The sequence below is a fragment of the Paramormyrops kingsleyae genome, chromosome 5 (genome assembly GCF_048594095.1).
Source record: "Paramormyrops kingsleyae isolate MSU_618 chromosome 5, PKINGS_0.4, whole genome shotgun sequence".
NCBI classification, from domain to species: domain Eukaryota; kingdom Metazoa; phylum Chordata; class Actinopteri; order Osteoglossiformes; family Mormyridae; genus Paramormyrops; species Paramormyrops kingsleyae.
The window spans coordinates 26659528-26729868 of NC_132801.1; the positions used below are offsets into that span (position 1 = coordinate 26659528).

General features: G+C 42.9%; 6 protein-coding genes across 10 annotated transcripts in view; all 6 read left to right on the top strand.

Moving 5' to 3' along the window:
* The first annotated feature begins 6928 nt into the window (after positions 1-6928).
* Positions 6929-11900, top strand: coq7 (coenzyme Q7 homolog, ubiquinone (yeast)). Its single transcript, XM_023825172.2, has 6 exons — positions 6929-7123; positions 7471-7652; positions 10224-10338; positions 10483-10622; positions 11319-11387; positions 11619-11900. Exons 1-6 carry the CDS (start codon positions 7045-7047, stop codon positions 11694-11696), a joined length of 663 nt encoding a protein of 220 aa, XP_023680940.1. The 5' UTR covers positions 6929-7044; the 3' UTR covers positions 11697-11900.
* Positions 11901-22970: 11070 nt separating this feature from the next.
* Positions 22971-29629, top strand: notum2 (notum pectinacetylesterase 2). 2 transcript variants are annotated; one of them, XM_023825218.2, is made up of 13 exons: positions 22971-23254; positions 24398-24470; positions 24701-24981; positions 25185-25237; positions 25620-25715; positions 25863-25923; positions 26087-26163; positions 26239-26341; positions 26579-26767; positions 26955-27055; positions 27146-27293; positions 27677-27724; positions 28165-29629. In XM_023825218.2, exons 3-13 carry the CDS (start codon positions 24719-24721, stop codon positions 28469-28471), a joined length of 1446 nt encoding a protein of 481 aa, XP_023680986.1. In that variant the 5' UTR covers positions 22971-23254; positions 24398-24470; positions 24701-24718; the 3' UTR covers positions 28472-29629. The 2 variants fall into 2 exon arrangements, with proteins under 2 accessions (XP_023680986.1, XP_072568592.1); XM_072712491.1 differs by lacking the exons at positions 22971-23254; positions 24398-24470 and having other exon boundaries at positions 24474-24981.
* Positions 29630-30700: 1071 nt separating this feature from the next.
* On the top strand, positions 30701-35820 carry LOC111850856 (inositol 1,4,5-trisphosphate receptor-interacting protein-like 2). The gene has a single exon (XM_023825175.2). The coding sequence runs from the start codon at positions 32617-32619 to the stop codon at positions 34084-34086; it is 1470 nt and encodes a 489-aa protein (XP_023680943.2). The 5' UTR covers positions 30701-32616; the 3' UTR covers positions 34087-35820.
* A 3197-nt stretch (positions 35821-39017) lies between these two features.
* Positions 39018-54375, top strand: syt17 (synaptotagmin XVII). 3 transcript variants are annotated; one of them, XM_023825171.2, is made up of 8 exons: positions 39018-39204; positions 40458-40480; positions 42401-42549; positions 46491-46639; positions 47099-47724; positions 47969-48089; positions 48291-48446; positions 51442-54375. In XM_023825171.2, the coding sequence occupies exons 4-8, from the start codon at positions 46519-46521 to the stop codon at positions 51636-51638; spliced, it is 1221 nt and encodes a 406-aa protein (XP_023680939.1). In that variant the 5' UTR covers positions 39018-39204; positions 40458-40480; positions 42401-42549; positions 46491-46518; the 3' UTR covers positions 51639-54375. The 3 variants fall into 3 exon arrangements, with proteins under 3 accessions (XP_023680939.1, XP_023680937.1, XP_023680938.1); XM_023825169.2 differs by having other exon boundaries at positions 40463-40480; XM_023825170.2 differs by having other exon boundaries at positions 40463-40480; positions 47102-47724.
* A 4556-nt stretch (positions 54376-58931) lies between these two features.
* On the top strand, positions 58932-64072 carry LOC111850845 (ADP-ribosylation factor-like protein 6-interacting protein 1). Its single transcript, XM_023825151.2, has 6 exons — positions 58932-59088; positions 59874-60007; positions 60633-60752; positions 61690-61807; positions 62463-62547; positions 63086-64072. The coding sequence occupies exons 1-6, from the start codon at positions 59053-59055 to the stop codon at positions 63202-63204; spliced, it is 612 nt and encodes a 203-aa protein (XP_023680919.1). The 5' UTR covers positions 58932-59052; the 3' UTR covers positions 63205-64072.
* Positions 64073-66544: 2472 nt separating this feature from the next.
* The window catches only part of LOC111850844 (small ribosomal subunit protein uS8), a 5952-nt gene continuing 2155 nt past the window's right edge, over positions 66545-70341 (top strand). The window contains exons 1-4 of one of the 2 annotated variants that reach the window (XM_023825147.2): positions 66545-66646; positions 67558-67702; positions 68023-68102; positions 68184-68269. In XM_023825147.2, the coding sequence (XP_023680915.1) occupies positions 67570-67702; positions 68023-68102; positions 68184-68269 (299 nt within the window). In that variant the 5' untranslated portion in view covers positions 66545-66646; positions 67558-67569. The other variant, XM_023825148.1, reaches the window with a different exon arrangement.

The following is a 70341-nucleotide window of genomic DNA, read 5'->3' on the forward strand; positions in this document are numbered from 1 at the left end:
TTGTCCTGCACACACTCACACACACACACACACACACACACACACACACCACATATTTGTAATTATATCATTGTGGAGACTCTCCATTTGTTTCTATAAGGAAAAACATGCTAATTCCAACTATGACAACCTTAACCCCTACCCAGCCCTAACCTTAACCATAAGTAACCAAAGAAAATACAAGACTTCTGGCATTTATAGTTTTTTATTGCACTCACAGATTTTTATAAAATTGAGTTTCCCTTTGTGAGGATATAAAAAAATGGTCCCCACAACGTCAGAATAACAGGTCAAGATCACAGGACAATTTGGTCCCCACAATGTAGCATGCACAAACACACACACACACACACACACACACACACACAGTCAGATTGCTTTGCAGAGTCTGAACTTTGGTGACGTTGACTCCTGGCAATCATGCAGTCGACACTCCAGAATGTTTTGTCTTTGGTTTGTCTCCTCAGACTTCCCAGTGACAGTCGTTGTTGTAACAACTCGATTGGTTTTACTTACAATGCCTGGTTATCTGCATTTACTAATATGTGATTGTTGTTTTTTTCGCTACCAAGCCAACTCTGTTGTCCGTTTTGGACACAGATTCAGTCTCCACAGCATTTGTAGGGTCAATCTGCTCAAGCATTTACTGGAGGCTTCAACTCAACTGGGACAACTCAACTCAAACATCCATTCAGTTACTTTAACCCCCGTTAATAATAGGATGCTGTGGCTTCACACAAACAAGAAACAGTCCCCTTCCAAAATAGAAATCTGAAGAAACCCATGTAGCAGACTGTGCCCTTGAGTGCCCATTAATCCTGGAAACATCACTATAATGGAACCCGCAGGCTGCTTGATGTTGTTCCCTGGTGTACGGTGGCTTCATCATGAGACAGGAATTAGGGGGATCACATGCTTGTGGACAGACATTTTTATTGGAGGGTAAGGATCTAATGGACAGGGAGTACCAAAATGACCTCAAGGGGGCTTCCTGCATGAGTATGAGCCTTTCTTGCATATTTAGGGAATGCCCCCACCAACACTACAGCTCATTTTGAAATTAATATTTCCAGCCAAACCTTTACACTGACCCACAGGCTATTAATTAGCATATGACATCACAGAGGGGGTGTGTCTCCCTACATTCTTCATTACTGCTCCACAGTTGCAGTCTCTTCTGATTGGTCCCCAAGGGACGCAGCCTCCCCATCTCACACCACAGCTGTTTTCTATAAGGGATCAGAAATCAGTGGCAGCTACAGGCTCTGCGTAAACATGACAATTACGCTGGATTAAAGTGCCAAAACGCCGCCCAGCCATCCAGTGCCTTCACAAATATGTTTTCGTATAGAACTCCGAGTGGCATAGGCAGAGTTGCCCTTTTCCTAAATGGATGCATCCCCCCTCCCCAACCCCACACGCGAAATCAGGCTACTCCCTGCACACTATAAAACTCCTCTCGAAAACATCAATTATTTCACTCTGTCTTTTGCCTCCTTTTATTTGGGGTGTCATTGGGCTTATTGCTCATGCTGTATATTATTCAGCTCCCTATAATTTCATGATAATCAAGAATCAGCTCAAAGATTTAAAAACACCCCCCCCCCCCCACACACACACAAACACACGTGGTATTTATCCCCAGGACAAACGCTTTGGTAACCTTCACGTAAGGCAAACATCACACTTGGGGATTCTGGAAGTTTGAGGGTAATTTAATGGCATCAGACCCACATCCAGTCAGCCACAGGAAATAGCAGGTAAATGACAGACTTGGGAGGCTGGTTGTTTCCCGTCACACGTTTTAAATACAGCTCCATCCTGCGGCAGCTTCCCCTGTCTAGGGCTCCAATGAACTAATGAATCCCCAAGCTGTATACGCTTGTTTTTCAGTGAGAACACTCAAAATATATACCTACAACGCAATGGCAGCTCCCTGTGTGTGTTTCAGTATCAAATATCAAGATCTGAATGTTCCCTATTAAACAAACCCCTGCTGAATTCAGATTTAACTTCATATTCAGTGAGATTTAGAGAGTTTATGAATCAAAGTGAACATAGTGTCTCGTGGTATCTATAACATAGTTTAACACACAGAAGAAGGGATGTCACAATTAAAAACACTCTGGCGACAAACCAAGGTTTGGTTAAAAGCTTAGGTTTAAAGAACTATAAGCTGAAGCACAAATTTGGAATGCTACAGTAGATGTTCATTAAATGTGAATCTGCATAAAAAGGATGAAACAATGTTTGGATCAGAAAGTGGTAATAAATGTGGAATTAAATTTTGGACTCTCTGTCGATTTTTAATAGCTGTTTATCCATCTGGGATTCAGTAATCCGGAGTCCTTGTATGGATGGGGCATTCAGCAGTGTTCCCACAAAAGACAGTAAAAATTGCCCACACTCTCATACAAATACAAAGCACTCAGGCTTGCACTAAAAGCACAAACACACTGCCACTCAGTACCTTTGTTCACGCAAAGTCTCACATGCATGCATTCATGTTCAGGGGTCACTCATGCACACCAGTAACACTGAAGGTGAAAGATCAGTCAACGGTCAATTAACGCAATTAATCAAGTTTGAACTTCAGCACAGTACTTCAGCATTCAGCAATATCCATCTGATTTTTCAAGACTGTTTTGTGATTGTACAGTGGATAAATACAGCTGAATTTGAAAACTAAATGTAGATTTAATTAATAAATTGATTTTAAAATCACAATCTAAACATTGTTTATGCAAACTGTACATGTGTTTTTGAGTGATTATTACTTTTGATTACGTGATTTAATTTATTTATTTATTTTCTGTGTTTTTACATTAATCCGAAAAGTATTTTGGCAGCGGAGTACATGTGACTGAGACAGTGATGGAAAAATGTAAGCAGATCAAGATTGCTAATGAATGTTCATTTTTCATGCTAACTGGTTTAATTGCAAGATCCCTTTGTCTGGTTAAGTAGTTCAGTGCTTCTGAAGACGTACGTAAACCTGAAGATCACTGCATTCATCTGCCGACAGCCACAGCCTCACAAAGGTTTCTGGACAATAGTGATTAATTAATCACTGCAGTAACACATTTAGACAAACAGGCTGGGAGCACACATGGCCTCAGACACACTTTCAGTGAATCAGTAATTCTGTGGAAAATAGATTGTTTTGAGTGCTTTAACAAGGCCTGCGAATTCAGAGAGACATTTTTCTATTGTAAACACTTAAATGAAACGGTTCGGTAATGTTGCTTTTTGCTGGTCTTATATAGGCACCTATAAAAAGGGCTGGGTAGCTTTCGGGAGACTTTGCGCATTTACCAATTTAAAACTGAAGACGAATTGTCTTTTACTAGGCTGCTTGTATTTTCCGGAAGCATACCACTAAGCAATGAAAATGGATACGGTTTCAAAATAGGACCAATGTTGCATAACAGCACTGCCGTCAACCTAATTTCTAGGAGGTTCACACTGTGCGCTTGGAAGCCAGTCCTGATCGTGTCGAAGCGCCTTTGGTTTCACAGCAGGGAGTACTCTCTGCTGCCCCCGGCAGTGGTCCACATGAACTGCATCTCTGCCACAGAGGCGCTAACCACGTCTGCAGCGAGGAATTCGACAGCATTCTCAGCCCTTGATAGCTGCCACGAGCAGACCACAAGCTCAGGCGATACCCTTTATGAGCACAACCTAATCTTTCTCTGTGGTGACGATTTTGGGGTTTTACTCTGTTTCGAAAAAAAAAACGACAAACACAGTATGATATGAAGCTGAACAGATTGCGAGTCTCCATCGCTTAATGAACCCAGGGAACTATGTTATGCTGCAGATTCTGTAGGGAAATCCCAAAAGTCTTCCAGCCCCATTATACAGATCATTCATCCATCCATCCCTCTTCCAACTGCTAACAGAGTACAAGCCAGTGGGAGCAGACAGTATAGGGCAAAAAGCAGGGGTACACCCTGGACAGGATTACAGTCCATATATATATATATATATATATACTGTATATACTGTATATAGAGGCAACATGTACAGCATATACTTTGTACATAGAGGTAACATATATATTAAACAGATGGAATATAGATACCTGACAGTTCTAGACACGTGAAGAGATAAATGACATATGACAAAATATGATCTCATTTGCATCTGAACAAAGTTAATAAATTGTACCTCTGCCATATGATAACGTGCTACTGAAGAATGTGCCTAGAACAGATCACCACAGTTACTGTGCCAGTAAAACTGTATCTACTTGTACCACTGCCACCAGTAGTCCATGACTACATAATCAGTGTAACAGCTGATAACATAACGTTCTGTTGTGTACTGTTGTCTATCACTGTTGATGAAGTCTGTGACACAGCTATGTAGGTGGTGAGATATCAATTGAATTTTTAACATTAAAGTCCCTTATAGTATTGCCCCACAAGACAGATCTTGTCCTTAAGCTGCAGACACACTGACTCAGAGGCACTTGAAGGTTTTGCCTGAGTCGCACCACAAATATGCAGGAGCTGCCCATGGAGCGGGGGTGGGGGTAAACGCGTCATCGCACGCCGACAGCCAGCTGTCCTGAAATCAGGGGAAAAACATCACAAAAACAAAACTGAGCGGACATATATAGAATAACATAACTGTGGGGGGAGTGGAGAGACATTCAAGGGCAGAAAGTGGGTTTCAACACACAGCGGCGGCCATACAGAGACCTTCAACCTTCAAGCGGTCAGTCTTGCTAATCATGGCTTTTCCATCACAAATTAAAGACACATTTTGCAGATGGTATTGATTTTATAATTCTGTGGCAGATTTAAAGAGTTCATATCTGTAGTGAAAAAGCTACCAACCCATGTACCTCATGGCACAAACCGCAGTAGTGGGTCCTGGTTTAGCAGGACCTCCACACTTGACTTACCATGTCGATCTTGTATTTCTTACCCAACTATGTTGCCGTTTACCATTTTCCCAGTTTTCTTTTCCACTTGCTGCACCTGGGTCGCTCATCTGCTGTGTAGTTTTTATTTTTATATATTATTATTATTATTATCATCATTTTTTGCCTCCCGCCCCATGACCCTGACCAGGATAAATGTATTTATGGATTGATAGATGGATGGATGAATGGATGGATGGATATACTATTATCTTTGTGATCCGGGTTTCACACTTGCGGTCTGAAAAAGTGAGTTATGAACACATTGTTTAAACCACAGCTGGACTGAGATTACTGTCTTATGTTCACATTCCTTCACACTCCTCCATTGACATTTCAACACCAAAGCTGTAAGTCACTCGGTATGAAGGAGTCATAATAATGTAGGTAAGATTTACTCAGGTTATAAGAACTTATAACTTTGGCAACAACAGGTCTCGCTCTTTTTGCTTTTAAGTAGGTGCTTCAGAAGGAATTACCCAAGAATGGCATCCTGCTGTATCTCACTGGAGCCGGCAGGACATGAAGGGTCCGTTTGGGAAACTCTGTGCCCTCATTCCCAGAGTCTCCGCGCAGCCTTCTTTCACGAATAATGGAAAAAAGGAAGTGGACAAATGAAAAGCAAATTTTAACATGACAGGATACTGTAGGCAGATTGTTGTACGGAAACCACCCATAATAAATACTATTTATACCATCATAAAGGCTATTTATGGATCCAGCGGTGCAAGGAGCAGGAGCACACTACTGCCAGGCCGTGGAGAAATATGATATGCGACAGATGGTCCTTCGGCGTGTTTGCAGTGACGTGTGGTCACTGCCCACGGGGCCCTTTCTAAGTGCAGGGTGCAGGCAGCCGGCTTCCCATAATCATGTGGGATGCCTTTTCCGGCATTTTCAACCTGCCTCTCTTCATTCTGTCTCAGGAAAAAGATTTATTCAACATGTCGTGCTTCCAAAATAATGCTGGCCCAGTGCAGAACCGGCTCAATTACTTTTGAACAGCAAGATGAATGTTCATTTTCACCGACTCTCCTAGTGACAGAACCCGTTCATTTAATTGGAATGGCTTAAGAAATTAACTCAGCAGCGCTCCAGTGATGTGACATTCCTGTGTGACATGACATTATCAAGCATCACAACCATAAACATATAGAGAGATTACAATAAACAAATCACTACAGAACAACAAATGAGTTATGAGCAAAAAAAAGTGAATAAATATGCAGAGATAATGGTGCTGCTGGTGTGGCTACTACTAGTAGTACAAGAATGTGTGAAAAGAATGAAGAAAAGAATGAAGAAAAGAATGAAGAAAAGAATGAAGAAAAGAATGAAGAAAAGAATGGTCTATAAGGTAATCCATTCATCCATCAATCCATCCATCTATTGTCTCAGTGAAAGTCACAATTCAGTTTCATATGTAACGCTTACTCAATTTACACTAGAATTTCCAATTTGTGCAAGACTGCCATCTAGCTTGCAGTGTGCAGGGAATCTGGGTTGCCAGCTTTGGTCAGCTGGCTGGAGTGAGATTATACCTCTACCACTTCCCAATGCTAGAATCCTGTAAGACAGAAATGGCTACTGCCTGTATATAAAACCTCACCCCTTTGCCCAGACCTTCAACCTTAAGTTAATACAGCATTTTAATAATTGTCTTAATAGGTATGGCTGTTTGGATTTTTTAACATGGGAAACACTAATCAGTAATCTCAAATCCATATACTATGCACCATACCCAAAAGCATATTCTCTTTGTTCTACTCCTAAGAAGTGAAATTAAAACATCCATTCACATGAGGTGTATTTGCTTTTATTTATAATGCTCATCACATTTTTTCTTGGGTGTAATTATTATTTTAAGTTATATGATTTGCGCTTTTAAAGTAGTGTGATATAACAGCTTGTTCCGTCTGAGCACATTTCTTCTTGCCCCATTAAACAGCAGCGACACGCAGAAGCGCATTGACACTTGCCTGGAGGATCTGCCGCGCTACTTCCGGCACGAGAGCACACTCGTGAGCACGTCATCAGGAAGCGCCGGCCGTCAGGATGCGGCAGTAACATTGCAATGACATTTTGGTCTGAGTTTTATTTTTGATTTAGCGTAAATGGTTTCGGCGACCCAGAAGATGACACTTAATCTCTGGGCGCGGGTTTTCAATATCACCAGGGTACTGCATTACAGAGGTAAGCAGATGAATAAACCGCAGAAATGTGCTGTTTTTCGGACACCAACACTTGCACATGATAACTGTCTTTTAATAATTACAGAAAACGCGGCATTTTACTTACCGAGAGTCTCCGTAGTGGTTCAGTAATGTATCTAATATGTGCCCTCAGGCTATGTCTGCTATGTTTGTAGACACTCGTAATCGGTACGTAAATCAGATTAATTCTGTGTAAGACAAATCTTCAAATCTTGGGCATTTGGCTCAAATCGTCAGGTATCATTTGTTCAGTTATGTCACTGAATAGATGTGTGGCTGACTATCAGATAAAGTGTGTGTGTGTTGTTTTTTTTTTTTTGCACAAAGCATCAGTGATTCCCCTGAATTCCCGGGGTTACAGTGTGCTGCCACCCCCCCATGATGCTGAGGAGAAAGCGATCCTGGACAGAATGCTGAGGGTCGACCATGCTGGAGAGTTTGGGGCCAATCGCATATATGCTGGCCAGATGGCGGTTCTGGGGAGGACCCATTTAGGACCACTGATCCAGGTACTGAGAATGCACCAACCACAACATTTTCAGAGAGAGCGGAAAAGTCCAGGAAGAACAGCCAGGACGTCACTTTGAAATCAGTCTCTATGCTGTGTCTTGGCTCTGATGTGTATAACTGCTTTTATCCATTTTAACTGACAGCCAAAAGTTAGTAATTTGTATAAATTAGGGGTATCCTTATGTTTAAAAAATGTGTTGGCCTTTAAACTTCCAAAAGTACTGCTACACCACCAACACCTTTTTCCCTTCTTTATCCACAACATCTCCTCTTTTAAAAGATGATGTGACTGCAGAGCGGTCCATTTCTTCACTGCCACTTCAGTGTGTTTATCGCTTCCATGGTATACCAGAACAGTAGCATGTGGTGTGCTCCGCTAATCCAATGTAATAAACATAAGAATATGCTGTTGTGATGCTGTGACCCCAAACAAATCATAGAAAAAACAATGACAGTCAAAAATACATCAGGTGAATTATTCATGTAAAGAAATCATAATTCTGGAAGGATTTCATGAATCATGAATGGGGTGTACAGGTTAGCTCTTGTAAAAGGGTGACTATATCACGCAAAAAGCAACATCACACCATTTTTAGGCAAAGAATGTGAGTGGGTCTTAAAGCAGACTTTTTCACTCCCTTCACACACTTCAGACAGCTCAGAATTTCTAATTGTATCAGTAAATGTACAGCACGCAATGGTGCATCACTAAATTCGCTGCATCAGCCGATTTGTAACACCTTTGTAAGTGTCAGAAAGTAAGATACTGAAACCGAGAAGCAGCTCTGTCATGTTGTTTTAAAACATCTTTTTCATTGAAATATGCCTTTACATATACTACATGAAATGTACACTGGAGAACTTAAAATACATAAATAAAATAAAATAAGAGCAAATGAACATGGAAATTAGACATAACATCTGCTACGGGTTTTGCATATCAGAAATACTCATCGATGTTCATTTTAAAAAAACATGTAATACTTTCCGCCAGTAATTCCTGAGTAGGGTGGTCCTTAAAAATCAACTTCTGAAATTGCTTGTTCTCATCCCATAGTTTTGTTCTTTGACGTCAGAAAATGTTTTTAAGAATTTACTGGACAATTTTTTGAACAAATTTAGGGGTTGCTCAAACACCTTGAAAATTGAAGATTTTAAGTTAAAAGTGTGAATCTCGCCTGTGGCACATCACATTGGTATAACCTGCTTTGTGTAGCTATGCTCAAGCTTTTCTTTTACTTATTTTTTAATTTTGGAATAAACCGTTAAACATTCTTTGCAGTGTTTACAGTAGCCATATTGTTGCCTACATCATTATTGCATAATACTTTCTAATTTTCTAAAAACTGTTAGAGTGAAAACTAATTATCTGTAAGTAGGGGTGTAACGATATACTCAGCCCATGAGACGAGACACGATAATGGGTTCACGAGAATGAGACGATATTTTAACAATACTTTAAGGAAAACTTCAAAGAGGAAATATATTACTGGAAAGCAGCCTTTTATTTGATTAATTTGAAAGACAAAAAATGCCAAATAATGCAGATGTATGGTGAAATGTGTTAAATAATCACCATCGTCATATGCAGTAAAGAACAGCACAAATATCTAGCACCATAAAATATTTCACCACAAACTCAAACGACAGGCTTCTCTCCTATTTGACTTCTCAATTGAACATAAAATAGAATATAACAATATATAAACAATATAAATAACAAACATAAAACTTTTTTTGTCAATGACACAGCTGAACGGGCAGTTTCACTCATTCAGGAGTACAATGCCATACTGACAAAGAAAGAAACTGAAAAACAATGCCTGTTGCAGGCTTATGCACATGAATGGAAACCTTATGTACATTCAAACAACTTGTGAGTCGCACACTATGATGGTCACAGAATTTTTGTTACACCAATATCTGGACAAATTATTATGCCTGTTAACCTTGGTGATTATTGTGTATGTGTACATATTGCTATCATATCGATGTGATATCGTGCAGCCCTACTGTGGTCTATTTGAAAAAGTGCACATCGGAAACAATAAGCGGAATCACAATTTTAACTTTATAACAAGTATTCAGTTCTGAAATTGGAATTGATTTTCGATTCCCAACCTTAAATATAATACTGCTGATGCCTCAGCTGCCAACTATTAATTGTAAGATCATATTATTCCTGCTATCAACCGTGGGATGCATGCAGCAGTTACATCAAAATTTTCAATTGAAATGCCTCAATGACCATGCCAAAATACAACTCTTTATTTAGCAATTAAGTTACTTTCCAACGGCCAGGTCGTTAAGCAAAATGGTTGCTAAGTGAAAATCAAGGTATCCTAGGCGTAACCATGATTGTGTTCACGATTTTAACTGATTCCGTTGTTGTCAAGTGCACAAAATGTCGCAATAAATACACACATTGGTTGGAAAAATATTTTTTTTTACCACCATTGTATTTGTAAATGGTCACTAAATGAGGTAGTTTGTAAAAGAGAAGTGGTTGTAGCGTGTTTAGCGTGCGAGTAGATGTTCCTGTTCTCAGTGTTTTTCATCTGGGGCTGCAGCAAATGTGGGAGCAAGAGAAGACACATCTGCGTAAATTTGATGAGATCCTGGCGGAGTACCGAGTGCGGCCCACGGCGTTGCTTCCCCTCTGGAACGTCGCTGGGTTTCTACTTGGTGAGTGAGAGAGGAAACGGGCGGACAGCAGTCTGCATAAAGGAAAAGGGCAAAGCCATGGTTCCGGCGGGGACTGAAAGTCGCCGTAGGCTGCCAATGATATGCTTTGCAGATTGATCTCAGGTGTCCTCTGTTGCCCGACAGGGGCCTCTACAGCCTTGCTGGGGAAGGAGGGGGCAATGGCGTGCACTGTCGCCGTGGAGGAGAGCATCTCGGAGCACTACAACAGCCAGATCCGGGCCCTGATGGAGGCTGACCCTGAGAGATACAAAGACTTATTACAAGTAAGGGGGCAGAACGTCCTATATTTTTTTTATATGTCACCCCCACAATTCAGTACCTGCCAGTATTCTAATTAGGCTTGAGTAGTATAACAGTAGTTGCTGGTGTGTGTGTGTGTGTGTGTGTGTGTGTGTATATATATATATATATATATATATATACACACACACACAGACATCAAAGAATCAAAATCAAAAAACATCTCAGAATCAAATTCCTTGTATGTGTTCGCTCACATACTTGGCCAATAAACGCGATTCTGATTCTGATTCTGATCATGGTATTTTTATTGGGTGTCCCCCCTTCCCCTCCACCACCCCTCGACAGATTTTTTCTGGTGGCTCCTTTCCAAATTCTGGAGTAACATTGCTTTTGAAAATACCACGAAAATACCATATGCCTCAGTATAATGAAAAATGAGATCCCTCTCAGGCCTAGTATGTGATATCATTGTTATTGCAGGTTTGAAGTTTTGAAAAAGCAGCTACTGAATCATTGAAATACATGAGTACCCTGTAGATGGCAATGTAGGCCCATTAAAGGGAACTGTTCCTGTAATAGGCCCTGCAAATGTTATGAGATGGTATGTATTGAATTTGCTCTGTAATACATAACCTACTGTATGGACTTTAGGTCTTAGGTGGCTATAGATGTGTTATGCTGGAAAGCAGTTAACAGATTGTTTTATTGTTTTTCAGTTAATTAAAGAGTTCCGTGATGATGAGATTGAACATCATGACACAGGACTGGAACATGATGCCGAATCGGTAAGGGTGGGTCCCTGCTCTGTCATGTCTCAGTCTCTCTACCACTAACAGCTCTTCTACATTCTCTGTTGCATGTGTGTAGCTTTCGTCTTTAGATGTAGCTTTGCTTTGTGATGCTGTTTCCGCTTTAGCTAATCTTTCCTGTCAAGTTCCGGTCAGAAGCGAGCTGAAGCGCTTTCTGTGCTCTTGCGTGGTGCAGTGCTCTGATGGTAAAGGCTGTTTGTGTTCCAGGTCCCTGGATACTGGCTTTTGAAGAGCGCCATTCAACTTGGCTGCAAGGCTGCCATTTATGTCTCTGAGCGTATCTAGAGGCATCACCAAGACGTATTTCTTAAATTAAGAATAAATGGTTGTATTTATGTTGATATACACAGTCAGTTTATGTCTTACACTTGCCTTACATGCTGATTTAGTATTGAATTTATATAGGGGTCCTGTTCCTGGGCTCTGCAGTATATTCTGTTTGCTTTCATCTTTTTAAATGAAGTGAAACTCCATGTTTTAGAATCTGAAGTTTATGTTTGACGTTTTATTGCTCTTTTTAATCTTATAATTTGGTGATCAGTGGTCATTGACACACCACAGTGCACAACAACGAAATGTGTCCTCTGCATTTAACCCATATGTGACATAGCAGGGGGCAGCTGATTCAGCACCCGGGGAGCAGTGCCTGGGGGCGGTACCTTGCTCAGGGTACCTCAGTGGTGACTTGCTGGTCAGGGATTCGAACCAGCAATCTTTCAACTACAAGTATGCTTCCCTAACCATTAAGCCACCACTGCCCACAAACACTTGTTTGTTGTCTGTTTTAAATTCACTTGGCCTTTTTCAACTAGGAGTAATTTCACTGCAGTCACACTTTACATGACGTCTTCTGGTCTGGTTTTTGTATAGATGTAAAATTTTCATTTTGCAGGCAGTTCTCATACGTTTGATTGAACTTCACTGACCCCCAGGCGTAATTTTTTGTTGCCTAGCAGCATCACAAAAGTAAATAACTCCCAGTGCTGTATACCTTCCCAAGAATAAATAAATATCAAGATAGTGTATCGTACAGTGCACATGGACAGGTGAGGTATATACATGGAAGGAGTTTGGTAGACATGAGACAATAGAGTGGTAGCTAGAGAGGTAGCCTCCTAACTGAGCAGGATTAGGGACGTGGAGGGAAGAAGCACTCAGCATACCAACAGCAGGAGGAACCAAGGAGCACCTGAGGCATTAAGTCTTGCATCTTAGGGCTGCCGGGGCTCCTCAGCTGTGGCAGCTCTCTGGGGAAACGAGGGGCCTCATTATCCAAGATGATATTACCTGCGAGTGAACAGCAGAGGAGAGCGTGACACTGGATACGATGGACTAGTGTAGAACGTGAGTAGGAGCTTAGTGCACACATCCAGAAGCACGAGGCTAACGCGGGGTGCTCAGGACTGCACACGAGGTAATCCCTCTGATATGTCTGTGGCACTCCGTAGGACTTGAGTCCCTGTTCGCGGGCATTTTTTTCTGTTATTAGCAATTAGTCTGGGTGAAGTATTTGTGCATAATGCTCCTCCCTTCTTCAAACTCATTTGTTCTTGCCAGCATATCAGCACTCAATAACTGTCTAAGAACCGGTCCTGTTTCTCACTTACACCTAACACCAAAAAGTCCAGCCTCCAATATCCCCTAATCCTTTGCTCTTTAAGTTTTATGACTGGGGCCTTGTACCTCAGCCAGATATTTGGGGAGCCACCTTGGAAACAACATTGCTATGATTATTATTAAGTAATTGTCACAACTTAAGAGATTTCTGTGATTTTTTTTATAAATATACCTCCCACTTTTGCAGTCGGTGATAATGTATGTGAGAGACTGCATTATTTTCACACACACTTGGTAAAGCACTTAATTTTGACAGCTAAAAGTCTGCAAAACAGCGGCATGTTACTTTAGGTCTTAATGGTTTGTTTTTATTCATCAGGCTGAGCAGAAACAATGTGCTGGTAGCTCATCTGAAGTCTTTTTGCTTTACCTTCCTGCCATCGATCCATATATGTGTCTTTGTGCTCTGTGCTGTGCATTTCAAAGTGGGCTATGTCAGCTTTATGAGACTGCACGCTATCTCCACCCGTGTAAATCAGGACTCTGCGGGCTGTCATGTTCGCAGAACCATAAAGATGAGCACACAGCTGTTCTTTACATCAGGTCACCGCTGAGCAGGGTTACGCTGTGGGCAATCAGCCAAACAAAAGGCTTACCCTCGTTCTCTGCCTGTGCTGTCCTTAAAGGACGTTCTGTGCCGTGTGGGTGCTTGGACATTAGGACGATGCAGGGCACGCAACACAGGACAGCCTCTTATTTCAAACTTTATGTTCCCACATAGTGTTGGCCCCTTATAATCCTATAAAGACAGTGGCTCTTCTGTGACACTTTGTTTCTCTAATGATGAATCATCCCAAGTCCTCTGAGTTTATGCCCGTATAGAGAGAAAGGCTCGTGGCCATCTGCCCTTTCCCTCAGTCAATCAATCAATCAGTCTTTATTTCCATAGCACTGTTCTATCCACAGGGCCTACAACGTGCTTTGCATACGTTTTAAAAGAAGCAACCACAAAAAAATTATAAAAATTAAAATAAGCGCATAGTGCTGCACGATTCTGGAAAAAAAACGCGATCGCGATTCTTTTTTATGCTTAGAATTGAGATCGTGATTTTCTGTAACGATTTCACCCCCCCTCAAATTTATTGCACTCTTTAAACTGAAAAAGGAAACACAACAAAACATATGATTGATCCCAGACTGTCATACCAACTGCTGACAACAGAAAGGAACCGCTCAGTTGACCGTTCAGTTAGGGTAACCAAAACATCCATACCCAAAGTTACAGTACCAAAACTGCCAGTGGGGAACTTTTTTGGTACTTCGGTACCTGGTGTGGGACTTGAAACGCCTTAATTCTTTGTCGATCGGTTATACAAATAGCCTGCCTCTAAAATGCAATACAACCGCCGTCTTGAAAACACAGTAAACAACGATAAATGAGGTAAATAATAATAATTGTTAATAATGGTTGCGTGGACAACTGAAGTGACCCAAGCCTTAACTACGATCTGGTCCGAAAAACCAGAGATCAGGACAACAAAAATAAAGTATTTTACATAATATATTAGGACAGTACGGTATTGGAAAAATTCTATGTATTGTAATGTGATCTTGTTGTACTAAATATTGGGGTATTTATAAAACAAAAAGGAGTTCAACATAAATCTATCACGAACCAGTCAAAGGAGTGACTTAAACAGCAAAGAAAATGGTTGTCTCAGAGAATGCATGCAGCGCTGACGCAAAAGCAGCGGAGGTAAATTTTAAACATAACAAATACTTGATAATCTTGAAATGAAATAACAATTAAGATAACAAAACTTATTTTTTCCTATGACAAATTAAAAATGCTTTAACGAAATCTAAACTCCCTACGCTATAATGTCTGTACCGAAGCGAAGAAAAACCCTTATCTTAAAGTAGCTGACTGACAAAGTATGAACTGCATATGCACAACATGCGACGTTGGTATTAATATCGCACATCGTCCAACCCTATAATATACTACATCCATTTTTTTTAATTCAATACAAAAAACCCGCCTCACGTTGTGATGTCATTCACTGCCGGTGTACCGGTTTTTACGCCAGTGGAAGACAAACATCTTGGTGGCTTTGGGCGGGGATAATGTAAAGCGCTTTGAGACAATGTATTGTTGTGAAAATCCGCTATACAAAAAAACTTAATTGAAAGAACCATACTTTCGAAGCAAGATACCTGGTGCGCTGGGAAAGCACAGTTTAAAGAGAATGCAGAATTATGGAATGCTTGAGGGAAAGCAGGAGCGCTTGTTTTGAGCTGATATAATACAATGCAGAAGATCCGTTGTAATTTAGAAGCGAGATCGCATAGAGGTACAGTTGGAGATGCCGGTTTTTTTTTACGATAAATTGTGCAGCCCTATAAGTGCATACAATAAATTAATTAAATGAATGATTGCCATAGGTTACCATACGCCAGTGTGGGACACTAATCAGTGCATGCTCCTTACTTCTCTCTCTCTCTCTCTCTCTCTCTCTAAGATTAAGTAACTATAGACTATAGTGATGAAAAGCTGCCTCTTCCCTTCTCAGCGGGATTTTAGGAATGCCCAGTTAATTACTGTTGGATGATCTCAGTGATCTGCCTGGGATATACCTTACAATTGTGGCACTGAGGGAGGGTGGAGCAAGAAGGGATTTAAGAGTAGGTGAGGATGAAGTGAGGGGAGCATGGCCTGATGTGCTCTCACCTTACTTGCTTTGTGACTGCTGCCTTAAATAGCACCCTTACTGCCGGCCCCAAAAAGGACACAAACCCTGAAATGAATTAATGAGCAATGCTGACTTCCTGTTTTGTGTCCGATGACCTTTGGCTTGCAGTAGGTCTACCTATTCAGCTCACACCGAAGATGATGTATGTCCTCCCAATGCCTTTCCGTTCACAGCACATCGCAGAGGAACCACAGCCATGAAAGTTCCTTCAACTGAATCTCTTCCTTTTATGACTAGTTATGTTTTGCATATTTCAATAATTCATGACATCACTGGTCTAAGAAATAGTATTCACTGGAACTATTTACAGTCCTTTTCATGATCATAAATAAACATTGCTGCCCACCATCTATAAATATCATATTTTCCCACTTTAGCAACAGTCTGTAAATGAAACTCCATTCTGTTACCCATATAAAACGTGTACAGGCTAAGCCCACACAGCTGAACACAAAGGAGTACCTGGATTGGCATGCTTAAAAAATAACACATAATTTTTACATGGTGAAAAGTCTGTATACAAGGGGTAATAAACTATATGGCGAAATACACCAAATAGGTATGCATTTCCTTTAAAATTATGTTTAATGTATATTTTACGGCAGTAATTCATTGATGTGGTTTGAACAAACAGATTTATGACTGGCGGTAAACAGAAATGTATGATGCATTAAAAGTCTGGAGGCTAAATTTTGGCTAAAAGAAGTAGCTGGAGGTTATTCTTATGTAGGTTTAATAGTGCTGACAGCTTTACTAGAAGAAAGGGGTCTTTAAAAATGCACGTGCTGGCTCAGTGCTGGGCGACAAAATTATCATTAAATAAAAGATGAGTGATGACTCGATAGTGGCCAGGTGTTAATCACAGAGAACCATAAAATGAACGTCTAAATCAGCCAGCGTCCTGCAGATGAGAGAGATCAGCTGCAGTCTGTAAGCAAAGGAAGGGAGTGAAGATTATCATCTCACACTGATTTCGATAAACTCTCGCGCAGTGTTGTCAGGACACTCCACCCAGACTCGCTTCTCAAAGGAATCTTGATATACTGACTGTGAAATCAGCAACATGGATTTAAAAGGAGCCAAAAAAAATTGTAGCGCCCTCGCCCTGTGAATTATTGTGCCGGTAAATTCTGAAAGCATGAGCTGTATAAATTTATTATAACTCATAAAAGCTTTCGGATGCAGATCATATTCTTACTCGGTGACCGTGGCTGGATCCTCCAATCCTTGGGGACGGACACCTTTCCCAGCAGGGTACATGTGACACGTCTGTTTAGCAGACTCCTTTAACAATGGCCAAGGTCAAGGTCAAGGGTACGGTTTTAAAAGCAAACACGGTGAGGTCCTATATGATGACTCTAACGGCTCATGTCCCCTAGTCGTTAACACAATGCCACTCCAGTCCAGAATAAACACAAACAGACGGAGGACTGCCTGGTCAGTTCGGACTCGGCCACAAGCAGGAATGTTTTGGTTATACAGGTTTAGCCTGTATGGGGAACTGGGCCATAGCTAATATTATAGCTTAGAGCAGCGGTGGCCAATCTTATCCGCAAAGGGCCGGTGTGTGTGCAGGTTTTTGGGATAACCTCTAGGTCAGCTGTTCAAACCCAGGTGTGAGGACTCTTCAGCCAATCAGTCCTCTAATTAGTAATCTAATTAGGGAGTTGCAGCAAAAACCCGCACACACAGCGGCCCTTTGTGGATAAGATTGGCCACCCCTGGCTTAGAGCTACCTACACCTATGAGCTCTAGATATCAAGCTGCTTCTGGAACGAGGCCTTTTGTTGTCTGTATACACAGGAAGCCCACTGTAATGTTATAACAGGTCAGGAAGCTAAAAAGTCATCTAATGCATGTGTGCTGTGATCCAGCCCAACCTGCAAACGGTTTCATGCAGTCTGTCAGTTACTCCTATTGCTTGGTTAAAACATAAAAGAAACAGTATGTTAACCTTTAGCCAACAGCACTAATTCATTAAAGATGCTATTTATCTGTGTATCTACCATGCAGCCCTATTCCAGAATGAAATGATAAAAAGTGAGAACAGGCATAATACATTTGAAACAGTCATGTGTCTCTCAATCTGTAAGTGTGAGGTGTGTGTGAAGCGGGCGTTAATGCATTACCCCTGTGCGTGCAGTCACACCTGCAGGCTGTCATGTTCTCGTAAATTTCTGCTGCCTTAATTCAGGCCTGGAAGAGCAGAGGGCTTTCTGAGAAGCCTGAGGCCATCAGCTAAACTGAGGGGTCAGTGGTCTGCTTCATGAAGGCCCGGCCCCCCCTCCCCCCCTTTAAAAACCAGCTAATTAACAGGAAGGTCAAAATGCAGAGTGACAGTGGACTCGGCCTGCCTGCCGGCTCACATTTCCATCAACTGACATGGGCTTATGTCTGTTTATGGGTTTATTTCTGTGACGACCTCATTCCGGAGAGCTTTACCAGGTGCTCCTACTTTTTTCACATTTTCCCAGTTTATGATGAAGATTCGCGAAAATCCACAAAAAAAGCCCCAAAGCTGGAATATTTCAATTATGGCTTTTTATAGGGGTCCACTCAAGGGCTTACTTTTGGTTTGAACACTGGGGGGTTGTATTGGTCAGTTTTGATTATTGGGGGGTTATAACCCCCCCGCCCCCATAATTTACGGCCATGGTTCAGCTGTGCTAGATCCTACTGGAAATCTGTCTTGTTGTACTGCTGTTAATTTTGTTCATACATCACTGGAATCATTCACATTAAGACATTTTCTGCTCTATATCCACGTTCTCTCGGTCACGTGATGCAAGTTGCTGACATTACCTCATTATTCCTCATCGCTGATTTATTACTCTCTCATCATGCCAAGACTGCCCCCTACCCATTTTTTAAGATAACCAATCAAGGTGGGCTCCCTAAGCAGGTGAACGGTATTTTGATTTGATTTCCTTCCATTCACAAATCAGTTACAGGTCTAACTGTAGACCATGCCGCTTTATTGTGATGATACAATTACCATTCAACAGCAGTGGTAATGCATGTTGTCTCCCTTATACGGTACAGTATCTACCAAATTTGACATAAAATATAAATCAGCAATGGCTCCTGATGGGTGTTTAAGCTTTCTGTCATTTCTTGCTTTTACAATCTTCAGCAGTTATTGTCTGAGTTCCTGCAGAAGTAACTCTGTCTATCATTGCTGGGCATGTAAGCACTTCCTCAGATGTTCCTTGGTCCAGCTGAGGGACTGTAGCTTAGCTTGGATTCTGCTTATACTATAGGCCCATTCTCTGCACTTTTAGGGCCCATGGGGCAGCTTATGTGACTGACCTACTGTTGGGATGGGTGCAGCGTGACCCCCTCCCCTCCTTGGCCATATAAATCAACCAGCAGGGAGACAGAGGGGTGGTCTCTCCGGCATAATTTCGAGGCCACGTTGCTGCCCGACACTCTCCTGGGCCCCAATGTCTCTTCAAGGTTCAATATTTTACAGAGGCACTATGGGCCACTTGGTGCAGCGCTAGGGGAAGACCTGATCGAGTATGATATCATCCGCTAAACAAGCTCTTACAGTATCTGTCTGCATCACTGGAGGACATCTGCACTATGGTCACGTGCTGTTCTTAGTCTTCTGAGCTTTTTAACAGAGAGCCTTCTCTTCGTGCGTTGAGTTGTTTCCAAACGTGTCAGCTGTAGACTTGTCTTCTTCAAAAATCAATTGTTCACAAAAAATACTAGTAAAACTAATGGATTACTTAAAATATTGTGATAATAATGGCGATTATGTGAATAAATATCAGTTAATTGTAGTAATTCATAGGGATAACAGTTTTATGCATTTTTAAAAACATATTCAGAATATAGTCACATTCGCAAGGGTTAGTGAAGAAACATCCCTTTTTCATGTAAAGCACTTTGTGTTGCATTGTGTTTGAGGAAAAGTGTTGTATGAATAAAGTCTGATTGATTCGCAAATTCGCAAATATGTGGACCCACCCCCCCCCCCCCCCCCCCCACAAACGCAACCCAAAATGGCTCAGAAAAGTTTAAAAGTTAGTGTTGGAAATGCGATATTCCACAGTGACAAAGACAGCTAACAGACAGGTTACCGAGACAAAAATGTGTGGCATACCAAGAACATAATACCAAACATAACTTTTAATATTAAACATATGGTATGCACTTAAACTAACAAACCTTAAATAACAGTAACATTTATATATCATTTTATGTGATCTAAATCATTTTCAGTATTGTTTATATATTTTTGGCTTAAGCGTTGTCTGCAAGTTTCTGCGATATTTTGGCAAACTCCAAAAATATCCCCATTTAATTGTTCACAGCCAGCTCAGAAATAACAGAAACCGTGAACGTCAAATTCACTAATGTGGAAGGGCAACTCTACAGGAAAAAAGCATCTAAATATATTGCAGTCCCCAATTCTGCATTTAGTTGCATTCATGTTGTGCCTGCTACCTTTGTGTGATTGTGTTGATATTGTCTTTTCTTGTCTTTTTTTTCCCTTTTCCTTAGTTGTTTTTGACCTTGTTAAAATGCATGTGCAATTCCTTGGATTTGATCAATTCCTTGGTTAGCGGATGCTATAGCTCTTTGGAGATGTCTCACTATGCAAGTGAAGCCAGTGTTGCATGGGGAGCATATTTAACATCACAGCAAGTCTGGTTTTTGTTAATAAGTCAAACCCTGGACAGGCTCTGGGCTCCCCATCACCCTATACTGGATAAACAAATGCATGATGGATGATTGTGTGTCAAATACAGCTCAAAATAGACCATAGGTATTTATTCATAAGTACAGTATGTGTAATGGTCAAATAGTCCCGGGTCTTTCTTGCATCTCCTAGTTAGATTCCCATGGTCGGCATCGCTTGTGTGGTGGTCTGGGAGAGGGGGGGATGGAAGGGATGGGGACTATTCCAAACTATAGAGGCATGTCACTACAAAGACCCGTGGGGAACGCAGAGTCCTGTGGTCGCAGGTGCCCCAGTATTTTGCCCTCACGGCAATGCCTGCCGGCTTAAGTCATTCCGCTCTTTTTTGGGGACTGCTTACATCACTCTCGGGTCCATCTTACTGTGGCTGTCTGGCTAACTCATCACCCGAGGTGTTTACAGATGCCTTGGCTGGTGGCAGTGTTAGGATGGCTTCTGAAGGTTACTGCGGGCTACGCAGGCCCCTGAACACCTGACCTCTATCATATGCCCCCCTCCCCGGCAGCCCTCTTTAGAAGGGATCTTACACTTCTCATTAGCTTCAAAAAGCCATGCTGTCAGCCTGAGGTGAAATCCAGCACCCACCGGCTACTTGCCCCCACGTGTGTTGGGCCTCACTTTTTCTGTGAATGCGGCTGTGGTGTGTGCTCATAAATACGCTAGCCTTTATTAGCTACATGTCAGTCTGGTGGGCCCACCACTGACAAGCAGGATTTAAGTCTATATAGTGTGTGCGTGACTCTGTGTGTGTGTGTATATATATATATATATATATACACATACACACATACACAGTACTGAGCACAGCACTTGTTCTCCAAAAAGTTGCATGGCTAGATTTTCAGGTGCACCTCAGATATTTCACGTATTTCTTCAATTTCACCACCAGCTCACTGACTTACCATGAGATATTGATTAGCTGGACGAGGTGTGCTGTCGAAAAATACGTGGGTGTATTGAATGGTTATTGCATTGGGGTGATTTTAGGAGAAGTTTTGAAATGGCTAAGCCGGCATACCTAGACAGGCATAATAGCATAGTTTTACACCAACATGAAGATTAATTAAACAAAAAAACATTATTTTCTTTGGCTGCCTATGAGTTTTACACAATACATATACATAATGTATGTGTATATTTTTATATATATTGAAGAAACGCCTTCCCTGTTGTAGCTCTGAGTGTGCTTGGGCTTATTTCTGAGGTTGTACAGCATAGCGTCTATTTCAAAGTGTGCACCATAAGAACATGTATATGTGTGTACTATAAAGGACAATCACATGGTCAGTGTCCCCTACATCACACTTGCAGCACTATTCATTGCATGGTTTGCATCGGGACTGTCAGCTGAAGAATGCTCCTGCTTGCCCTTAGACCTTGCAGCAGCGATGACACGCATGCATGACAGACGATGTACTTGGGCCAATCAGGCCTGCCGAGTGGATCCATTTTAAACCTGGATTCCAACCAACGGAGGATAGCATGAAGTAGGGTCCCACTTCGCATGTTTGCCAATGCAATGTCCTGTCAGCGTTGTTCCGTCTGCTCTGTCCTTCACTTTACACTTCTTTGCCAACGGCCTGCCCATCGCTGGGGGGTATTAGAGAAAACTCTTTTGTAAACAAGTTCTCAGCTGTTTGTGCATAGATGAGGTCTCTCATGTGACACTTTTTCAAGGTTCCATCAGAACACGGACGAGCTCCCTGATGTGAGTAATGCCAAGGGAACCAGGACTATCAGTCTGCTTTCTTCATTGGTATACGTGAAAATATGGCTCGTCTACCCAGACTCCTGCAAAAAATATCATCTGTCGAAGCCAATATCAAAGCAGCAAAATTCCAACAATGGCATCTATGTGCTTTGCTCAAAACTTTCTGGCTAAAAAGGTGATAGATTTACAGCAATTGGTTCATTTTTCAGCTATTTCAAGTATCTGCTTAACAGATTGTTGAATAGATTTTATGATAAGACAGATGGTTCTTCTGCATGGTCAAGGAATGAAACGTTTTCAGCTCGGTAGATCAAATTCAGTATGTCATTGACTTTCTTTTGAAAGAAAAATAAATTGTACAACAAAAGATATTTTCACATATCTTAGTGTTTTGCTGGCATCACTTAAAAGGTGTCACAACAGCAAATAGGTCTTAACAAGCCAAAGATGTCGAACTAAACTTGAGCATGAAAAATGCAGCAAGTTGTTTGTGCTGATGGTAGATGAAAAACACGGCGAGTGTCTTGCCTGCTTTAAGCAACTGGCAGGATGATAATCTGACCTCTTGTTATTCTGTAAGTACTTCTTGAAAGCCAGTGGTTTGAACAGACCAAAGAACATACATATGTGAAACCAAGTGCCCTTTGTAAGTCACCATACAAAGTTTGTGTGAGTGATTTCACCATCAGATGGGAAGAAGAGCCATTGCATGATGATTAATTGAAAGTGACCATGAACTGGATAAACTGCGGCAGGTTGAATGGGGCAATTCTAAGCTGGAGTATGAACGTAATCCAGAGCTGAAGGTGCAGCCGCTGCAAGGGGAGCCTAGGCATGTGAGGGCACAGTCCCCTCTGCCGGGTGTGCGAGCCCCGTCTCTCTCCGAGGCTCGTTAATGGTTTGATTGACACGATGGGATGGTGTGCATTTCATTGATGAGCATTTCAGAGGCCAGGCTTGTGATCTCCTTTGCTGATCAACACGTCACCCTGTAGCTATCCTGGGGATACGTGAGATCAGTTTGAAATACCCTGCCTTTTCAGCCCCGGAGTCAAACTCCTGGCCCAGGGGCACTGACTCACACCTGACTCTGCTGAAGACGTGGCTGAAGGTAAACGACACAAAACGTTACTTGTTTATAGTCATCACTTTTTCAAGTTGCATTAGGAGGTTCTGTGGATAATAAACCACAGGCTGCATTCACTTTTTGACAAATTTTGCCCTAAGCGTGATGATGTCTGTTTGCCTAATTTTACATTATTTTAATCTCTGAGCTGGTGTGTTTTTTATTTGCAACAGAGCAGACTAATGCAGTTGTGCCTGTTTGTGACCTTGCTCATACTGAAATCACAATCTGCTTATTCTTTGGAAGATAACACCAGGCCTGCTTACATCCTAATATTATTTACCACTTCTTTTAAAATGAGAATATTATATTGAATATATTAATGAAGCGTGATAGGAGTTTTTAATATGAAACAAAAGATTGCAGTGAGAAAGGTGAAAAAGTGCTGCTGCACTTAGCAAACACCCTATTCTGAGGGTTTGTCTAAAGCTGGACCTGTGCCACTGTGAAAGACGCTGTTTGTTCTTCATCATAATATATTCTATTAGGCCATGAATTCCCGTTATTGACTCCTGTGCTAATCCTAGTGTCTCTCCATTATAATACATGTGCAAATCGCATTGCTTTGATCAATAATAAAAAAACAGGTTCATTTTTAGATAACATTTGAGGTGGATTGTTGCTTATGTGTTGGGTGCACGTGCTGAGTTGAGGAATGGGTTTCTAATGAATGGTACGAGAGTCTGCATGAAAGCAGCCCTGCCAGATCAGCCTGGATCTCTGTCAAGTGGCCCTCTTCATTCAGATGTGCTGACCTGCCTGATTTTCAGCATTGACCTTAAGATGTGTGACTGGAGGTAACAAACTGCCTGAAATTTGCATCACGTCAGACCAGACATTGAGCTGTTTGATTTAATCCTCAGCCTAATGGTGTGGGCTGGGTGCTTCTAGCCCAAGGTGGGTGGGGGCCTTTCAAATGCGTTCCGGAGAGCGTGTGTTATCTCTTCTCCTCGGCGTGTACCATCCAACCCTGTGCGTTGTCCGGCCAGATTTGGCGGCAGCTCAAAGAGAATGCTGGGAAATGTGATCCATATGGTGGCACTATAAAGCCCGACCCACATGTGAGGCTTGACCAGAAGCTACCGAGCCCACGCTCACCACCTTCCACTTGGTCTCCACTCTTCGCAGCTACAGCACCGCCTCGACTGACCTAGGGGTCCCCTGGCACGCCTGACGTTTTCCCCAAGTGGATACTGAAAAGGTATTTTGCTGTCAGGCGGGTGGTCATCACATGTCCAGCTCTCACTTTACGGGATCAATAATGCGTGATACTAACGACTAATCAGTTTAGAAAACACCCTACTGACTAAGTCAACAACTGTTGCATGCATAAGTGTAATAAGTGTGCCTTTTGTGAACATGCATGTTCTTTCTGTCAAGGGAAGCACTCTTATTAAAGTGTTTCCCTGGGTCTTTCTCTCTTCCTTGAAGAGCTCTGGGGGATTTGCTATGAAAGTGCTGTACCATGTGGCATTGCTGCTCCTGTTTGGGGGGCTGAACTGCCAAAGTAACCGCAATACCAAAGCTGGTAGCAAATCACCCAGGAAGACTGGGGGCCAGCAGGGGGGCGAGGCGGCCTCTGAGGATGAGGCCCACCCCGTGACAGCGGGCCCCGGAGGCCGAGGAGCCTCCGGCAATAAGGCCAGCGATGACATGAAATTGAACTTCCTCAAGAACACACAGGTCACCTGCAACGACGGGACGGCAGCTGGGTGAGATACCCCTCCACTTGCTGGAGGACTGTACAGTCCTCAAAAGCTAACCTTAAACCCAAATCCCATTTCAGTTATTTTACACGAAATTTATAAAATGTTCTGCTTTACTTGTAGTTTAATTGAAAGTACTAGTTCCAACATGGATTTATAGCATATTCCAGTGGTTTATATCGCAACATATCCCCGTTGGTGTTCTGTAGGTTTTACTTGAAGGAATTCAGAGGAAGCAAACGATGGCTCATATTTTTGGAAGGTTAGTATTGTTCATTTACTGCTTATTTGTTCAAAAGCACTATTGAAATATTTTAATTTGTATTTTAGTCCTATTGTTAACAGTTAGCCTTGTTCAGTGAAAATATGAATTTTCAAAAATTTATCCAAGTGTTATCCTAGTCCAGAAGTGAACTAGCCTTATTTAGTTACTTGATAATCAATCACAGTATCCCCTATGGTTACAGTTCAGTGTAGGCCCATCCTCTAAGCATGAGCAGTTCTAGGCAGGTGCAATCGCAGGTGCAATCGCAGGTGCAATCGCAGGTGCATTCCTTGGCCGGACCTGAGGGGGTTAGCTGGAGGGCTGAATGGGATCTCCTCTTTGCAGTCTGCTTAGGATAATATTAGCATCATATTTTTAGGTGGCTGGTGCTGCTACAACAAAGAGACCTGCGACTCCAGATACAAAAATTTCCCTCGGCTCATGAGCTCATCGGAGTGGCCCCAGACACGAAAAGGTTGGCTGATAGGCTCTCATACTGTTTTGGCCAGTGATACTTGTTTCTCAGTAGATGACTGTATCCTGTGTTGCAGTCAACCTTTCCCTGTCCTGATGATTATTTTGCTACATGTCTAAGTGGTGTTTTGCTTGAAACACTGTACAGGTACTGGAATCCTTTCAGCACAACCTGAAGAAAATCCTCACTGGTGGAATGCCAATATTGTGTAAGTTCGTGGAAAAAAAATTATTTGATCCAATACTCCAGATCAGGTTCAAGTTCATCATAAGATTCAAGTTCATGTGTCTGTGTCCTTCATTGAAAGACAGTGACTCATGCTGATCCCAAAATGCCTCATAATGTGTTCTGAGACAAGTTTATCATTCCAGATTTGTTCCATACTGCTCCAGCGATGTGTGGAGTGGAACTGCACCGCCCGCAAAAGCTCGACAGGGAAAAGATACGGGTATATGGCTGTCACCACAGACAAGTGTGTCATTTATGTAGAGATGTTGTGTTGTGACAGTCTTGTTTCTTACAGTTGAATATACCTTCATGGGCTCCCTTATTATCCGGGAGGTGATCAAAGATCTCACTCTCAAGGGCATCAAACAAGCAAAGGTCATCATGTTGGCTGGTACAAGGTAGGTCTCCTTGCCTGATTTATCTACATGCATATTGGCTTTTATGGAAATGTCATTGAAAATATGTAATCTAAAAATGATTTTAGTGGTTTATCGTTCAATGCCTGCAGGTTGACTGTTATCAAGCAGACAAATGTACTCTTGCAGGCAGACGAATGTATGAATCGAGTAGTTAAATGTACGAAGCAAGCAGACGAATGTACAAATTACAGAGGAGTGCCATCATTGTCATGACAGTGCGGGGGGTACAGGCGTGCTGCTGAACATCGAGAAGGTGTCTGCCCAGCTGGAGCAGCTGGGTGCAGAGGCACAGGTCCGCGGCCTGGTAGACTCTGGCTGGTTTTTGGAGAGTAAGCAGCAGAAGGCGCCTGAGTGTCCCGACAGTGTGTCCTGCACACCAGCAGATGCCATCAAGAAAGGCCTCCGGTAAGAAGATGTCAAGTGAGGACGAGCTCTCACTTCACAGGTCTGTTTGGTCTGTTTGTTTATGTTCGAAGGTAAAAAAAACAAAACTCAAATCACTCCCCAATGTTTTTCATATGTTCCCATGAATTATGACGGGGAAAGGAATGGGTTCTTTCCATGTTATGGGAATGTTTTACTGCACCTGCAGACTGTGGAACGGGATTATCCCAGAGAAGTGCCGCCAGCAGTATCGGAAAGGAGAGGAATGGCACTGCTTCTTTGGCCCCAAGCTCTACTCTTCCCTGTCCTGTATGTATAACTCGCCATTTACAGCACCTTTTCCTGCATGGCTGCTTAGAGCACTATTGGGTAAAGACACCCTCTTACACTTTTTCTCAGCCCCTCTATTTGTGGTGCAATGGTTATTTGATGAAGAGCAGCTGCGGCTGGAGAACATCTACCTGGGTGGGCAGTCCTTGTCAGAGCAGCAGTGGACCTACATGCAGAACCTGGGAAAGGAGCTCAAAAACTCATTCAAGGATGTTTCGTGAGTGTGATGCTCTTCACTTTTGCAAAAAACCATCTGCTTGTGTTAACGCCCTTATAAATCAAAACATAACTAAGATCTCAATGTTTTCCAATAAAAAAAAATGTTTAAGAACTTGGATTTTGCATGTTCTCTCCATGTCATACAAGTTCCCACCTGAAGTTTGACAAAATTTTATCTCGAAAGTGCCCATAATTTGTGTCAGGGCATGTGTGTGTTTAAAAATGGGCTGCCATTGTCCAGGGTGTACCCCCCCCCCCCCCCCCCACACACACTCTGACCAAGATAAATGGTTGGAGAATGGATTTATGGATGTATAGTGTGACTGACCATGGTGGCTGGGTAATTAGGGTCCCTGCTCATTGTGTGATGTACATCTCTAGGGCGGTGTTTGCTCCCTCCTGCCTGGCCCACACGTTGATCACTAAAAGGTAAGGACATCTGAAACGGCCTGAGGACTGCACTAACATATGCTGCTCCATCTCTGCAGGATGAACTCATGCTCCTGTTTATGGAGGCTCATTCATCACCCCACATTCTATCTGTCATTGGGTGCCATGTCACACTTTCACTCTCCCCATTTGGGACCAAGCCTGACTCCCTCCTGCCTAGAGGGGTGGGGGGTAGGGCTGGCATGGGGGCCAGAGTCGAGGACTGGGGGGTATATGGTTAAGTGAGGTCAAAGGTGATGTGGTGTAGAGCTTGCTGTGAGGTCAGGAAAAGTTTAAGGTAGGCAGTTTTGTCATGCAGTGCAGAAGTGTGAGGTTGCATGCAGGGCTGATTCACAAGTGGACTTTGTGAGAATAAAAACAAATTGCAGTGAAGTCTGAACAGTGGTGCTGACTTACTGTCCTCTGCTGTCTCTACACAGTAACTGGATGGATTTTCAAGTTAAAGGGACCTCACTTACACGAGCTCTGCAGTGCTGGGATAAGAGTCTGCAGGAGTCCAACCGTAACAGCAAGACCACCATCAAGGGCTGCCCCTTTAACCTGATCGACAGTTGCCAGTGGCCGCAGTGCAATCCCACATGCCCTGCCCTAGTGGACCAGGCCACCAATCAGGAGCTCACCCTGCTCCAGGTGTTGGCCTCCATGGGTCTGGACCTGCAGAAGTTGGGCCTAAACCTGAAGCAGGAGGGTAGCCACCTGACCGGCATGGTCAGTAATGGAGGCTAGGGGGTGCATTAGCTCCATGGCATTGTGAAGGAATGAGTAGTGATGTAAACATGATGCGGAGATCTCAGTCTGGTACTCAGTTGTGCCACCAAGCATTCCATTGCTCCACTGAAAACTGGTGTTCGGACCCGTGGGAATTCCTCTGGGATCCTGGGCTCAGTTTTCCCGGGCTTTCCATCTGCTTAAAGGGCTAGCTGTCTCTCTCTGACACCTGCGTGCCTGTAATTAGTTCTCAGACATTCAGATAGATTTGCTCCTTTATGTTGCACAGTATTCGGTTTGGAGAGATGGCTCAGTAATTTCAGCTTTTAGGGTTTTCCAGTGAAACCTTTCAGTTTTCATAAGTTGCCATGGGTCACTTTTAGGAGGTTGCCAGATCAAGTTTGGAGCCGTAATGATGAGGCACATGTGGCTAGCCTAGTTCTAGGATGAAAGCTGGCAAAGTTACCTGATACCTGGCTGGCTGAAGCTCACACAGCAGTCAGCTGCACTGCTGTAAATGAATCTGCAGCCTTTTGACAACCCTAAATTGACACTGTCACCTGCCATTATTTGTTAGTAATAGTAATAGTGATACTTTATGCATCACTGTGGGTAAATTAGGTAGTTTTTGCATGTTCCACCTTGCTCTCCATGAAAGACACAGACAAATAAACCCTATAATGTGGCAAATTCATGCAAACATACACACATACAAACACACACACACAACGTGGCTTCAAATGGTTCAGCTGTTATTGCTATGTGTAGTCATAATAGGGGCTACAAAATCAGATTAATAATGTTATTGAGTTAATTTGATTTTATTTCCCAGATGGAGAAATTACAGTATAGGTTATATTATAGTGTTAATATTTAGAGTATCTGCAAAGGGTCATGGTGATAATCATGGGTATTTTATTTTTTAAAATGCTTAAAATATTTTAAAGTGTGCACAGTACCAGTTTCTTTCTTTGTGTTGCTGTTTTAGCAGTCAATTTTTCAGCTCTGAATGTAACACATTTCTGAATTTGTTTTAAAACAAAATAGTACTCATTAACAATATGACAAATGAGTCAAGGACACATCCGTTTTTTTTATTTGATGTGAAATTATCAACTTTATCTAAATCATCTAAAATTCTTAGTGCCATTTTATATAACCTATATATCTGTTATAAAGGTCAAGTATTTATTGTTATTCAGTAACTTGATTTGCTGCTTTTAGCATAAATGTTGTTTATTGTATTATTAAATATTATTGGATATATTAAGTACAAATACAAAGTAAAAAGTAAACTCCACAATGCCATCATGTGTATTTAATTTCGCAAGCATTTTCCTATTAAATGGAACCTCCTTGGAATTTCTGTTTTCACTAGAGGGCGCACTTTGATAGGTTTTGGCTTAGATTGTGTTTGTCGCTTGGTGTAGAGAAAAGTCCATTAAAGACTATTTTTGTGAAACCAAAATAACCAGCAGTAATTACATCCATCCAGGTCAGGGCTGCAGGGACCAGTAGTAGTTGTGTCCAGCATTATATTAAATGAACGTGACTACAGATATTTATAGAATGTTTTAGGTGTCATTTAGAGACCTTTTGGAGCTGAAGGTCACAGGTAATGTGAACACTAGCCCAAATAAAAGTCAGTCTGTAACACTAGGTAGGACAGATGCATTACTTACTAGTGTTACAAAACATTTCGCATCCCCAAAAACAGCATGGGAACCTCGGATACTGTATTATCAATTAAGCTTTCAGTCGTTCTCAATAATAATTAAACACATCCATCCATTAATTACCAGTGACTTTTCTAGTTTCTGAAAATGGCAAAATACTAAATCAGACCAAAGATTCCTATTGGTAGCAAACTGTTAAAGACCCCATCAATGTCCAAAAACGTAAGAAGGGCGAAGGAGCCAGGGAGAACTGGGGACATGCACTTTCCAATATTTAATTTGGCTTCACTCGCGTGTGTAGCAGTAAGTCAACTTTCTTTTTTCACTTAGTAACAACATGTTAAAACACGACAAACCCAGTGCGTTTTACGCTATAAGACATAATGCAGTGCCGACATATGTACTTGCTAGCTAGCTATTTTGCTCTCACCCACGGCTACTGAAGACGTGATCCAAGGCAGCGTCACGTTAACGGACTACAACTTTTCTCACCTGTCCTAAATAAAGCTGAAAGTTCTGTGCATTTATCTGCATCCTCCTCCAGCGCATTTTCTTCGGTTTATCCCTGCTTTCTCAGCATCACCTTTTTCCATTCCTTCCAGTTTGCCGTCCATTGCAAAATGCCGTTTGTAAGGATATGCAGATCGATACTGAAATATCGTTTCTTTCGATTAGAATTGTTTCACTTTAAAATTCGGTTCTAACTTAAAAGTGTCCATTTTATCTAGTAGTTCAAATGTCTATATTATTATAGGGAGCACGACTTAAACTTCTGGGAGGAAGAGAAAGGAGGATACCCGGGAACCCCCGCCTGTCATTCGCCTGCGGCATCTGTGTATGTTAACTAGTTATCAGTTTATCACATTCAAAGTAGAGTCCACTCTTCCACAAAGCGGCACAGCCCCCACGCAATCTGGGGAAAACGCATAAATTTTCTGGTCTTGGCGAGCGAAGCTGGCGCCCAGCGGGTTTGGGGGAGGGGGGAGTTCACCGCGAGATATTGCGCGAGAGGCTGCCGGTAACGCGCGTGGCGTCCTCCAGACCTGCATAATGCACAGATTATTGAGTTACTATACTCCCCCAAAAATCGCATTTAATTTCTTATGCAGAAGGGTCGACTGTATTTATTTATACTAATTATGTATATAGGATAATATTAGTTTATCCACTGAATTTTCTTATATAGGCCTACATGTTGTCGCTGTCGGGCGGAATATCCAACCATATTGATTATAATGAACACAGACTGAACTTTTTTGCGAAGGCCTTTAAAATGTGTCTGTTTTTTATTATATATTTTGTATTTTTTGCAGACAAAGTTTGGTGGCATGATAATACAGGCCAACCCACAACTACCAGTTACTTACTTTAAAATTATATTAATTATTTTGACATGTTGAATTCCTGCCATTTTAGGTCTATTTAATCTTATACATGCCATATACAGCACAGTATACACATTTTTAAGAGTTAAACTTAATTGAAATAATACCACAGTAGTATTGTACCTAAACCACCCACTTTCTAAGTTGTCATTATCTAACTGACGGACAAGCTGCGATTCAACAGCCATGAATGACGGATATTCAAGCATGTCGACTGATATTGAATTCACATGAGGTGAATAAGAGGTAAATGAGATAAAATAAACAGATTTCTATTCACAGCCACCCACTGTTTCCTATATTGCCTGAATATTATGTCCTAAATTAAGGATTAATTCTTTTATGCTATTTGGTTTTAATAGACGTGCTTCATTCATTTTGCTGCAATGAATCAGTAAGAGAGCATAAGCTTGAGAGTTCTTTTCTTCCTTTATTATTTAAATAAAAGTCTTTAAGTGTTTAACTCGCACCCAAAGATCCAGATGAATTCATTTGAGTGCGCTTGCTGTCCTGTAGCTGGACCAGTAAAAACAGCCTGGCTTATTGCAGGCACTTCATGGAGGTTACAGGTCAATTCACAGATCATTGCTTCCTACATACAGGCTTTAATGTTATAGAATGTGAAATCTAGATAATCGGAATCTATTTTAATCTCTTTAAAGGCTTTGTTTTAAAATTTGACTGAATTTTTTTTTTTTGCATGAGCAACATAAATTAATTCCTGTGCAAAACTTTTTGAAAACTTAACCATCTTTTTTTTTCTCATGAGAATTATTTCTTTACCTATGTCATCTTTCTTGTTCTTTAAAGCAATTTGTCTAATCCTGTCTCTTTAAGAGGAGTGAGGGGCGGGAACTCTGTGCCTTGGCTGTAGGTTCAGCACCCGACTCTCCAGCTGAGATTTTTCTGTTATGAGTTTGGTATTTCCTCTGGGTACGCGGACAGAAGGCCCACATCGGGTCCTCTCTGCTGTGAGAAGAGGGCCGTTTTAAATTCTGGATGTTCTGGATGTTGTGAAAGAGGATCGTGGGCCCAGGCAGAGTGAGTCTCCAGTGCGACATCATGGGTTAGTGCACACTCGTGCGCCGTTCCGGCAGCCAGCATGACTGTATACACACTGAATCTCAGGGTCTTCTGGCCCCTGGTTACCTTCCTCCTCACTGGCCTTCTGTTGCTGCTACACAGATCTCTACACAGGGGCCCAGACTCTTCCCCCGCAGACTGCCCCGACAAAGCCTTAGGGCCTCTCTTACTCGCCTTATTTGCGCTGGGTTTCATTCTCCGCTACTTCTTCAAATATTGCTTTTCTCGACGAAGGAGGAACAAGCGGGTCTTCCGGGAGCTTCCCGAGGTGACTTGTCGAGTGGCCCCCTGCAGGAAGGAGCAGCTGGAGAGTTACTATGAGCGGCACGTGCGCTTGTCCCCGCACGTCCTCGGACACGGCAAGGCGCATGTGGCCAAGCTGGTCAGCGAGCTGGTGAGGGCTGGTCGTACTGAGAAGCCTCCCGAAGCATCCTTTGCCTTCAGGGGAGACTTTGTGCAGATCGGCAGCTGTTATGAGGAACACAAGGTGAGCCGTCCGGACTGCTTTGACATCCTGGTCCCTCTGCACCTACCTCGTGGCCTGAAGGTGGCGCTGGTGACCCTTTCGTGTAGAGAGGGTGGGATGCTGCCTCTCTGTAGTCTGGAGACTCCCCGAGCTTCTGCCTGGTTGCGTGAACACAGGGCCTTCGCTGGGAGCTTCCTGAGATTGAGTGGGACAGGCGGAGCATACAGGCTATCCCCAGGTGCTGTCCTCCACTGGTTCTACCTGGCAATTCAGCGCTGCCTTGCCGCTGCGCGCCAGCCTTTCGAGTGGCACTGTTCCCTGGGCCTGTCGCTGTGTAACTCCCGTGTCATGCTACGCCTCACACCACTCTCTGACTACGTGTGCTGCCACATCTGCATGGGTGTGCGCCTCATCCCCGCGGTGCCGCTGGCAGACGGCTCCTACCTGGTCGGCTCTGTGTGCGGCCCCCAGCAGGGGGAGCTCTGGACTCCATACTTTCCCCGTCAGGAGCAGAGGCTGCTGGGCTGGCTGAGGAGCCGGCTTCCAGCCAGATCCTGCCACCTGAAGTGTCTGCAGATGATAAAGGCTCTGAGGGACCTTGGAGGGCAGGCTCTGGACAGCCATGGTGGGGGAGAGTGGAGGGAGGTCCTGTCGTCATACGCGCTCAAGACGGCATGGCTGCGCCTTTTGCTCACAGTGCCCCCGGAGGCGTGGAGGGACCACTGCTTTCTGGACAGACTTGAGGACCTTCTGCAGAACCTGAAGGAGAGCCTACGTCAGCGGGAACTGAGACACATGTTCCTTGGGGGCGACACAGAGCTGCTGCCCAGCTTCCTCACCTTACCTAAGATGTTCAGGGACTCTGCTCCGTCCAACCTCTTAGTGGGCTTCCACCCCACGTCCCTCGACTCGGTTTGTGCCCACCTTTCCTATTTCTGGGCACACCTGCCTTGGTTTATTCATCTAGGCCAGTGCCCACCAACTGCTGGACTCCGGTCCGCATCAAGGCCAAAATACAGTTGAATCCCAATAGAGAACTGCTCAGTGACAACGCCCTTACTAAAATATGGCTTAGGGCTTGTTTCTTTACAGGGATCAAGGTCAGTGCTGGCACTTTTACAGCAGAACTCATTCGCTACAGCAAGGTTGCTGCTTGAGCAGCTGTCACTGGATGCTGGTAGCACTGCAGGGACATCGTGTCCGGAAGCCCTTGTGGTTGTTCTCAGGAACCGCGGGAGCAGCCTTCTGTGTTTCCGTCAGGAGACCCGGTGCTGAAGGGGAGTGGGAAAAACCTCCTTAGAGCTATCAAATGAAATCCTGGGCTGTCATGTGCTGTTAAACTGGAATTAAATTGTGACAGTGTTAAAAGTTGGAAGTCACAAATTCACATTATATCTATTATTTGCAAAGCAAAATTATTTGCTGCTCCTCTTAAGTAATAATAAAAATATAGCATCGTTCAAAGTGTCAGACCTTTTCATTATCACAGCCTTGAAGGGCCACAGGTGCCATTTCGTACCCTGAATGGGTGACATTTAACACCTTTAGTTCGGGAGAAGCCTTGTTGTTTTTGTGACAATGAAGCGGCTTATGCTGCACGATTGGGGCTAGCAGGAGGCAGGCTTGTGAGAAAGCCGCATTTCCTGTCTGGAGGCCGTGAGAATGTGCAAATATTCAGCAGAGACCAGCCACGACTGGAACAGGGCAGGGATATTTCCATCTCAAGGACAGGGCATTTTTCATGAACTGCGAGTGCCACTAGATATTTGTGCAAGTTTCATGTGACACGATATGGTCTCATGTGGTCCTTGTCTTTGCTGGTAGTGGTACACATGGGACCTGGCTTACATCAACAAATAGTTTGCAGCTGTGATGTGTACTGTGATGTGTACTGACTGAACTGTCATAGACTAGCGTCCCCTTTGGGTGCTCACTGTATTATTCCAAAGATTGGCTCCAGGTCCCCGTAACTCTAATGGGACAACAAGATGCTGAATATAGGGAGATAAAACGTTTCCTTCTCTATTTCAAACATAAAAAACAGTGTGGAACACTGTAGTTAGAACAGCATTCGATAAATTTTTGGCTACCAAACAGATCCTTAAAAATAATTGTTCCTGTTTCTAAAGTAGAAACATGCAATCTTTTTTGGAAATAATGAGAAAATTAAATGTTCTATTTTGCATATTATGGTCAAGGAGAGATTATCTGTGTGCAGGGGGGTACAAACCACTACAGGCTGGACAGAGGAAAGGGAGATGTAGGGAAGAGATGTGTCATCGGAGTAAGAATATGTTAGAGGCGAACAGGAACATGACAGTAGGAACAAGACTATTTTAGTGGAATGAAGAGGAATGTCACTATTAATAAGAAGAAATTATTCCGAGGAAGATCAATAGGATGATCTTACTGATGTTAATGTTGCATTTTCCATACTAAGATTCACACATTAAAGTCCTTTAAACCCACTTAACATGAATAAACTGAATTTAATTGTTATACAACTATTGTGGTATTTATTATGGAACAGTGGTAACAGTTCATGCAGTGCAGTGCAATAATTTATTTATATAGTTTTATTAGTGCATTATATATGTAAAATATTCATTCTTCATGCTAATTGACTCATGAGATGAGTTACTTTGTTTGTAGATTCAGAGGTTCCTGCCTTAGCCAGGTGTTTTTAAGAGAGACCATGGCAAATTTCAAGGAGAAACTGTTCTTTGTCCTTTTGAATGTTCTTCCACCATGGTACATATTTGTTTACTGCCTCTGCAATAAAGCTTTATATTCATTTACGTCAGTTATTATTTAAGATGTATCATTAATTAATTTAATTAAACACACTATTGTTATCTATTGCTTTTAATCTTCTTGTTCAGCCAAATTTTTGGTGTGTTTCTCCACTCATACTTTTCGAGATATCGGCCACAAACAACAGTAGAAAAGTAAGTTGTGAGACTCCCTATGAACCTTAGTTACCACCTATTTCACATGGCAACACCCTGCAAGACCTGCCTGCTGCTGTGTAGCAATCACACACTCATTTTCTTCAGGAAATGCACTTTTTTAACTAAATTCACTGGTTTAGGAGCAGCCCTCTCTGAATCCAGCTACTAACAGAATAGCATGGGTAGCAGCAACCACGGATACAGTTAAAAACCCGCACCAAAAGGTGTACGAGAAACAGCCTGGCAGTGCAGAGAAAAGATGGAAGAGAACTGGATGACCAGATAAGAGCATGTGTTTGTGAGGACACCGTGGGGGGACTGTGAGCCACAGTACGGTGATCCCCGTCTGTGAAGGGCAATGATAGGGAAGAGAGGTTTAAAACTGGGAGAAGAGAAAAAGAAATAAGGCACTCACCTGGTGGGGACGTGGGAGGTGCTGGAGGCACTCACCTAGTGTGAGGTGGGAGGTGCTGGAGGCACTCACCTGGGGGAAGGTGGGAGGTGCTGGAGGCACTCACCTGGGGGGGACATGGGAGGTGCTGCCGGCACTAACCAGGGGGAAGGTGGGAGGTGCTGGAGGCACTCACCTGGGGGGGATGTGGGAGGTGCTGCAGGCACTCACCTGGGGGAAGGTGGGAGGTGCTGGAGGCACTCACCTGGGGGGGACGTGGGAGGTGCTGCAGGCACTCACCTAGTGTGAGGTGGGAGGTGCTGCCTGCACTCACCTGGGGGAAGGTGGGAGGTGCTGCAGGCACTCACCTGGGGGGGACATGGGAGGTGCTGGAGGCACTCACCTAGTGTGAGGTGGGAGGTGCTGCCTGCACTCACCTGGGAGTATGTGGGAGGTGCTGCAGGCACTAACCAGGGGGAAGGTGGGAGGTGCTGGAGGCACTCACCTGGGGGAAGGTGGGAGGTGCTGCCGGCACTCACCTGGGGGGGACATGGGAGGTGCTGGAGGCACTCACCTAGTGTGAGGTGGGAGGTGCTGCCTGCACTCACCTGGGAGCATGTGGGAGGTGCTGCAGGCACTAACCAGGGGGAAGTTGGGAGGTGCTGGAGGCACTCACCTGGGGGAAGGTGGGAGGTGCTGCCGGCACTCACCTGGGAGGGACGTGGGAGGTGCTGGAGGCACTCACCTAGTGTGAGGTGGGAGGTGCTGCCTGCACTCACCTGGGAGCATGTGGGAGGTGCTGCAGGCACTAACCAGGGGGAAGTTGGGAGGTGCTGCAGGCACTCACCTGGGGGAAGGTGGGAGCTGCTGGAGGCACTAACCAGGGGGAAGGTGGGAGGTGCTGGAGGCACTCACCTGGGGTGAGATTTAAATAAAATTAGAATGATCAACTTACGGGTTAACTAGTTACACATTTTTGCTTTGTTATCTCTCCCTCTCTTTTGCTGCAGTGTTGCCTTTTTCTTCAAAATATGACTGCCATATGCAGTCATTAATATTTCCGTCCCCAACACTGTAAACCATGCAGCTCCACACTGTTTGCCGCCTGTTTCCATGGTGAATCCTTTTTCAGTGATCTGCTGATAATGACCTTTTGTCGTTCCGCAAGACTGCACTTTAGTTAGAATTTACAAAGTCAGGCTTGATTGAACTCAATCCCTAAGCTGTAATCAGTGTTTCTGGAACCATCATTTATGTTTACGTCATTTCAGGCTCATTCAAGACAGAGTTAAGGTTTAACCCATAACACGCTTTCTGCAATACTCCCCTGGAAATGCACTTTTCTAGGTAGATTTTCTAATTGCTTACTTAACTCATTATATAATAATATTACTTATTATATTATTTATTGCATTATTGTATTATATTAAACAACAAACAGGAGGTCAGTGCCAATGGCCAAGCTGGCCTTGGGTGACAAATGGGTCTCGACGAGCAGTAATGATTCTTTCCCACAAGAAGGCCAGGTTATGCCTATTTAATTGCTTTTGCTTTAAAAAAGGAGTGGTACTCCTGGAATATTTTTATCAAATTTAATTAAAGTGGATGATTATATCAACAGTGCATTTCGCGAGCATGCAACACTAGGTGGCGCTGTGAGACCACTTGCCACTCTTGATTTTCCTTTTACTAAACAAGAAAGAAATTTATAATGAATTAAAAAGGAATATGGTGAGATGTATAAAATAATTTTGGTGAAATTAAAAAAGAAAGACAACGCATTCATTAATGCCATTCATGACGGGTAAAGTTTATCATATACCAGCTTCATAAAAGAGTATTAGTTAAGTCATCATATGAAGTCATGGTATAAAGAAATAGGATTGGGTACTGAACATTCTGGGGCTGAATCTTACTCTAGCTAATAGATAAATGTAAACAGGCATTTCCCTGGATAAAAATGCTAGTTAAGTCTAATATGCTGAATGCAAAAACACGCATTGATAAAAGTACCTTATCTTTTATGCATTGAAAAATCTTTGAAAGTGAAGCTGTTTTAAATATGATGGGATAAACATTAGAGACATACTCTGGGTAAACTGTAGCTTGGCTCTTTGAAAACTAAAGGCTGGTATGTGCTCAGGCAGGCGGCAAAGCAACAGGTGATGAATGCTGTCATCTCCATGGAAAGGCACTCACCTCGGCCGTACGTCTGCCTGCCGGGTTACTGATCTTGCTCAGCCTCTAATGGGCTCTAAGGCGCCCCCCAGTGGACAGAACCGCCTGTCCGGCCATCAGCCGTGAGCGCTCTGGTAGGGCCACTGATTCAAGGGTGGCAATTTAAGGGTGCTGAAGAACTTCAAACTGCAGACTGAAATGTAGTCTTATAAAGCAGCACCTGGATTTCGGGGAACCGGGGGAGAGGGGAGGAGTTTGTCTGAGAGTTTAGTTCTGAAGGATGGACAAGATTGAGGAGGAAGTAAAACAGGAGGAGAGAGAGAGCGAGAGAGAGAGATGGGAAGGGAAGGAGGATGTGCAGAAGGGTAGAGGGGGAGGGGGGAGTTAGGGAGGGAGGGAGAGAGAGCAGGAGGGAGGGGAGGGCACACGGGTGGCCGCACTGTGCTGCAGGAGGTGTGCAGCACTCCTGAGCCAGGGGAGGATTCATGCCTCCGTTTGATGTGATTTCTGGTGGATTCATCCTTTTTGACTGAGGACAGAATGGGCTGTATAGTGTCATGTCACACTAGGAGGGCTCTGAGGTAATGGGGAGTGACTGAGGGCAAGATGGCTTACATACAGGTAAGTCTGTGCTGGCGTCTCACGACATCACGTCTCAGGGGAATCCTGCGCTTTCTCTACATTCTCTGCGTTTTTTCTCAGAACTTGAGAGTCGATTTTATGTAAAAATTCACAGACGGCTTTATTGCGTTTAAAGGTGATGGTGAGACTGATGGTCACTTTCGTAAAAGTTTGTGCTATTCCTCCGTTTGTTAACAGCATCCAACAGGTTGCAGGACCTGACTAATTTCTGCGCCTGCTGGATATTGAAGACTGTCACAAGGCTTTCAACTGTGTTTATAATGCCCCTGTGTGTGTGTGTGTGTGTGTATGTGTGTCAGATGAGTTACTCCGCGACCCCTTGCGTGTACCTGTGTGGCGTGACGGCCCAGCCCGTGTTCGTGTGCACCCTCCGTCTGCTGTTTTGCACACCGTGTCTGTGGCTCCGACGGGGGTCAGGGGAGCCAGATGGGATCTGTAACAGGCTCCCCCCTCCCACTTCTGGCCCCGGCTCCAGCAGCCCATCGCGGTCGGCGGGGGGACAGCAGCAGAGAGGCAGCGCTCAGGCCGCAGTCGCCATGGTTACAGCTATAGCTAATTGCAAGGACTGGGAGGAGCCAGTCTGGGTGGAGGAGACGTATTAGCCGCGGGTAAACAACAGGGATGCAATCAGCTCTGCCTGCGATGCTCAAGGCTGCCCGGTCACCAGGTTAACATGGCTTGCAGGTTTTCATTAGTGCCCTTTGTTTTCCGTGTGGTGCTTTGCCTCATCTTACACTAAACAGGCATATGAAATGCGTATATGTGTCACCGTGCAAGATATCCGAACAGGATCATCTCAGGTAGATGGCAGGGCTGGATTGGGATTTAACATCGGCCCGGAGTTTGTGATTCCCCGTGATAAATTTTACTGGCCCCCAAACCCATCAGCCCTGGTAGATAAAATGAGTTTGCCAGATGCCAGATGGCCAGTCCAGCCCTGGTAGATGGGTAAGGCACCATGGTTGACCCCATGCCATAGGCGCCTTCCTGAGACCCCAAGCTGCCTGCTGCCTTGGTGCTGAAGAGCCCCCTCAGATTGCTTTGGATCATACTTTGTCTCTGATGCGCGTTACTGCGCCACTCAGAGTTTCCTGTGAACAGGTGAGGAGCGGGAAGATAGCAAAATCACGTCGACTACATCCTGCGATTCTAAACTGTTTTCCTTTCTCTCTCCCTCTCTGTCCTTCTCCCGCTTCCCCTCCGGTATCTTCCCATCTGTGGCTACGAAAAAGGACAGCTGGAACCTGTCAATGAGGTAAAAAGGCCACACATCTGAATCTGCCAGCCTTGTCCAGAAGGACTCTAATGTTCAGTTTGGCAAATATAGGAATACAATTCATAATATTCGTAACAGACCTCTCCTTATATCTCACTGAAATCCTTTACTAGCGGGGTGACTAAATAAAAGACAGTGAGTAGGTTCTGGTAGTCAGGCCCATCACACATAACTGGTTGAATAAAGACATTTGAACAGAAGTTCTATGAATTTTTTTGGATTCCTGTTGTTGCCCAGTCTCACCCAGTGTTAAATCTCAAGGACTGTTATTTTTATTACTTAGAGGTTGAGGTATTCATTGTTTTTAGGTTCCGGGGCGATGCCATCTTGAAGAAATATCACTGTATATGTCAGGTTGTATATTTGTATGTAACATCATCAGCAGGCACCAGCTTAGACAAGACACAACTCACCCATTCTAAGCATTAAATCTCTGGTTTGTTTTTTTCATGCTTGTACACCAGGCAAAATCTTTTTGCACACATTGAGATTTTCTATATTTGCATTTTACTCACTTAACATTTATTTAAAAATAAATATTTTTTGCTAACAAATAATTTTACAGTATGTTGTACCATTTGAGTACTTTATTAGCAAGAAAATATCATATCTTTGATTCATTAAAGTAACCTCCTCAAGCAGTTATAACAACAGAGAAAATCCGAGGCATTCTTTCTACAAGGGACATTAAATACTGCTCTGTTTCGTGGGAGGAAATAGTTAACTAGTGCTTTTAAAGTTAAAAGAAAGAATTTGCCATCACCATACAACCAGTTAATACGATGTCAGACATGCTCTGTTATGTACTCTTTCATTATTATTAAGAAAACTTGTTTTGAGTATATTTTCATTTATAGTTGTTCACTCAGCTTTCCAATACTAAATAACAAGAAAAAATCTGCAGCTTATGAAATAAATGGAAAGTAGTAAAAAAAATGTGGTGTGAAAAAATGTTTGACTGGTATGTATGTGAAATGTAATGATTTATCAGTTTGATCATAGGGAAGGCATTGATTGTAGATTTAAAGGTGCGTAATATAAGTGAATGTTTGAGCTGAGAGACCTGACTGAGCTCGCAGTGTCGGATTGTGTGTGTTCAGAGCATGTTGTCATCAGGAAGTAGGTGATTTGCTCTACTGTCTGCCTGTTACCAGTGATGCCTGTCATCTATGTTCGAGGAAATTAAAAATCATTTCAACTAGAAAGTCCTCTTCAGAAATCCTTTACAAAAAGCTGCATGTTGCCTGAAGAACCTTTAGCACCATCAGAATACTGCTCGATAGGATTTCAATAAGAGCAGAGTCATGTTCTCTAAAAATCTTTCAACCTGTCATCCGAAAGTGACATTTGAATAGCAAAGCTTCATCTTAATATTTAATGAAAATGGAACCAAACTGGGCTTTTTAATGACTGAACCAAAATGAGCAGCTTGACTGTTCAAAGGACGGAACCTGACTTGTCTAAGTAGCTTGACACCGGGACCGAGAAGCTGCTGTATCGAAGAAGATGCGATTCTTCACCTTTGACGTGAGCTCTGACCAAGGGCATAACTTTGGGTTGAGCATCGGGAGGCTTGAGGCCTCCATCCATTTAAGGGGGTCCAGGGGGGTGCATTAGCTGGTTTTGATTATTTGATAATTAATGCCCATGGCTCTGACAGTCATGTAGACTTCTGGGCCCTCTTGTTTCCCGATGCCTCAATAGCTGCAAATCCATTCAAGACTGACATCTTAGTGCCCTTGATTATTAGGTGAGGACTGAGTAGACTGAGTGGGCCCTGCATGCATGTTGCTTTTTTTGTTATTTCATTATCACATCAGTGGGGATGTGTACAGTGAGCGTGTGAGATCAGTGTAGTAGCCCCTCCTCTAACACACCCTGTCGCTCTCCCTCACTCAGGGTCTCCTGTCCAAATTGTCCAACTTCCTGTTGTGCCGCTGGACATACCAGTCCTGTTGGCAGTCTTGCTGGGAATGCAGCTGCTGCCCAGTAGGCGATGATGAAGTGGAGATCTTGGGACCTTTTCCTGCCCAAACCCCATCTTGGCTGTGAGTGACCCCTCCCCCACCCCAGGACCTTCACACACCTTTTTCCCTCATAGTGCCTGTGACCGAGGCTTTCTCAAGTCAGGGCATTAGCCAATTAGCCAGTGCTAACATTGCTATTGATGCCAAATCTCAGGCAGAGGTACCCCCTAGATGGAATTCCAGACCATCATTGGGCACACATATGCATACAGTCCCTCGCTGTGTGTCTTTGGACAGCTGGAGGGAAGCAGAGCATCCTAAATGTAGCCCCTAATACAGGGTGTCCTGTGGCTTGATGCTGACACATCAGCTGTTATTGATGTGAGCCATTTGCGTCGAGGCCCCTGCTCATTTGTAGATGCCACCCACCTGCAAATCCAGCTGTGCTGGTGCTTTGTGGAGAGGTGTGGAAAACATCTGGGCTGATGCCCGGCCACTGGTCTGCACAGGGGAGCAGGGGGCTCGGAGGTGGGGGCCGATGAGTCATGCAGCCTGTGGTGGAAAGGTATTAGGCAGCAAAATGAGTCACTTTGTATGTGTTGGAGTCAGTCTTATGTACAGATGAGTGGAACGCAGTAACATTCCAAGTGGTCTCCTTCCCTGTCACAAACATTTAGGAAATGAGCGTGTAGCCATCAATACAACATGATGGGACCTTTCTTAAAGCTATTTTCATACTATGGTCAAAAGGGTAGCATTGGTATGAAATTGTGTGATATTTTAGGCTGTCTTTGTGTAGGAGACACACTTTATAAGTAAAATTTTGCAAAAAAGTAACACTTTACATGATGCATGTGAACCCAGCACTGACAAGGGCTGTCAGGCAATTAATGTTTTTAATCGCAATTAATCACATAAACAGAGCGATTAATCACACATTCAACCATGTTAAAATTTGTTGAAAATTAGCGGCAAAGTTGTGCTAGACTCACAGTCTCTCACAGAAACAAACTCAGAACAGGCTTAAGTACCAAAAGAATAACAGTATGGAACAAATTAACTCAATGAGGCAATAAACTAAATTAACAAATAACACGTAGAACAATCAACCAATAATGCAATGAGCGATAAACTAAACAACCTAGCTGACCACAAAGATCCCAAAAAGTAAACACTGAAGGATAAACAAGATTATTGACCGCTGGCCACTGCTGAATCCCTAGCATTAACTTTGTGGTGTACAGATTATTCATTTCCAAAAAAATATTACTCAAAGCTAGTACAAGTTGAGTTTCAAGGCTTTCAAAAAGGCTTGATGAACAGATGGCAATAAGAAAAGAAAAGGTATTGTATATAAGCAGGGATTTATTTCTTTTATCACACACAAATATACAATATTTAATCCGTGCTTTACTGTGTTAACTCGATTAAAGAAATGGTTTTAAATTTAAAGCTAAGTGATAACAAGTTAACTACATGTGTAAGTTTTCTATGTAGTTTTTTTTCTTTTTTATTCAATATAAATCTTAGAGTCCCTGAATGCTCCATAATTCACTTCCTCCATGCTAGGACTCTCTAGCATCTTGTGACCGCTGTAACTGAGAGCACTGTGTCACGTTGAGGGGGCGGCGGTCTGCTTAACACCAAGGAGTACCAAATGTTCTCCTGCCTTTGAAGAGCATGGCGATTCAAACTGCCATGTTCTTAGACAGCATCAGTGCCTTCCCTTTTCCTCTCTCATTGAGCTCCAGCCAGGTTCAGTACTGTTCCTAGTACATCCTCGTCCTTCCTGTAGGGGGATATCGACGGCAGGCCGCAGGCCTGGAGATTTAGTAGTCCTGTTACTGAGTTTTCTCCAGTGTGTGGATCCTGTCGCCTTCCTGAGAGGATCCCACTCTTGTCTGGGAGACACCAGACGTGTTTTCATGTATTAGCATGCCAGATGTTTTCTCCGAGCAAGACCCTGGCACTGAATCCTGTTTGTCATCCATGACTGACTAATGCATCAGCCCCAGCATCTTACAACCTGTGCAGCAGAAGCTCATCTGCAAAGCCGTATGTTATGGTTTCTCTACTGTAAACACAGACAACAATGATGTTTCTGGCTGGTACCAGAAAGTATGGCTACTTCTATATTAATGGTGATACTTCATTAGGCCTTTGTAGAAGCAGGAGAACAGGTAAATGGGAATTATTTGTTTTTCACGTATCCCATTAATCTGTCTTATGAGGCACACCCACATATTATTGCTGTCAGATGAAAAACACGTATGTCCACTTATTGATGAGTGTGACTTTTTACTGTAGATGGAATACGCCCATTCTCCTCTGTCTACTGATAGCATTTGCCGTCTAATTGACCAATGAAAAGATGTTTTATGAAATCTATTTATTTAACTGATATTTATGTTTGTACTAGTTAACATATTCAGGATGGCTATTTGTATGGATTACTATATATCTAATTTTAACAACTCAACATTAATAGCTAGATAGCTAGTTAACTAACATCATTGCTATAGTAAGATTAGTTTGCATCTTGTTGACATTGACATGTTTTCCTTGCTGACAAAATCCTCGTAAGTCCATTTAAAATATTACACCATTCATTAAGTAAATGAATGTGTGTAAAATAGGTTTCAGTTGGTGGTGATAAAGTGTCTCATTACGTTGTCCTAGATTTATTTTGTAAAGTAGTTTCTGAAAAAATGTGTTTTTTCACACTCGTGAAATAATGGATTTTTGGAGATAATGTTGACAGCGACAATATAGAGTAGAAAGTGAAGCTTGGGCTGAGAGAACAGGACCAGTCAGTTTCTTTGGTGCTCCAGAGTAGGTTTAGGGTTAAGGGTCGTGCTTCAAAGTCGAACAATGATATAATTACTCTGCTGGAGACATTCCAGAAACAGGTCCAAAGTAGTGGTGTAACAGACCATAGTGGATCTATGATCCATATGGATTCCTGTCCTATGGTTTGGCATGCGTGTGAACCCCGGATTGGCTTTGTTGACATCACAAGAAAAATAAGATGTAATCCTGACATAACAAGACATAAAAAGATCATGATAGATGTCCTCTGTGGACTTCCGTATGATGCAGAGATGCAGTGAAAAGATACAGACAAGGCAGTTGTGTGTTCAGGTGAACGGGGCATGTTAAAAGTTCCTTGCTTTAAGTGTTCTTGAAGTTCTTTAAGTAATAAATGGAAGGCAAAACTGTATTTGTTAAACAGAGGAGGTAGGATTTCAACACACAACGGAAGAGTTAACGGCCGCATTCTCTACTCACTGAGCCATGCAGTAGTTAGGTAAGCAGGAGCAACACACTAAGCACTTTGACAACAGGGAGGACAGGATGGCCAGCGACACCTACTGGCCAAACGGGGAGAAGACACGAAAGACTCGGACAGACAGGTGCTGACTCTGACACCATTATGATCTGACATAATTTGTTTATTGTGGAATGAAGAGACACTACTAAACCTTACAAAGACCATACAGTTGGACCTTGAAGATCAATAGCTGTGCACAAGTAACTAAGAAGGCTTCCTTTTAAAATATAAAATTTATCTAAGCTCTGAAATTGAAGATGAAATTTTTGAATTGCCGATATAACCTTGGAAAAAGGAAAAACATTACATTCTCTGATATTACAGTTTTGAAGGTTTTACAGCTTGAGTAGATCAAAATATTTTATTCACTTAGGTCAGTTAGGTGTGTTTAATGTTGGGGTGTCCATATTTTCTTACAACAGAATCAGCTGTTTTCTTCCTGCAAGACTTCAAAAACACTATGAAAATGTCAATTGAATTCATTCATTAAAACCCCACATGCCAACTTAAGGAGATTAGATCCATCCCTCCATTCATTTTCTGAAACCGTTTGTCCTATTCAGCGTCGCGGGGGGTCCGAAGCCTACAGTATCTCGGAGGCTATGGGCGCAAGACAAGGAACAACCCAAGATGGGGCGCCAACCCATCACAGTGAGATTAGATCAACAATGCTAATTCTTTTCCCCCTCAGAGTCAACGAGTACAACACTGAGAAAGAGATGAGCCAGGGTGCCCCGGGCTTTGACCACCCTGCCACCCCCCCGGACAGCTCTCAGAACAGGCATTCCTCCAGCTCGGACACCTCCCACTCCAGCTACAGCTTGGCACACCGGCTATCCAGTGAGTCTCCTTTCTGCTGTGGCATTAAAGAAATCAACGTGCTGTTGGCTGCAGTCCCAGGAGGCATCTGCTGTTGTACCTTTGAAGTGGGAGTTAAATATTTCCAGGAGAATATATATCAAAGAAAATCATAACTCTGCATCCTATACACACCATGTTGTATTAAAAATGCTGAAAAAATGTGTGGGTTGCACTTACATCATATGCTTCAGGCTGAAGTCTTCTGCTGTAAATGCTGTACCCTTAAAAAAATATATCATCCAGACAAGGTCATATGAATTGTCCTTTTATCATTGTAATTGTCCAATCATCCATCTATCCATTCATTTATATATCCATCTTCTGACCATTTATCCTGCTCAGCATCAGGGAGCCAATCACTAGGCACAGGGCAATAGGCTCTAGCAGTAGCGTTAGTAGTATGTAAGTATTAGTATTTTTATAATGATATATTTTAAGCAGGTCTGGAGACTCGGAGACCCAGTTCCTCACTTGTTGATATCAAGCCTATTGAATTCTGGGCAATGGGTCCCAGGAAGGAGCCGGTGCAGCCGACAGTCCTACGCAAGCCCTACGAAAGGTCGGAGGACTACTTTCACAAGCTGGAGCCCCGGCTGTACTCGGCAGACTCTAGCGGCGACGACGTCGACTCCCTGACAGATGAGGAGGTGGCCTCGCGTTTCCAGTTGGGCATGCTGCACTTCAGCGTGCAGTTCGACCTGGTGCGCGGCCACCTGAGCGTGCGCGTCATCGAGGCACGTGACCTGCCCCTGCCCGTCTCCTGCGATGCCTCCCGCCAGGACATGGCCCACTCCAACCCCTACGTCAAAGTCAGCCTGCTGCCCGACAACAAAAACTCCCGCCAGACCGGCGTCAAGCGGAAGACCCAGAATCCCGTGTTCGAGGAGCGCTTCACATTCAACCTGCCCTTTCTGGAGGCCCAGCGTCGCACGCTGCTGCTCTCCATCATCGACTTTGACAAGTTCTCCCGCCACTGTGTCATCGGTAAGGTGACGCTGCCTCTGGGAGACGTGGACCTGGTCAAAGGTGGCCACTGGTGGAGGGCTCTGGTGCCCAGCTCGCAGGTATGCTTCATCTGATCTCCTGTATCCTAAGTATGGCAGCATTCACACATAATTAACTAGCAGGATATTAGACCAACTTGCATGATGCTTAGGAGAATGAGCCAGTTTATATTGCTGGAAACATCACGCTCCCAGGCAGAATTCCAGGTCAATGTTGATCCCAGGGAACCAAAAGCAAGGTCCTCCATAAGCCGTGACCACCACTGCAGCTGCTGTTTGTAACATTCCTCTAACATCATCTCAGCATGAGGTGGAGCTGGGAGAGCTGCTGCTATCGCTCAACTATCTGCCCAGCGCTGGGAGGCTGAATGTCGATGTCATCCGTGCCAAACAGCTGCTGCAGACGGACATGTGCCAAGGCTCAGGTACTCTGACACAGAAAAGCACCCTGTTCCTGTCAGCCACATATTCCCATACTCCTGAAGTAATTATTATTATAATAGTAATAGTAGTAATAATACAATAGCAGATCTTTGATGCTTTATTTTAGGTGTCCTACAGGATACTGCAGCATGAGTAATGTGCTGCTACCCAACATGAAATATGGTGTCCCTGGCATTCTCCAGATCCTTTCGTCAAGGTTCAGCTAGTGACAGGGTTGAAACTGGTGAAGACCAAGAAGACGTCCTGCATGAAGGGCACCATCGACCCTTTCTACAATGAATCTTTCAGCTTCCGAGTGCCGCAAGAGGAGCTGAGTGAAGTTAGCCTGGTGTTTTCAGGTACTGTACACTGCTGTACCTGTTCTTTGTGCTCTTCCTATAGATGCCCTGTTCTTTGGACGAAGCTTAACATGCATTGGGACGGTAGTAGGGTAAGCAGATAATCCATGTCAGGGAGGACAGTTTGAGCTAGGACTGGGTTTGTAAGCTTCTATTGCAATTAAAAGGATCTGGATTTCACTTAAGCACTGAGATCATGCTGTGTGTTAAGTAGTCAGTCTCCTATAATCATGCATGTGTCAATAATGTTAATATGAAATGCCTGGATGAGTCTTTCAATCAAGGAAACAAACCAGTTAAAGTACAAGAAGAACTGAACTATTTAGTTTGTAAAACCTGAAGTAGCTCAAAGTGTCCTTCCTGACATGGATTATCTGTTCACCCTAGACAGTAGGTTATCTTCTGTCTGCTTTTCCTATTGAGGGCTCTGGTAGGAACCTGCCTAGTGGGTCAAACTAGACCTTTTTCCTATGGGACGGTGGGTCATCTTCCAGGTATGTCTTTCATGATCAACGTCTTTGATCATTTGTTGACTTAATGGATGCTTGGGGAAGACAGTGATGAGTTGGACAGGTCTCATAATAAGTGTAGTTTTACCAGTGTGAGCTTTTAAGAATGGGATGAAAAATAAGTGAAGAAATGCTTACATTCACTCTGTTGAATCTTCACCAGCTCCTACAGATGGTTCTAATTTCTAAAATCTGAGGACCTGTAGAAATCAGCCCAGCACATAATACAAAACTACTTACTGTTTTTTTTCCATCTTTTTTCCTCATCAGTGTAGGATATTAAATTTAAAAAAGAGCACAAATTGCCATAGATATAGATATCAAATGTCTTTCAAAAGCTTAATCGCGTTGATTGATAATGATCTTTTTTTAATCAAATATTGCATGTAGCTCACCATGTGTAATGGCAAGTCAGCTGTATTATGACCGAGCTGAAATCATTTTACGTACATCAAATATGACATCACAATAGTTCCATTTCTGGTCACCTCGATTCCTGCAGGGTCTTGCCCATCTAATATCTGTGGAGGTGACCATGTAATCCTGACTCTTTTCCCTGTAATCACTGCCCTCCTCAGCGTCGCATTCTACTCAGTACAGATCACTGACTTCACATGCCTGTTTGTAGCCAAGTATTTGTCTTTCCTTGATGCTGTGGATTGTTAGGTTGTCTTTCCATGTAGGCACTGGTTCTTTGGAGGTATCTGGAAATTAACAGGGATATGTGAAGGTTTACTTTAAGAAGATGGCAAGGCAGTGGCTAGGAAACCCCACAGAAGTTAGGACAGCGTGCCCCTCTGCCCAGCTACAGTATATGAAAAATCAGCATGATTATGAGCTATGCTGAGCTTGGAGGCTAACCAATAGTGATGACTAAATGAAGCTTCACGAACCATGTGCTGAATTTTTTGACTGCACAAGATGGTGCTCTTGGCGTGCTTTGGGGCAACACCAAAGAGCACCATCTAGTGAGGTCAGAAAATACAGCAAGTAGCTCATGAAGCTACCTTTGGCCATCACTACTAATCAATACACTTTAGATTTTTTATTTTTTTTTATGACTGCATAATTGCGCAATGTTTCGGCCTGGCCGGAGGTGTTGTGACACCCACAGTACAGGCTGGATGCCTCTGAGTGCCATTCCACAGCCCAGCTTTAGGTTATTGCGTCTGTGGGTGACTCGCACTGTATTAAAAATGCACTGGTGTGGCTTCGCATGGTGACCCATAGAGTGCGGCGGAAGGCAGTCGCTCCCAGCGGTAAAATGATTAGGGAAGAGGTTAGCATCACCAAAATGAGAGAGGCTGTTCTCTGAAGGATGCTGTACTTCACCTTTGCAGGACTGAATAATTCACTACTAATTCACAAGTGTGTTTCATAAACTTTTTGTAGGCAGCACCCCAGGAATAAGTCACTGCTCCTCATTTTTCTATAATTGATGGTCTGTTTGACATGTATTTATTATAGCAGATGAGAGGCAAGAAAAAGAGAAACCAGACAGCAGCCAGAAAGTGAGAATTGTCTGGGAAAGAGAATTATTTCAATTTACATGCTGAGTTGCTTTACACCATTGATGCGAATGACTATCTCATGTAAATGGTGCTTTTCAGCATCTGGGATATATTACACAGTAAGCTAATATTCAGAACTTGTAGTCGACATGTTGAATGCAGAAGAAACGGACAGGGGTGAAGATCTGAGTGACTTTGACAAGAGCTAATTCATTATCATAAGATGACTGGGTCAGTGCATCTCCAAAAAGGCAAGCCTTGTGGGGATCTCATGGCCAGCTGTGGTGAGTACCTACTGAGACTGGTGCAAGGAGGAAAAACCCATGGACCGCTGACTGGGTGTTGGGGACCAAGATTTCATGTGAGTTGAGAATGAAGGCTATCCTGTCTGGTACAAACCAACAGAAGGGCTGATATGGAATAAATACCAGATCATTTTAATGACGATTACGGGAGTACTGTGTCACGACACAGTGCATCGAGCCTAAACATGCTCAACATGTACTCAACCATCCACATAGTGCAACAGAAATGGGATTCATAGTCCAGGTAACCTTCTTCTATTGCTCCTAGGTCCAGTTCCTATGCTCATGTGCCCATTGCAGGCACGTTTGACGGTAGGAAGGGTAAGGAAGGGCACTCTTACTGGCTTTTGGCTACGCAGTCCAATACGCAACAGCGCTCAATGCCTGTGTATCAGGACACAGTACTCCCATGACCATCATCAAAAATTATCTGCCATTACTATATATATAGAGAGAAACTCATGATAGAAACTAGAATCTCATCTTTAAAGACATACATGCTATCAAGGAGTTGACAAGGCATAAGTACAGCTAGGCTGAGATTCCAATGAATGGCCAGGGACAACAGTAAACAGCGTTGGATCAAAAGCTACACAGCATCTTCCAACTTAGCAGGAACCCAATAAGACTATTCAATGACCACCTGGGTGTCCTTTTTCCTCTTTTGCAGTCTATGGCCACAACATGAAGAGCAGCAATGACTTTGTGGGCCGCATCGTGATTGGCCAGTTTCCCACGGGCCCCCCCGAGGCCAACCACTGGCTGCGGCTACTCGGGTCACAGCGCACCCCTGTGGAGCAGTGGCACAGCCTGAGGTCCCGCGCTGAATGTGACCGGGTCTCGCTCGCCTCGCTCGGAGTGACGTGACAGCCTCTAGGCCCAGAGGGGGAAGCGGTGGCATGACGGAGACCACAAGATGCAAGAAGACAGGAAACGAGAGGTCTGGGCAGACGAGAGTTAACAGCTGTTTGCATTCATGTCCACTTACCCAGAATTCATTTCTATCTTATCTACCCTGTCCATTTGAAAATGATAGGTGCCTTTACCCTCCTCTTCAGCATTATAAATCCCTTGAGGAGAATGCTCACCTAGAGTGATCTACAGGCTAGTAATGGCCATGTTGCCGTTTGTCCCACAATATTACAGACTCAAGGACACTATGTCCATCAGTATAACCATACATCCCTGTTTAGTTCTTCCATTGTCCTCTCATTTCCTGGGAAAGCCACATATGTCCATCAAGCCATAGCCTTCATACACATTATCAGTTATTGCGACAGCTATTTACAATTGAACCTACAATGCTGCTGATATCTGCTTTCATTCATGTTTCTTAACCACATCTGTCTGTGCAATGTACGTAACTCACTCCGTGTGAGGTCTTTACTGATGACTGTGGTTTAATCTCGTATGCTGTTCAAGAAATGCAGGAACTGCACACGCAAATTTGACAGTCAACGTGAAACCTGACGCCTTTCTCTTTCAGAGGTGGTCTTTTCAGAGTCCTTGCCTGTGTTTGTACAACATATACAGTCCAGTGCTTAAATCCAGACATAGTTTTTTATAGCTGACCTTTGGTTCCTTAATTGCAAACCGTGTCTCGTACCATCGATTCCCGTTAAACACTGTCTGTTGAGAATATTGTGCGCTAATTGTCAGAGAAAATCTACATAATTGTACTCTGTGCAAATCTGATGTGTGTACAGGTGCTGATAGTGAGGAGCTGTGTTTCCTTTAGCCTAAAATGTTATTAAAAATGTGTATATAAATATAACAAAATAATAAATGTTTATATTTACAGTGGGAGAAGCAGCCAGAATTAGCTACAGCTGTTTGTTATCCACAATTCATGTTATACATTTCAGTGATGTGCAGTTGGGTCTGTAAAGCTGAACCACACAAATCAAACATATATCCAAACTGGAAAAAAGAATGCATACAACATAGCATGCAAAAATATGTTTGTCTGAACAGTTCATGTACTGGAAAGTCATGCTACTTAGCAAATCTGTACAAAAGCTGACAGCAGCCAATCAAGCAGTCAAAATAGGTGCAATTACAGTAAGCTACACATATGCAGAAATGTTTATTACTACCAAAAATGACCTTTTTTTCTATGTACAAGCATTACTTAGGAAAAAAAGGTAATTATTGGTAATAAGGATACGGTAGTAATAAATGTACAACATCACCTTAATTTTCAGAGTAAGCAGGCTTTATACAGTGTATCTGAGAAACTAAGCAGTAATACCCACATGCACTATTTATTAATGAAAAACATCTTATCACAGTTTAATGGAGGACAGTATCAGAGTGTACAAAAGTAGCAACACTCAACGCCATTACTCCTGCAATCATTTGGTTGTTCTGATAGTAGCAGCTGACTACTATATGAATACCATCTCATAAGATTTACCGTACCTAAAACAGATATACTTACAAGGGATATATTATCAAACAACATATATGTAGATTTCTTACTTGTCCAATGAAAATATTGAACAAATATATACTAATATTCTGTACAGAAGGAAAAAATGTGCTTATTTTTAGTGAAACTGTTTATGAGCCTGAAGATTCCCTGATATCTCAAACCTACAGTGGTTTGTCATTGACTAAAAGCAGTTGTGGGGATTTAAAGAGGCAATAGGCCTTGAGAACCGTCATGCACGAATGTAAGTATTGAGGGGAGGGATAGAAGGATTTAGCAGCAGGATCTTTATGAAGGGAAAGCTCACAGGCTGGCTGAAGAAGGCCTAGACTGCTTTTAAGTGGTCCATCCTTTTTCAGAAATTCCATGATGAATATCATGTATGTATTTGACCAAGCAAACTCTACGCTGTATTGTGACATCATTATGGTTGTTACTGTTGCAGTGGTATTTCTGTTTGTATGTACATGTTTTGTGTCTCTCAATATGACCCTGAAGGACTTCTCATTCAGTGTACCTTCATATTAGTGTCCTTGGCAATAAACGGTCAATGTCTCTCTCATTCGCCGTATGCTGTATACCTACATTCTACAGTTTCTTGACAAACACCTAGCAGAAAAAAAACATTCTGAACGAGTAATGGTCATTATTAATATCGGTATTTTATTCACAGTGATTGCATAATTGACATTATGTAATATAATGAAAAAAAAAACAATCATTTTGGTGACTTGATAGTGTCCTCATTGTAGCCGCTGCCATGGTAACACAATAAAGCGTTTTAATGCTCTGATGGGAGTACTGTTGGTTGCTGTATGTAAGGTGTGCCAGTATATCACCAAATTTAACTCAGCAATGTATCATGTCTTGGGCTATCTTTAGGGTGGGTGCCTTATTGTTATAATAATAACAATATTTAAAAAGTAAACAGTCTTTAGCAATAGTCTATGTTGAAAATGGCACTGGATATTCAGTGAGTCTGGATGTGACCCTTCAGAGTATTAAATGCTCAGTTGTTAGTCTGCTAACATCAGTATGATCCTTATCACACTTCCTGTCATCCTCACTACTCTCTGGGCAAAGTAAAGGATGTGATCTGTCGTGATCGTTAATGTGCCATGATCACGTGTTTCATTTATTTATTGACAATAAAGAATGTATGTATTGAAACAAGCCCATAGTTCTGCAGATTAACTCAGCTGTGCTCTAAGCATTCTTGCCGCTTTCACCTGCCTTTTGCCGATATAACGAAAAGCAAATGTTGCCAGGAAAAATGGCATGCAGCTTTGTCAAAGCATCACCCAGACTGAAATGACCTTTGTGTTCCTTTATTAGCAACAAGGTAAGTATCCAGGAGAAGCAGCCTGAGCTGCTAGCAGCTGCTTAAGCAGCTAACAGAGGAGGGCTGCCCATCCCAAGGGAGAGCCCAGGCCAGATGGATTTGCTGCTCTCACTTTCCTGTTTGTTCAGGATTAGAAGCTGCTCTCACTTTCCTGTTTGTTTGGGATTAGAAGCTGTTCTCACTTTCTTGTTTGTCGGGGATTTAAAGTGGCTCTCACTTTCCTGTTTATTCAGGATTAGAAGCTGCTCTGACTTTCCTGTTTGTTCGGGATTAGAGGCGGGTCTTGGTCACCCGCATATTATTTTCCATAGATCTCTGAATAAGTTGCGGTTGAATTCCGGATTTAAAACACCGTTTTATCGAGACAGCCTGTCGTGTACACTTTTCCATTTGGCTTTTCATTCTTTAGTAAAAAGTAAAACTCCAAGATACCAATTCATACAACAAGCCTCCTGTGTGATTTTCATACATGACTTCCTCACTACACAAATCTGATATTAAATCTACAGGAGAAACGTGAGCCATATCATCATATCGCTTTCCCTCCCCTGCGCCTTGCTGTAGAGTGCTTTCACCCCTGCGATCTCTCGTCCGCCTGGCATAATGCCACAGCTGTCCAGCATTTACATCTCCGTTTCGAACTACAGCTGAGAAGCCAGCCTACATCACAGATGGTCAGTTCCAGAATGCAGACTCAAACACGGCACCTTAAACTCCCCAACCCCTCACGACAGCTTGCCATTAAGATGAAAAACTTAATACGCAAAATGATCTCTCCATCAGCTAAAAAAAGCACTTATTTAATTGCCATACTAGCATTATACAGTATCATCCAAAGATTATAAGAGATACATGTTTAGCTTATATTGCACTAACTGGAATGTAGATGAATTAGAAATTAAGAATTTACAGTCATAAAATTACAGTTTCATGATAGCAAATAACCATAAAAATATTGCTATACTTTTAACTAGTACTAATTAAAGGTAAATGCTATCATTGAGCAAAGCCTGTTGTATATGTCAGTGTGTGTACTAGTAAGATCTGAATGCGCTCTGTGACTAAACATTTTACAAGAGTAATGAAAACGACTTTGCCAGGGTGGAAAGTGCAGCTGATGAAGAGAAGCTACCCCGCTCACGTTTATGAGGAGCACTGACGTGGAGGGAGTGCCGGGCAGCAGCATGGCCTGGCAGCAGAAGTCTGAGCCCGGTGTGGTGTGAGGCCCCGCGGGGTGGTGAAGACAGTGAGTCAGAGAGGAATAACTGGCCTGGTCTGTTGTGGAGTATGTGCATTTATTTGGAATTCATGGCGGTAATGATACTCTCATGCTTGTCGTCCATCTGACCTGCGCAGGGGCTGAATGCCACTGAAAACTCACTTTGTATGTAGGTCTTTGATGGCTTTCGATCGCTGATGTCTCGAGCCAATGGGAAGCTGTAGCTGCTCGATACAGCTCTGTGTCACACTGAGCCATCTGCAAGACACACACATGATAAAAATGATACCAATTCCCTGGTGTCCCAGGGTAAATTTATGCTTCCGACGAAGGGTTAACTCTCCAAAAGATGATGATCCATCCTTCCTGGTCATCAGCTGTCACCTGTCACATCAGCTCCCTTAGTCACCGTGAGCGGCCCTCTTCACCGCACCATTGATTAATGGAGGTAGCCGTTGCTTGGTAACTGGGTGATGTCACAGTACTACTAGTGTACTCTGGGGGAAAAGAAATGAAGCAGGCAGGCAAGCAGACAGCAGGAGAACACATCACATGACATAGACGTAAGTCACATCCACTGCGCCTATGTCACTATGTGTAATAAGTATTTTTGGAAGGTGTTTGCTTTTGTTAACAGTTACTGTTATTACTTTTGCAGAAAAAATTTGCTAATGTGTTACATGTACTTTCAGTGTTAGACACATACACGTGCTTTGCAGCCACCAATGAATCAAATCCCATTGAGGTCGGCACCCAAATGAAGTGAAAACATCAGACAAATATACTGTGATACTCTGTGTCCAGCTAGTAAGGAAATTACTGAGTGCTTAGTTTCTAACCCTAATGTGTTCTCTTTATAAAACTACTTCAGTTACATTTCAGAAGGACTTTGGCTCTCAAAGGCACAGACTGTTCACCGCTAGGTTAAACAAAGACAAAATCTGAGAAATACTTGAAAGAATAAAATGAACTGGCAAATTTTTTACCTTAATCTATGAGAAACATGATTCATGCATTATATTTAAATATGCACTAATGCGATTGCATTGTTTAATTAGGTCTGTGATCAATGGTGTGGAGAGCCAGTGTTTTGTATTTGTCTTTTAATAAATATTTAAAATGCCTTGGGACATACTATGTAATTACAGTTCAGTGGGGAAACATCACGTCCGAATAGAAGCTCACACCCCCCCTCCCCCTCTCCAGTTGATAATATATTGATTTTCATTTGAATTGAACATGATGACTAAGCGCATAAACAAAGATCTAACCAATAAAATATAGACTTAAGAAAATAGTTTATTATTCATAGTTAATATGAATTTGTCCTGTGACAAAGGAAGGACATTTCTATTACACGAGTGAAGAAGAAAAATCAAGGTCCCAAAGGAATAGTGAAGGACATACACACACACACACACACACACACACACACACACACACACACACACACACACACACACACTAGAGCAGCGTGCACATGCCAGTTATAATTACACTCTCTAGAACACAGGTGTCAGACTCCAGTCCTGGGGGGCCGGAGCCCTGCACATTTTTGGGTTTCCCCTCGTTTAACACACCTGATTCAACTCCTTGTGCTAATTGCCACACAGCTCTTGAGCTGAATCATTTGTGGTGGAACAGGGAAAGAACTAAGCTACACAGGGCTCCGGCCCCCCAGGACTGCAGTTTGACACCCCTGCTCTAGAGACTTCGCTTTTCTCTGCTTGTGCATTAATGCCATCTGCTGGTAGCATAATAGAACTGCAAAAGTTGTTGTAAATACTTTGATACACTGTGTAGGCACACATTTTTATTGATCTAAATGTAACTTCCAGGGTGGCACGGTAATTAGTACTGTGGCCACCCTGGGGGTCGAATCCCAATTCCGCTCTCTATGTGTGGAGTTGAGTCCCCTCCAGGGGTCCAGAGACATACAGTCAAGCTATTCGGCATCTCTACATTGTTTTTCCCCTGAGATAGACTCTAATACGATCCAGAGTGCACCACATCTTTGTGTCAAAATGGAACAATTTTGTGGAATTACGATATGACATGCTATGTATGTGACAGGCAGTGTCCCTTTGTATCATCCCATCAAACGCCATTTCCGCTATGTTTGCTCTTTTTGGTTGTCACATTTTCGCTCCAGTTGCTAAGCCAGTTGCTTCCTGTAATCCAATACTAATGAAGTTTCTAAAGCATTTCTGTGCTGTACTACGCTTAAGCGTTACAATATGGTCTTTACAGCCCAGATGAGTCACGTACTCTTTTCAGGGCAGCTCTGAGAATACTTTAATAAACATCTGAAGCATATAACTAATTAGCCACATAATTTCTGCCGTTTCGTAATATTACTTTGCCAGGGCTTGATTACTGTAATTCATTATTTGTTTGCGTAACACTTCACTTTTAGACCCACTTGAATTTCACCAATAAAATTTACCTCCTCTATTTGTAATCAATTTATAAATCTTCGTGTCTTAATACCCAATGCAGGGTCGTGGTGAGCTTGCAGCCTATCATAGGAAGCACAAGGCATGAGACAGGGGACTCAAAAAAGCATTATGTGTTCATTATAATTAATTGAAAAACCATTAACAGTAGGTATAGCCATGTTATCGCACACTTCCTGGACTCTGGGCTAAATCTGGCCCTAGATAGACCTTTCTGGTCCATACAAGGGAAAAATCAATAAAAAAAATAAAAATAATAATATATATATATATATATATTAAAGTTTTGTATTTTCTTTAATCACTTAGGGAAAACTTATAGAGCTGGGCAGGGGTTAAAGTTGTCATAGCTGGAATTAGGGGTTTGATGGTCCCCACAAAGACATGAATATAGACATGCGTGTGTGGCAGGGTGTGGGGGTATGTATACTAAATTTATTTAGTCCTCCGAAGGTTTCAAATGTGTTTCATTTTCATTGTTACTTGAGTGTGTTACTGCAGAGGCTTTAATGGAAATTACAGCATACTTAGGAAAACCTTGCCATTTGATTGAATTATTATTCCAAGGCATCCTACAATTAATTATTGAAATTATTAAGCAGTTGATTAATTATAATATTTAGATAAAATAATCTGTTACTTTAGGGAATTTTCGCACAGTACAAAATGAACGTTCGTAATGTTTAAGTTGGAAATACAACTACAAGTCCCATAATACCTCAGAGCAGACTGGCCGACTAGTGGATAACACGGAGTAAACTGCCTGCGGTGCGCCGGAATCCGCATTGCCGAAGCTGAGGTCAGATACAGACGCTGGCCGGAGACATCGCACCATGGCAGACGGCGACAACAAGAGCACAAATCTCCTGGTATGTGTCCCGCTAGCATGGTGCCGGCGCCTAGCATTTTTGGTCTGCTGATTTTACTATTAGATAAAAATACGGAAAATTGCGAAGAGCCTGTCAGCATTTTAATATAACCCGTTAGCTGCAAGTCAGGTGTTTTATTTCACACTTACATCCATATTCAACAAATTATATTAAAATCATTGTGGATTATGTGATAGGCTGAGGCCGAGGTACGGCCGGGATGGAACTCAGCGGATCGGTTCATGATGGTGTCTCTTCCGCTGTTTGGCGTTGGCCGCAATACGTCCAAATCACCATTTAGTGTTTGGTTTAGTACATGTTCGATGGACACAAATTCTAAACCTCACGCCGTCACTGCAGTATCTGCTCGATGGGAGACAGCAGACTGGCGGTCTGATAAACAGCCAAGTCTGACCTTCTAGCTCCCTAAACGCCTCGAACTAGGACTAGTGATATATTTTAACACGTATGACAGGACAAAGCTTTACTCTAAACTCAGAATTATTAAAAATTAGACAGCAGTGGTTTCTCTTTTTGTGCCTTTAATACTAGTCTTTCAGCTGTAACCTATTTCTCATCAGAAATCCAGGTCTGGCCTTGGTGATGGTGGTGTGGGGGTGGGGGTGGTGTTAGTTCGTTTTATGTTTCTAGCTCACACATAATTTATAACATTTGCTATCGGATACAGTCATGGGAGTGCAGTGTGTTTTTATGTGATGGTACAGGTACGAAGTTTAATTAAGTTGCCCCCTATGCTGATACACATCCCGTATATCTGACCCAAGGCGCAGGAGATTTCCCAACTGGAGGAGCAGCTTCAGGGGTGGGGCGAGGTGATCCTGGCTGCTGACCACGTCCTGCGCTGGCAGAAATCCTGGTTTCCCGGCGCCCTTATTGGAGTCACCACCGTGCTGTTCACGTACGTACAGGGGATTGCCGTCGGACACGTGTCCGTCTCCTGCAATTGGCTCGCTAGTGTCTCCCGCACTCTGCGTAAGGGCGATCAGACCCTGTGGGTTTCTGTAGGAGGAGCTTTGCTATGTAGATACCTGTCCCTTTAAAAAGGGGGTGCAGTGAATTCTATGCTATACAGTACAAAATTTATTGTAGTGTCCTCCGAAAGTTTAAAATGTGTAGCATTTTCATTCTTAGATACACCTGCTGTTATGTCAAGCCAAGTCCTTGTTTTGTGAAATATAAGTGTCCTACCTTCTCTGGTCTCTAGCCTAGTTTGTTATTCACAGTGGCGGTCTGATAGTGAAATTCTCGTGGGTGGTTTCTGCAGAGGTTTTGGCCTCAATATAGCTGTGTGCTGATAGGAAGGATGAGAGAATGCTGGCATCCTCTTTGTATGTTTGTCAGATACAAAGTGAACATCAGATTTGGATGTTTGGAGTTGGCCATGGTTACTTGATAGATGTTAATTTGATCAAATCTGAGCTGTAGAATGGTGTCATTACTCCCTGCACTGGTGACGGTTATTAATATCTACCTTCCCTTTAGACAGTGTCCAGTCCTTGCTGACCACATCTCTCCTCTGGCAGGCTGATCTATTACCTGGACCCTTCAGTCTTGACCGGAGTCTCCTGTAGTGTGATGCTCCTGTGTCTGGCTGATTACCTTGTTCCAACCCTGGCCCCAAAGATCTTTGGCTCCAGCAAATGGTAAGTTCTGCTGAGGATACTGTACATCAAAAATTGGCTGTTCACACATGGTAAGCACAGCTAAGGCAGTCTGGTGATTTTACCAAAAAATGACTTAAGCTACACTTGAACTATTGAAGCCGTTTTGTCTAAGCCGCGTTGTTAAGTACAGCATGTCCTGCTGTGGGTCTTGGATGCACTTTTGTTCCAGGGAAGTGACTCATTGATGCTCTTGGCATTATTGATGGTTGTTGCTGATGTGAGATTATTCATGTTACTGTTAAATATAGACATTTTACTTATTAGCATAGCCTTGACCTATTATGACGTCCTGGTTAATGATTGCTGGCCTACTTGGAGCCTATAATCTGAACTGATCTCAGTAGACTGGTGCAGAGTCTTGAGACCATCCATGTTATAGACCCCTTCTTTAGCTGGGAGTCATTCATCTTCTGTCATCCCCGTTCATTATTTACAGGTTGCATGTATGAATCCATGGCTTATTACACACGGAGATTGAAGGTGATTAATTGTGGACCACAGGGGTTTCTTCGTTATTCTTAAAGCTTTAAGTTCAGAGCTTCTTCACGCGAATTAAATTTAATTGACTTCTGAGAGCCATTGTGATGCTACACAGAGGACTGTAATTATTTAGTTCAGTGCTGTTGGTGTCACAACATGACACCATCAAGAAAATGTTCATCCAACCGTTTGTAAAGTGCAGTGTAATTAAGGCTTTTGTGTCAGGGTTCACCTCTTACATTCGTGTTATGTTTTTCCAAAGGATGAAAAGAACTTTGCATCCTTCTGCTTGAACATTGCTCATTAATTGTTTAAAAAATAATGAGGCTAACGGTGCAGCGGTCCGTTGCATTTATTGCTCTTTTTGTGTTAATTTGAAATCGTGACGTCAGTCGCTCTGATTTTGGGTGTCTCTCCCTTCCGGCCTTTTCTACAGGACCACCGAACAACAGCAGCGCTTCCATGAGATCTGTGGGAACCTGGTGAAGCTCCAGAGGCGTCTGTTGGGCTGGTGGAGGCGCATTTTTGCCCTCAAGGAGGAGAAACCAAAAATGGTGAACAGGGAATGAACATGGGAGAGCCACATACTGTACTGGTGATGCTGGTGCATTGCTTTGTAAATTGTAATTATTATTAGCTGTAAATGCCTCGACCATACAGGTAAATGCAACCGCACAGAGGCAGCTGCTGAGATATGCTTTGAAGACTTCAGACGAGTCTTTAAAAAGCTTAAATCGGTCATTTCTGCTTTACTTGTCATTTCACTGCTTTGGGGCAGTGGTGGCCTCTAATGGTTAGAGAAGTGTGGTAGCGATCAAAATGTTGCTGTCTGAATCTCTAACTGGCAAGGTATTGCCCCCCATGCCCCCCTCCCCAGTTCTAAATAGTATCTGCCTGCTACTATGTCACGATATCAGAGGACACATTTTGTTGTTTTGTGCTGTGGTGTGTCGACAATTAATCACTTTCAATTTATTAAAGTTGTGCTACGATCAAGTAATTTAGCATTGTGCTCCTACTGGTACTAACTCAACTTCATTTTTAGAAAATGAGTCACTGTTCAAGATTTTGTAAGGAACTCTGCCAAAGGTTACATTTAGCTCTTGTTCAGTTAACCTTAACCCTACCTAGCTGTGTAGGGAACTGAAAGAAGGGCTTAATCCTAATCTTATCCAACTTTGAAGCTGAGTTTTCCTGATTCCTGTGCAGTACTTCCTGTCTGTGATCTCCTGTCTGGTAGTGATGGCCTGGATTGGGCAGCAGGTCCACAACCTATTCCTGACCTACCTGATCGGTAAGCACAACGATAGACCTACTAGTTCATATACTAGTTCATATACTGAAACAAAGCAGTTGTCCATGTGATGCAGCCTCAGGCAATTTCCCAACATCATTGAGTTGCTCTCAACCTAAGCATTTGTCCTATGATGTGGCTTATTTGGAAATAGGTCTGTTATAATAGGTTTGTTATTTATTTGATGACGTCTGCAGTCTTTACTAACAAAGCTACCAAGAGTAGAAGTCAATGGAAGATAACAGAAAATGTATTCCTTCATTATATATTTATTAATAAGGAATGTAAAGTTCATTTTTACAGTTGTGTTCCAGCTTTGCTTACTCATGGATTTGGGCAAGTGTGACAGTCATTGAACACACCTCCCCTGCTAGTGTGAAAATAGGCCATCAGATCTAGGACAACCAAGGAGGCCAATGTTTCACTTATCTTCAGCTCCTGGTGCCTAATCACCTTACCTCACCGATAGGAGCTTAAACCTGGGACGGTTTCCAAGCTGGAGTTGCTTTTTGACCTCGACTCTTCCTCTGGTTCACAGTGACTGTGCTGCTCCTCCTCCCCGGCCTGAACCAGCACGGCATCCTCGCCAAGTACACCGGCATGGCCAAGAGGGAGATCAACAAGCTGCTCAAGCATAAGGAGAAGAAAAATGAGTGAAACAGACACGCAGGAGACGTTTGTTTGCTTGGCATTGGGACTTGAGATCCATGCCACCCCCCACCTTACCCCTCTCCTACAGTGCGCTCCTAGAATACTCACAGATCCTGTAGGAATTCTGTAGGCAAAATTGATAGAGCGAAGCAAATGTTACCTGTTATGTGCTCTATTACGGAAGATAACCACAAGTAGTCGTTCACCACACACACTTCATGAGTCCCACCTTAAACATCTGCTTTTTCAGACTCTGGCCTATTTGCTTTCACTAGTGACTAGCTAAAATACTGAAGTTCAGGTCAGAAGGGAAAGCCAGTTTACAGCTAAGAGTATTTTTAATCTTGTTCATTTTCAATGCTATGCTGAGGTTATACTATAAAATAAGCAGTATGTGTCACAGTGAATGTCAATTAGTGAAACATACGGATGAATTATGATGAATTATTTGTGACACGAAACTGGATAATTATATTCCGAGACGTTGTGGTCAGTATACTCTGTACTATCAGGATCATAGCTATACGTGTAATGCATATGTAAGCTTATGGCTTTAAGTGTACCATAAGTGTACCACTTTTTCATAAGCCTTTATGAGAAAAGTGTGATTCAGAAGAAGCTCCTTGAGGAGACTGTGTGCCAGACTGTGCTGAAATCTGCTGTACTGAAAGAACACTGGATTTTTTTTGAATATCTGGCCTACTGAATCAGAAACCCCGGCTGCTTATGATTTTACCAGTGGGCTTCAGTGACTTCTGTAAATATCCGACCTCTGCTTTTTATTTTGGCCTTTATTTGATGTTTATCATTTAAAACCTTCATTTATTCATTTTCATCTTTTTTTTTCCCAATGGTAATAAAGATACACATTACACTTGTGTCTGTGCTTAAAATCTGAGCTCAACTGAATTAACCGACTTTGCATCTTAGATTTTATAAAATGCATAAAACGCTACAGGTATTTTTGTTGAAGAATGATGTTTCTAGAGGCTTTATCTCAAAAGCCTTCCATGTATCCATAGATGCGAGGTGGGGGTGAAGCACAAGGCAGGAAGTACTGTCATGGCCAAAAGTTTTGGCAGTGACACAAATCTTGTGTTTCATAAACTTTGCTGCTTTTTTTTTTTACATGTTTCTATGGTATACTGAAGAACAATTACAAACATTTTATGTGTTTCAAAGGCTTTTATTGGCAAATACATCAATTTTGAGCCCTCTGTCATGCCAACAGTGAAGCATCCTGAGACTCATCCAAGGGAGTGGGCTCGCTCACAGTTCTGCCCAAAAACATTGCCATGAATAAAGGATGGTTTCGAAATGTTCTCCCAGAGCAACTTCTCCCAACAATCCAGGCACAATTTGGTGTTGGTCTGTGTATTTCCCAGTATGACGGAGCACCATGTCACACGGCAAAAGTGATACCAAAGTGGCACAGAGTTCATAACATTGAAATTTTGGATCCGTGGCCAAGAAACTCCCCAGATCTTAATCCCATTGAGAAGCTGTGTTCACTCCTCAAAAAGCGGGTGGACAAGCAGAAACCCACAAATTGTATCAACTCCGATCTCTAACAAGGCAGGAATGGATCACCATCAGTCAGGATTTGGCCCAAAAGCTGATATCCAGCATGCCAGAGTGAATTGCAGAAGTTACGAAGAAGGGTTAACACTGTGGATATTGACTCTGCATCAAATTGATGTATTTGCCAATAAACGCCTTTGAAGCTTATGAAATGTTTATACGAGTAATTGTCCTTCGGTATACCATAGAAACCTGTTAAAAAAAAAATCTAAAAGTGCTGAAGCAGCAAAGTTTGCGGAACACAAAATTTGTGTCCCTGCCAAAACTTTTGGCTACGACTATATGCTTGCTCATGATAGGACACATGTAAACATATGCAATTTAGAGAAACCAGCCTATATTTCTGGACTGTGGGAGAAAGCACCTGACCATCTGGAAGACATGCAAACCACACACACAGAATCCGAACCCACAAACAGCTATGTGAGGTCACTGCCACCCGCTAAGCTGCTATCTACAGGAACTCCCTGGTGATTTAAAAGAATCCAGTGGATGGTGTCTTCAACTTGTATTATTCTCTTTCATAATAGCTACTTATCTCAGTCTTTTGAGATGGCCATAGTCAAGGATCACTTATACTTAACAGAAACTCTATCCATCTAAATGAGAAACACAAAACTGCACCCTCTTCTGCATTGTAGAAGAAAAGGTGGGTTCATTGTCTAGAGCTTTATTTGATATTGAGTAATATCTGCTGTGGACATCTCGCCGAACGAAGCCTCAATGTGATGGGCTTCATCTAGAATACTCACTGGTGTCTTTTCCCCTCGAAACAATATTGCAGATGCAATTAATTACTCTGAGATTGGCAGCATTACAGCATGACAATTACAATGGCAGACTGAAGCACAGCGTGAGGGAAGGAACTTAAATACACAGACATCCAGGGAAAAACAAAGAACAGGTGTCATTTAATCAATGAACCAATCAAGGGAGACACAGCAGCAAAGAGAAGACAGGTGGACACAATAACCCTAAGAACACACAGAACTAAGAGAAGAAACAAACACTAAAGACTAAGGATCTACAGCAAGCACTTGGGGAAACACCACCAGGAAATACTAGAAGCAAGAACACACAGAACCAATCACAATAAACCAGGGGAAACGCAAGAAAACACAGATTAAACACTAGAGAACAAAAATGGAGAAAACAAAACAGATGAGACTGGTCTCAAGCCAGCCTCAAACCCATAATATGAAGGAACAGTATATGAGCTGTACATGCAACCCACTGACCTATGCAGCAGGCTGGGGAACAGGGAAAACACACTAGGGACTAGGTACACTGGGGCTGAGGGCCAAGAAACGGAAGAGGACATAATGGCCAGCGACACCTGCTGGCCCAAGTGGGAAGAGACACAAAAGGTAGGGTAAGCTGGGTGCTGATCCTGACATATATGTCCCCGTTCTGAAACAGTGGTAGTTTAAAGTAATTAATGCATACTTGGTTGGTGTTTATTTTACTAGACAAATGTTTATTAATTGATTTAATATTTGTAATTGTTAATGTGAGCTGTTTTCCGCATCGCGTATGATATTCTCAGTAGTACGTAAATTTACAGCATTAACAGCACAATTTGTTGCGACTCAATCATGCTTTGGTAATTGGTTTTAATATGAACAAATTGTAAAGTGATTATTGATATCTTACTGTTTTTTCCTCTTTTTTTGAAGTAATGAACATAATAAACAATGATCATATTTTACAGCAGCATAGAACCATCTTCCAGCTGCGCGCACCGAAGCGGCACACCCTGACCACGCCCCTACGCTCAGCGCGGACCTGTTCTCGCGACATCACGTTTTTCCCACGTAGTTTGATCGCGAGCACTTTTCTCTTTTCCTTCCGCCATACTGCATTGCTGGTAAGGCGGATAAGTGCGTTTTGTGATAATCCACTTAATATCGAAGCCATCTTTGCCTTTACCAAACAGTCTGTTGGGAAAGTCAGAAATGAACAAGCACATTATTTTGACAGTCGTTTTTTAACAGAACCCGATGAGTATTTCATTTGTTTTAATCTCAGCTTGGAGGTCACTCCCTGCTTTAGTTTTTCGTATCTATTCAAAGTAATAAGTCCAGTCATCAGAGCGAATGCACTCCTCTTAAAAAGCAGTCGGTTAATATCCAAGGTTTTCGCGCTGGTTGTGGCCGAAGCAGATAATACTCTGTATTTCGGTCATTTGTCTATTAAGGTAACCTGACTGAGAACATCTGTAGAGCATAGAAACATGAATAGGTGATTACATGCGGAGTGTTTAGCAAGTTGCGAATATTTGCGATGTTTCCCATGAGAAACAGTTGCTTTGTTAAATGTCAATCAGGTGTTATTAAAAAACATTGTCTTTACAGACTGTTCAAGGGGTAGGCGGTGCACTTACATTTAATGACCTGTTTATGCTTCTGTGCTTTTTGAACCAGTGTTTTGTTGCAGGATGTTGGGCTCCATGCAGGGTTGCCAACTCTGCTGCATCTGGTGTGACACTCACACTTTCAGACTGTCACCTAAATTACCTACATCAAATTCAATGGGGTAGTTTGCAGACCTTACAGACTATTTATAAGGTAATATATCTGTTACATATGTGAAATGGCGTGTGCATATATGTCCAGATTTGTCTCGATTTGAAAATCTCACGCCAGCCAGCTGGCCAAGGTTGGCAACCCTGTCCACGTCTCTGGATAATAGTTTGATGGTTGGATGTGTATGTATGTGGCTTAAATATGAAATGGAAGCTCAAATGCACTGACTGTCAGTTGGCTTTTCTCTGTTGAGCCTCCGGGCACCATGGTGCGCATGAATGTCCTTGCAGATGCCCTGAAGAGCATCAACAATGCAGAGAAACGGGGCAAGCGGCAGGTTCTGATCCGGCCCTGCTCCAAGGTCATCGTGCGCTTCCTCACCGTCATGATGAAGCATGGTGAGTCAGGCCCCCTCCGTCACCCCTGGAAGTGTGACTGATGGACCTTCCCAGCCCCCCTGGGGTCGTTACATGTGTTACAATCAAGGGTGGGGGCCAGTGCTACATCCCACCAGCAGCCAGTCAGGGTACAGATGGTCACATTTAGTTACAGAGCCACGCAGAGTGTGCAGGGGCTGATGGAACAGGGTGTCTGTCGTTACAGGATCATGTACTTTGCTGTGATGGAGGTGTGCACTTTTTGGGGTGGAGGCTAGGGACTGTGTTTTGTTGCTGTCTTGGTTTGAGGTATCATCATCCTGTTCTCATCTCCTCTGCAGGCTACATTGGCGAGTTTGAGATTATTGATGACCACAGGGCTGGAAAGATAGTTGTTAATCTCACTGGCAGATTGAACAAGGTGAGTTTTCGATCTGTTCCTTGGCTTTTGTGTAAGCTGCCTTTCCCACTGACCTCCCCCCCCCCCCTGCCTGTCTGGCAGTGTGGTGTTATCAGCCCCCGGTTCGACCTGCAACTGAAGGACTTGGAGAAGTGGCAGAACAATCTCTTGCCTTCCCGGCAATTTGGGTGAGTGATGGTCTTTCCATTTCGATGTCAGTTGCCCGGGTGTCCTCCTGATCGCTCAATAACATCACTTGGGTTTGGTCAAGTCTAGTGGTCCTGCTGTAGCTGTGGCAGTCGAACCCACATGATGCAATAAACTCACAAACATAAACTCACATCTCCTTGGCAGAGTCAGGCTGCGCTTATTAATGTAGGTGTTGGTCATACATAGTACTTAAGTTAAAGGGACCAGAAGGTTCCGCATCAAGTCTCATTGGGCACCTAGGAAACACTGTGGTTTCTTCAGGAACTGGTTGAATGTTCTAAATGGGCGTTAGAGTGGCCTTTTAATGTTTTGCTTAAGGAGCCGATTTCTGGAAGTTTGAGTAATAGTTTGGGGATAGCGGCACATCTCAATGCACAAGAAAGACATGCATCGAAACTCTTCTCTGTTTTGACACATATGTGGTGGATTGAACTTCCACTAGATGTCTGAACAGCTGAGTCAATGGGTGCCTTCAAACGCAGACTAAAAACTTACCTCTTTCGGAAGTACTTGGATTAGCACTTCCAGGGTTATACCCATTATTATAAAAAAATGTATTACCCGCCAACAAAGTTTTTAAAGTGATAGTATTCTTAGCCAGGTTCTATTGAACCAGTATCAGAATATATTCACTGATGAATATCTTTAAGCATTTATGCAAGGCACTCTGGCTATGGACATCTGCAGTAAATGTACATTAGCACAATTAGCTTAAAAACTATTGCTTTTAAGTAAATGGGTTACACAGCAACGTGACCTTAGTTTTTTATATATATAAATATACACACATGCACACATATATATGTCTGTGTGTGTGTGTGTGTGTGTGTGTGTGTGTGTGTGTGTGTGTGTGTGTGTGTGTATATATATATATATATATATATATATATATATATATATATATATATATCAGATGTTGTACATTTGTTCACTACTTAGATATTTTGCGGTCATGTTTACGCAGTATAATGAAATTTTTGCTCCTATGGTCATAGTAACCGATAAATAAAGCACAATAAAATTTACAAAAAAAAAAACTACAAATAACTGAACAGTCAGTCTGGCACAAAATGACAGCACCATAGACAGACAGTCACTTCGCCATTAGGTGTGCTGGAGGTGCGTTCTGGGGAATGTGGTTTGTATTCACTATCCTATCTGCGCATGGATAAACACCGTGATCCCACTGCCTCTCACCCTGTCCTGTGACTCCGCAGACGAGCTCTGCACTGCTCATTTTCTTGTCACTTCAGCAACTTGACCCGTAACTATTAACAAAAAGATGCTTGTTTTCTAAAGATCAGACCATTAGCCGGCTACTCCATGTAATATTACCTCGGTAGCAGGCCCTGTTTCACGGAGCGTGTCAGTGACTCTTTTGGATCAAGCATTCCCGTGTAAATCTGAATGATTAACCATGAAAATCAGACGTGTAAATGAAGCGCTGCCTTTGGAGGGCAGCGACTAAATGAATCAAATTTATTTAATCCCTGAAGGTGATTTACCCCGGTAATTTGAAGTTATGGGCTTTCCTGTCACTGAGTAATGAATGTGAACATGTTTGTGTGATAGTTACTGGTACTGATAATATGTTTATTGATCAGAGCAGCGAGTCCTAGGTCAGAATTGGAGAATCCATGAAAGGTGATTATGTGGGACTCATTTAATAGCTCTCACATGCTCAACAGCCACGAGCAACAACTGGCTACCTGTCTGCCATGAGAGGAACAGGGGCAGCATGTTGGCATCCAGATAGAGAGTTCACCTCTGTTTAAAAGTTGGAGGCAAGGTGGAGGTGTTGGTGTGGCCAACTGGTTAGCCCATCCTGTGGTCTGTGTGGATCCCAGTGCCCCAGTGCAGTGACGGGGACACTGGCCAACAGGGTAGCCCATCCTGTGGTCTGTGTGGATCCCAGTGCCCCAGTGCAGTGACGGGGACACTGGCCAACAGGGTAGCCCATCCTGTGGTCTGTGTGGATCCCAGTGCCCCAGTGCAGTGACGGGGACACTGGCCAGCATGTTAGCCTATACTGTGGTTTGTGTGGATCCCA

Bases quoted from the DNA above. Each gene is read 5' to 3' on its own strand.
- coq7 (XM_023825172.2), top strand. From the start codon at position 7,045: ATGGTTTCGGCGACCCAGAAGATGACACTTAATCTCTGGGCGCGGGTT. The intron at 10,339-10,482 runs GTGAGTGAGAGA...GTTGCCCGACAG, and splicing joins CGTCGCTGGGTTTCTACTTG to GGGCCTCTACAGCCTTGCTG. The intron at 11,388-11,618 runs GTAAGGGTGGGT...TTTGTGTTCCAG, and splicing joins TGGAACATGATGCCGAATCG to GTCCCTGGATACTGGCTTTT.
- notum2 (XM_072712491.1), top strand. From the start codon at position 24,629: ATGCATGTTCTTTCTGTCAAGGGAAGCACTCTTATTAAAGTGTTTCCC. The intron at 26,768-26,954 runs GTAAGAAGATGT...CTGCACCTGCAG, and splicing joins GCCATCAAGAAAGGCCTCCG to ACTGTGGAACGGGATTATCC. The intron at 27,725-28,164 runs GTAAGGACATCT...GTCTCTACACAG, and splicing joins CACACGTTGATCACTAAAAG to TAACTGGATGGATTTTCAAG.
- LOC111850856 (XM_023825175.2), top strand. From the start codon at position 32,617: ATGACTGTATACACACTGAATCTCAGGGTCTTCTGGCCCCTGGTTACC.
- syt17 (XM_023825169.2), top strand. The intron at 42,550-46,490 runs GTGAGTGACCCC...TTTCCCCCTCAG, and splicing joins GCCCAAACCCCATCTTGGCT to AGTCAACGAGTACAACACTG. The intron at 48,447-51,441 runs GTACTGTACACT...CCTCTTTTGCAG, and splicing joins AGTTAGCCTGGTGTTTTCAG to TCTATGGCCACAACATGAAG.
- LOC111850845 (XM_023825151.2), top strand. From the start codon at position 59,053: ATGGCAGACGGCGACAACAAGAGCACAAATCTCCTG. The intron at 59,089-59,873 runs GTATGTGTCCCG...ATCTGACCCAAG, and splicing joins ACAAGAGCACAAATCTCCTG to GCGCAGGAGATTTCCCAACT. The intron at 62,548-63,085 runs GTAAGCACAACG...TCTGGTTCACAG, and splicing joins ATTCCTGACCTACCTGATCG to TGACTGTGCTGCTCCTCCTC.